The 72,089-nt window shown below is 38.1% G+C and overlaps 1 protein-coding gene across 1 annotated transcript; it reads right to left on the bottom strand.

Annotated features, from left to right (window-relative positions):
- Positions 1-25,524: 25,524 nt before the first annotated feature.
- On the bottom strand, positions 25,525-49,217 carry ATP6V1G3 (ATPase H+ transporting V1 subunit G3). The gene is made up of 3 exons (XM_058178791.1): positions 48,947-49,217; positions 36,965-37,065; positions 25,525-27,510 (listed from the first exon to the last, which is right to left on the bottom strand). The coding sequence occupies exons 1-3, from the start codon at positions 49,026-49,028 to the stop codon at positions 27,337-27,339; spliced, it is 357 nt and encodes a 118-aa protein (XP_058034774.1). The 5' UTR covers positions 49,029-49,217; the 3' UTR covers positions 25,525-27,336.
- Between the last annotated feature and the right edge of the window lie 22,872 nt (positions 49,218-72,089).

Genomic DNA, 72,089 nt, shown 5'->3' on the forward strand with positions numbered 1-72,089 from the left:
TTTCTTATCAATTCTAAATTTTATTGTACCTGTTTTAGATGTTGCATTTTTATTCCTTTTGGGAATGATTAAAAATACAATAAAAGAATGTTCTTTCTGCGCCAACTCAGTAAGCTCAAACTGCCCAAGGAACTGCTGATCCAATTCTACAGAGGAATTATTGAGTCTGTCATTTGCACCTCTATAACTGTCTGGTTCGGTTCTGCAACCCAACAAGAAAAACACAGACTTCAGAGGATAATTAGAACTGCAGAAAAAATAATTGCTACCAACTTGCCTTCCATTGAGGACCTGTATACTGCACGAATCAAGAAGAGGGCCGTGAAAATATTTGCAGATCCCTCGCATCCTGGACATAAACTGTTTCAACTCCTACCCTCAAAACGACGCTATAGAGCACTGCACACCAGAACAACTAGACACAAGAACAGTTTTTTCCCGAAGGCCATCACTCTGCTAAACAAATAATTCCCTCAACACTGTCAGACTATTTACTGAATCTGCACTACTATTAATCGTTTCATAGTTCCCATCACCAATCTCTTTCCACTTATGACTGTATGACTATAACTTGTTGCTGGCAATCCTTATGATTTATATTGATATATTGATCATCAATTGTGTTGTAAATGTTGTACCTTGATGAAGGTATCTTTTCTTTTATGTACACTGAGAGCATATGCACCAAGACAAATTCCTTGTGTGTCCAATCACACTTGGCCAATAAAAATTCTATTCTATTCTATTCTATTCTAAATAATGTAAAGTGAATTAATGCTTTTTTTAATGTAAATATAGATGAAATCTGTTCACCTAAAGGTGCCCCAATGAGGATTGTTTTTTCACAATGCATGTAGTATTTTCAGAAGATCTTTCAGGGAAGAAAATATTTAATATTATCTGTTTCCTACAGTTCAGATAATTATCAATCTACTCTTCTCAGCTGCTACTGTTTACTTTTTCAAAGTATGTCTCTTAAATTCATAATAAACAAAGGGGCATATATAACCGTATCCACTTTGCCCCTGAATGCAAATCTGTCACTGTCATTGAATTAAATATGAAAGAAAAAACATCATCTTTATTTGCTTGCAAGTGGTACTAATTTTTGTTATGGTACATGACTTTATTTAATATTTTGTCAACGTCTATTTTTCTTGTTCTTATTGCTTACTAACCTGTCTTGATGTCATCTTGTAATATGTACCTGCACACAAAATGTCCTCTGTTCTACATAAATAGCACTAACTATATGTTATACACAATAAATCCATAAATATTATATTTTTTTATAAGTATCAGAGCTAGTATAATTCACCCACTCCAGCATTCAGCTTGACTCAGTGGGCATTGTGTTCATGGATATATATTTTTTTAAATCCCTCAATCAGTGTTCTGTGGTTGTTATGGAAACATATTCCTGGCATAATTTTTATCTTTCTTCTTTGAGCTCTTTTTCCTTGGCACACTCCTCTTCTTGTGTGGAGATTTGGACCTCATTTTGCCTTACCTCTCAGTTAGAGAGCACCTTCTGCTGTTTGTTGTAACCACGTCTGCTAGCAAATAGATGGTTATGGGCACTTAAAAATATGTAAATCTTACAAACAACTCCAATTTGCCAGCAAAGCAGCTGATTAAACTAACAATACCATTAATTCACTATGCCTTCTTTCTAGTGTGATCTTGTGTGCTAGTGCGGCATCTTAAAATTATTGCTAAATCTCTTTATCCAGGCCATGAAAACGAAGGGTTCACAAGCAGATTAGTTTGTACTTTTTATTTGTATACTGACATTAATAATGAAACATTCTGTCCACTTTGTGGGTGGATAGAATAGAATAGAATAGAATAGAATAGAATAGAATAGAATAGAATAGAATAGAATAGAATAGAATAGAATTTTTTATTGGCCAAGTGTGATTGGACACACAAGGAATTTGTCTGGGTGCATACTCTCAGTATACATAAAAGAAAAGATATGTTCATCAAGAATTCTAAGGTACAACACTTAATGATAGTCATAGGGTACAAATAAGCAATCAGGAAACAATCAATATCAATATAAATCATAAGGATATAAGCAACAAAGTTACAGTCATACAGTCATAAGTGGAAGGAGAGGGGTGATGGGAACGTTGAGAAGATTAACAGTAGTGCAGATTTAGTCAATAGTTTTGACAGTGTTGAGGGAATTAATTGTTTAACAGAGTGATGCCGTTCGGGAAGAAACTGTTCTTGTGTCTACTTGTTCTGATGTGAAGTGCTCTATAGTGTCACTTTGAGGGTAGGAATTGAAACAGTTTATGTCCAGGATGTGAGGGGGCTGTATTTTCACAGCCCTCTTTTTGACTTGTGCAGTATATATGGAATAGCTGGAGATCAGCCTAGCCAATCAGCAATTGTTGTGCTGCTCTCCAAGTTGTTCTCTGGATGATTATTCTCAGCTCACACTTGTTTTCCTCAAGTTTACATGAAGGGTATATCCTCCTTCTCACTAAAAGAAAAACAAAGAATTGCTCTGGTCCTCTTCATTCCCATCCTAAATCTAGTTAATATGTCTCCCCTTTATCCAATGCCCCATGTCTGGAAGTTAGGCAGATTGCAGGTAGTCCTCGACTTATGACCACAATTGAGCCCAACATTTTCATTGCTAAGCAAAACAATTGTTAAGTGAATTTGGCTCCATTTTACCACCTTTTTGCCACAGTTGTTAAGCGAATCACTGCAGTTGTTAAATGAATTGTGTGGTTGTTAAGCAAATCTGGCTTTCCCCATTGACTTTGCTTGTCAGACACCAGCTGGGAAGGTTACAAATGGTGATCACATGACCCCAGGACAGTTCAACTGTCATAAATACATGCCAGTTGCCAAGTGCCCGAATTTTGATCATGTGACCATGGGGATGCTGCAGTGATCGTAAGTGTGAAAAACAGTCATTTTACACTTTGCCGCTTTAACTTCGAATAATCACTAAACAAATGGTTGTAAGTCAAGGACTACCTGTACAGGTAGTTCTTGTTTAGCAATTACCTCGTACAGTGACTGTTTGCAGTTACAACAGTAATAAAAAATAATTTTTTTGACCGATCATCACATTTACAACCTTTGCAGGTCTGTAGGAAAGCTGAAATAAATCATGGGCACACTCACAGTTTCACTTAATGACTACTTCTTCTAAGAATCAAGTTGCCGGTCCCAATTGGGGTCACTGTATGAGGACTACCTGTATTGAAGGAATTCCTCAAAGGTAGAAAATTGTATGGATTTAGGAAATTTTAGAGATTTAGAATCAATTTCTGATATATTGATTAATATTGGATTTCCAATTTCTAATTACTGATATAATAATAATAATAATAATAATAATAATAATAATAATAATAATAATAATAATAATATTTTAATTTGTATACCGCCCTTCTCCCGAAGGACTCAGGGCAGTGAACAGGCAGATAAAATATAAATACACACAGTAATTAAAAACATCCCTTAAAAAACTAATTCAAATGCCCAAAAATGTTAAAAAACGTACTCCCCCGTAAAATAACAAAATTTTAAAAACCCATCCAATAAAAATAAAAATCAGGCTAGTCCAGCCATACGAAATAAATAAGTTTTAAGTTCGCGGCGAAAGGTCCTAAGGTCAGGTAATTGTCGAAGTCCGAGGGGAAGTTCGTTCCACAGGGTCGGAGCTCCCACAGAGAAGGCCCTCCCCCTGGGGGCCGCCAGTCGACACTGTTTGGCTGACGGCACCCTGAGGAGTCCCTCTCTGTGGGAGCATACCGGACGATGGGAGATAGAAGCCAGCAGTAGGCGGTCCCGTAGATAGCCCGGTCCTAAGCCTATTGATTATTATCAGAGTGGAGGTGATGTGACAGAGTCCTTCAGAGAAGGAGAAGTCAAGAGATTGCCCACTTGTTCTCCAGATGTTGTCCTTACTAGGTGATCACAGGATTGCAACTGACTTATGAGTCCCAGTTCTTGGAACTGTGAAAATGACATCAAGCCCACAGCTACAGCAGAGTCTGTAAGGACAATGATTTCAAAGCTAACTGAGATCTTACAACATTCTAGATTCATGGGAAGAGCTTGATGTTCATGAAGACTAACACCAGTAAACAAATTGGCAGCTGTAGTTTCACAGTATATAATAATATTATTATATATAACAACAACAACAACAACAACATCACAATTGACACTGACAAATTCTCCATCAGTCATTTGCAAAACATGGGTTTACTCGAAACAGCTTCTATCCTGCGACGATTCCTGTAAGGAGTTCCTTATTTATTGGCACTCAGTTGAGGAAAAATATTAAAGGACATGATACTCTTTAGTGCTGGATGGATAAGATTTTTTGTATGTTTTTGTTTTCACTCCTGGGCCTTCTGGAGTTATCAGCATTAGCTGTTTTTTAATAGTTGAATATGGTGTTTGTAATACTATGGATTTAACTTGTAAGTCTCCTGATGATGAAAAATTAAACACATTCATCACAATTTCTCAGACTCTTAAGTCTAAAGATATTGGCTGTGTTGCTTCTATCTTCTGTCAAGGACTTCTGCATGATTCTGTGGCAGTCGGAGACCAAAAAAAGAGATTTTAAACTTTTTTTTAAAAAAGTGCAGTTTTCAAGCAAAATAATTGCTTGTTTCTGCTCTAGTCACAGCAGTCCAAATCAGATGCAACAACTTAATGTATACAAGGCAATCATACATGGGAATGACTTGAACATTGCTAATTGCACTGTGCATATACACTTTACAAAGTTCCCAAACAGTATTGATCTCTGCATACCAGGTTGCTATCTAACCTCACAACTTGGCCATTAATAAAATTATTCAATTAGTATTGAAATAAAAAGAGTGCTAAGTGTTTCCCCCTCCGCCCGCTCCCAATATATGGCAGCGCTTTGAGTTAATCAACTCCCTCTTAAGACAATCCTGAAAACCAATTTTCAGTTTCCTCCTGACCCCTCACTGCCTGCTGTGTCACACAGTTAGTAACAATCGGGACTCTGGGTGATGACCACCAACACTACGGTCTTCCTAAAATCAGAATAGCAATAAAACACTTTTAAAAAATGCATTTCACAGCTTATTCTTTGTGAGAATTGCTTCATTCGCCATGAGCTTGCTTCTCCCGGGGAAAGGAGATCAAGGGCAGTTTATCCAAAAGATTTTTCTCTTTTGGCATAAAAATGGTCTCCTAATAGGAGAAGTCCAGCCTGTTCTATGAACTCCACCAAAAGTGAAAATAGAGTCCTAATAAGGATGCCTGGCCTCTGACTTCTTTCTGAATAAAACCACCAATACAGTATATTTATTCCTGTTCCATATCATCTCACTGCAAGAATCTGATGACATGTTATACACATCACTTTCTTTAACACACCTGATAAGGTTCTACTTGTTTCCTTAGGGCATCAAATGGCAGCATATCACATAATCATGAAGCAGTTGAGTCCAGTGGAGCCTGACATATATGAAGAAAAAAAAATTCTTACATTCTTTTCACATGAAAAGCTAAGCTTTAGGCAACTGGTAGTTTCTGGGCCAAAACTGCCCAATAGAAACGTATGTATTTTGACCATCTGATGTATGAAATTGATAGTTCTTCCAAGGTGTGATGCTCCTTGGACCTCCATAATTTGTTTTTCAGGAGCAGAAACGTCTGGTTCCACACATTATCAGGGAAGGATGGCAGAAGTTTATATTCCTCAATGAGAAAGAAGGAGTGCAAGTCAAATTTCTCCTACATTGTAATGGTATATGGGAATGACCCTGAGAGACAGGAGGAAGTGGTGCAGATTGGACAACTGGCACGTGAAAGATTTCTCAGCCCTTCAAAGGAGAGGAAGTGTGGGAAGGCATTCAGAAGGAACCCTCCCTAATGTTCTGGAGTAAAAGGAAAGGAGGAGGGGAATACTTTCAGTTCTGCAAGATTTTGTTAATGTAACCTTATATAAAAGTGAAGTTAGTACTCATCTAACTTGTGCTTCTTTTCTGGACTACCTCAGATGGCTAACATACACGCAATGGGAAAGGAAGATCAAAACATTTGGCAACCTGCCAACTTCGCTGTAATAGGCAATAGGTATTATTACAAGATAATCCATGCTGATTGAAAATTCAGAGAGTTGAAATCTAATTTGGGGAACACTGTCCTAGGGGAATGTGATAACCATTTCATCCATATTGTGTAACCAAACTTCTGATTTTACTACAGATTCACCATGAGAAGTGAGTGGGCCGTGTTGCTTCATGAAGGATTGGCCGGTTCAAACAATGTAGAAGCAAAGTATCCTCTCATGGCTTTACACAGCTCTATTGTGCTGCCGTCCTGCTGACCAGTCAAGAACCAATAAGCTCTTTAGGATTCAGAAGCAATCGACTCAAACCAGAGTGAAATGTCAAAAAGATGTCATTGAATAAATATTAAGAGTTAATAGGGGAAGAAAAATGTATCAATCCTTGTGTCTCTTTAACATATCAGGAAACCCAGGAATGGCAGCAGATGGAGCCTCTGGATCCAAGAATTGTACAGTACCTTCCAACAATTTGGGTCTATGTTGAGCAAATGTCCCTAGATTGACCCTCATCTCATGCTGGAGCCCATCTTCAGGGAATTCTCTCTGCTGGAGAAGGTAGTAGAGAGAAGTTCCCTGAAGATGGGCTCCAGCATGAGTCTGAAAGCTCAGAAGACAAAACCTCTGCTCTTGGTGACCAACCCAGACTGGATCCTGCAGCATTATCTTGGGACATGTATATTTACCTTCATTCATGAAACCATCTTCTCAGTCTTCCTGCCTAAGCATCTTTAAAATGCCAGTAGATTTTTAATGATTACCTAGACAAGATTCTGGACAAGGTTTTCTTGGCAAAAATTTCAGTAAGATTTGCCACTGCCTTCTTCTTCCTAAGGCTGAGAATGAGTGACTGTCCCAAAGCCACCCAGTTAGCTTTATGCCTACGTCAGGACTAGAATTCATAGTCTCATAATTTTTAGCTTGATGCCTTAAGCATTCCACCAAAACTGACTCTGAGGACACCAGAATAGCTATGAAAATTTTAGGTATACCCATAGATACTACTAAAGCAGTGGACTCAGCTAGCCAAACTGACAAAAACATAAATATTCAGATTACTCTCTATTTTGATGGAGTGATGGCAAAACTCTGAGAGCCAGAAGTGAATCATTCCTACACTGAACAGCCGTATATTAAACGTGGCATGGAGTTTTGAATATAACAAATCAGTACAGAGTGCTAGAGGATTTGGGAAGTAGTCTTTGCTTCAAATCAATAATTAAGCACACTTTAAGAGACTTTTTTCCCATGAAAATTCTAAGTACCTTTTAATGAAATTGTGATGCAATTTTATCCCATGATTCTACAACATTATTAACAGTTTCAAAACAAAGTGCTCTGGAATTGCAGCAAAAATTAATTGGGGCTGAGAAGACTACCTAGCCATAATTTAAACCTTTCACACATTCATATTTTAAGTTTCCCCATCAAAGAACTGGTTCGTTTTAAGATTACAAAACAACACCATTTTTTATCCAAGAAGGACATGCATATCTTAACTAGCAATCTATTAAATTTATTGTTGCATTACGTTTTAAAAAAAAAACCCAAGTATAATTTTGGTAGTCCACATTCTCCACTTTGAGTACATCTGACATTCACCTGTGGTATGCATGGCTGCAAATCCCTTATTTAGATCAACAGTACAGGTACACATTGTGCACAATAAGAAAACCTGCAAGTCCTTTCCTTGACACTAACTAGTTGCTAGGCAGCATGAGAGCAGAGATCCTAAAAAGTCAGCAGCTTCAATCACCCCTGCTTATATATTTTAGGACACAAGGAATATTAACCTTCAAGATTATACTTCCCACCCCCCTCCAATAATAGTATCACATCAACACAGGAACAAGTGAAAAAGATAATATTAATTATGCATTCCCAAGCCACAGTAAGTTATTTAGACTTTTTTCTTTATAGTTGTTTTTTAAAAAAATATTTTAATATAAATTATTCTCTGCATCATCTGACTTGGCCTTTGATTGCTATTTTGATTATCTATCTATCTATCTATCTATCTATCTATCTATCTATCTATCTATCTATCTATCTATCTATCTATCTATCTATCTTTCTGCATACCTATATTATATAGGTCAAAGTCTGTGAAGGTTGTGCATGTAGCTACCCATAATTGAGTACTAAATGTTGAAAGTATAAATAAACATACAAGGATAAAGTAGTGAGAATGTTGTCATAATAGGGTCATAGTCATGTCAGCAAAAGTTGTGTCCTTATCAAATCTCTATGGGGCTTCCTTTGAAGAGTATCCGGATTACAATTATAACACAAATAATACTAGTTAATTGGAATTCTTTGCAGCCTTACAAGAAGCATTTAAAACCATAGGACTTCCAGCAGAGATCTAAGAAAGGCAGACAATCATACCACAGTCCAGAAGAAGACAAGAACAGAACCAGTAGACAGAGCAAAAACTTCACCATCCTACTAGCAGACAATGGCCAAAGCACAGTTATTATGGACACAATATCCACAAAAAGCCAAAGAATTACTGGAAGACAAAGAAACCTACATCCTGGTTAAACCATTCAACCATTCAATACAGACAATGGACCAAGAGAATCCTAAATGACAAAAGAAGAACAACGGTGGATAAAAAGTAGACACATTCTCCCACTCTTCTACACATGCCCCAAAACCTTTCTGTCCAATTGCATCATTATCAGGGACCACAACCTACAACATTGATTAAGAACTGACAAAAAGCTTGGACATTTCACAGAGGGGAGCAAATGTTATATTAACTCCCCCCTACGAAATATCAAAGACCTTAGATAGTAGAAGATGAGATCATGGTTTCATTCAATATCACAGCATTCTTTATACCCATAGACTCAGAATTAGTGTAGGAATCCATGGCAATACTACTACACCACTACCTGATCTAACCAAATAAACTAAGATTGAAATACCCAGAATTGGGGACTTCATGAACCTTTGCCTTATTATCTACTTGTAGTTTGATGGACAAATATATTAACAAATCAGAGGAACACCCACGGGATCACCACTTTTGCACTCATAGCAAAGATTGTAATGTAATGTCTAGGAACTATAGCATTCCTATGCATTTAACCCAAAGTATGGATCTGGTATATAAATGAAACCTTTGTCGTAATAAAAAAGGAACAACTAGATACTATAAGATACATGACATTATCAAGAAAATCTTCAAGGGAAAGAAAACAACAATAAGACACTACCCTTCCTGGGTATCCTCATCAGCAGAGGCAATGATAGCAAATTTGAGACATAGATCTATCATAAAACCACCCACACTAACGAAGTGTTTCATTATGAAAGGAACAACCCACCTCCCACAGGAGAAGTTGTGTAAGAACACTATTTCGTCAAACACAAATACATTGCAGCATTCCTGAACATCAGGAAAAGGAAACAGATCATCAATAAATCTTCCAACAAATGGGTACCCATGCAACTTTAGTTTTGAAAAGGATAACAATGTCATACATCAAAAACTTCTCCAAAACAACTAACAAACTATTACAACCACATGGCATCACTGTAGCATACAACCAGCTAAATCCCTCCAAAACAAGTAAACCAAAATAATAAATAAACCAGTAGCCCCATATTACTATTACTATTATTATTATTATTATTATTAATAATAATAATAATAATAATAATAATAATAATAATAATAATAATAATAGTAATAGTAATAGTAATAGTAATAGAAAACAGAGGTGATCTACATCACTCAGTATAAGAACTGTAACAGCCACTATATGAGACAAATGAGCTGAAGACTAGCAGAACCTAACCATGACCGCCAACTAGCAATCGGAAGATATGATGAAAATTTCTTAATTGGACAAATTTCATCATAGTTTCAACTGGAATATTGTGAGCATCCTAGACCAGTGATGGCTAACCTTTTTGCCATTGCATGACAGAAGGGTCAGGTCGGGGGGGGGGGTTGCGTGCCATACCCATAATTCTATGCGCCCCGCCCCTTCACATGTGACCCCTTCTCCCCTGCTCCTGGCATGTGATGGGCCATAGGCCTGTTTTTCTTTTTCACCTGGCTCCACGGCCTCTCTTGGACTCTGAGGAGGGCAAAAATGGCCTTGGGATTGGAAGTTTTCAAACGGGCCATTTTTGGCCTCTGGAGGACCTCCGGGCAGTGGAGGCCATTTTCGCCTTCCCTAGATTCCTAGAGAGGCCCTGGACCAGGTGAGAGAGAAAAACGGGCCTTCCAGTCCTACTGGAAGTTGTCAAACGGGCCGTTTTTTTAACTCCGGAGGACTTCCAGGTGGGGGAAAGGCCATTTTTGCACTCCACAGATTCCTAGAGAAGCCCTGGAGCCAGGTGTGAGAGAAAAACGGGCCTTCCCCACCCCCCTAGGCCTTCCAGAAGCAGGAAACACTCTGTTTCCCTACTTCAGGAGGGCCCAGAAGACCGAAAATCAGTTGACCGCATGTGTGCCAGAGCTGAACTCGCATGCCCACTGATATGGCAACATGTGCAACATGTGCAACCTGTGGCACGTGTGCCATAGGTTCGCCATCATGGCACTAGAGTCTTCCTGGAAGCAATCAAAATAATTAAAAAGGAAAGAAATAAACAAGAATCCTTGCCAGCGATCAACACTTAGATAAGTAGATAGTAACAGCATAATTAATACTCAGACAAACAAGATTCTAACCAAGGAGCTACCAAGAACACTCCCCCACCAACAGTGACAAGTAAGCCACTTGTATAAAACTGGAGAGCAAACCCCACTTCCTTACAGCACCAACGATATTACCTAGATGGGTAATGAAATGTCTGGAAGAAAAACAACTAAGCTCAGAGAAAATCTTAATTTTTTAAAAAAGTAATAGAATAAAATGACCTATTGAAATATCAAATAACAAAAAAGGTTTATAAATATTATTAGAGTAAGTATATCAAGCGGATAAATCCTATGTATTACATATAACTTGGAAGAAAACAAAAAATAATGGTTATCAATAAACATAAGAAAACGTTACTTAGTTACACAGAGCACAATAATATTTTGGGTTGTATTTTGACTGATAGATGGTGCCATATCATAGCAATAAGGTGAGGATTGAATAGGGAGAATTTTTTTTAAAAAAAAATAAGTAAACTTGTTTGCAGTTAAGTTTAAGATTAGAATTTTACTGATGGATCTTAAATTATTGCCAGTTTTTTGAATGGCACAAAAGTATGGACAGTGATCTAAGTGACAATCAGAAGATTGTCTGGATTTACAAAATATTACATAAAATATTATGGATTGAACATGCAAGACATGTAAAGATCTTCCAAAGAATGGATACAAGGAAATTATTTATATCATCGAGCAACAGAGTGTAATGGTATATAGTAAGGAATATTTATTTTATTTATTTATTTATTTTGTCATAACAATATATGTAGGTATCATACAAAAAGATTATATAATATATAAACACATATATGGGTAAATATAAGGAGGTATAAGCATATATGTATATAGGAAGAAGAAAAGAAAAACAATAGGACAGGAATGGTAGGCACGTTTTGTGCGCTTATGCACGCCCCTTATGGTCCCCTTAGGAATGGGGTGAGGTCAATAGTAGACAGTTTTTGAACCATTGTACTTCAATTACTTCAATTAATTCAATTACTTGTACAAAAAAAAAAAATGAAGGGAGACACAGTTCTAAAAGATGATACATATCCTTGCTGAAAAATCTATGTAGTTGGAGTGGCAAAAATAAAATGTCTATGTTAGGAAAGACTCTGAAAAGAAGACGAAAATATTGATGGTGACCAACTGTAAGAGGAGGCGGAAGAGAAGGAGAATGGCAATATTAAGAAATTTAGAGAAATTATCTTAGGGAAATCATCCATGTTTCTATACAGTTCTATACAGCAGTGGTGGGATTCAAAATCTTTTATTACCAGTTCTGTGGGCGGGGCTTGGTGGGCAGGGCATGGCATGGCTTGGTGGGCGTGGCTTGGTGGGCATGGCAGGAGAAGGATACTATAAAATCTCTATTCCCATCCCTCTCCAGAGGAAGGATATTGTAAAATCCCCATACCCTCCCCACTCCAGGGGAAGGTTACTGCAAAATCCCCTTTTCCTCCCTATCAGCTGGGATCGGGAGGCAGAGAATAGATGGGGGCGGGGCCATTCAGAGGTGATATTTACCGGGTTTTTTTTTGTTTTTGTTTTTGTTTACATTTATATCCCGCCCTTCTCCGAAGACTCAGGGCGGCTTACAGTGTGTAAGGCAATAGTCTCATTCTATTTGTATATTTACAAAGTCAACTTATTGCCCCTCCAACAATCTGGGTCCTCATTTTACCTACCTTATAAAGGATGGAAGGCTGAGTCAACCTTGGACCTGGTGGGACTAGAACCTGCAGTAATTGCAGGCAGCTGTGTTTTACTCAAATTGCTCCAGAACTGGTCAGAACCTGCTGAAACTCCCCTCTGCTATACAGTCAACATAGTTTGTTTATTGCATTCTTTCCTTTTATTTTATAATCTGTATTTTGCAAGCCTGGACAACAATCATGTAACTAGTTTGTTTTCTTGGGTGATAAATGAACTTCCAAAGAAACACCTGATACAGTCAGAAGAAATTGCTATTGCATGTTTTTATGCTTTTAACAAAATTTAAAATCTGCCAAGAAGAAATTAAATGTATGCAAATGCCAGAAGCTTTAAAGTTTTAATGGCGTACTACAGTGGTGGGATTCAAGTAATTTAACAACCGGTTCTCTGCCCTAATGATTTCTTCCAACAACCAGTTTGCCAAACTGCTCAGAAAGTTAACAACCAGTTCTCCTGAAGTGGTGCGAACTGGCTGAATCCCACTACTGGCGTAGTATGATAGATATCATAATTATAGTTATGTGACATCACAAATATCCTAAAAATGCAAAGGTATACAGTTAACTTTAAACGTCAGAGTTGTGATAAACGACTCAAGGATGAGGAGTTGAGAAAAATTTGCAAAGTAAATAATGGGAGAAATCACCCAAAGAACAGATGGACAAAAAGGGAAGCTGCACAACTGAAGTATGCATGGAAAAGTGCAAAGCTTACATCTTCTAAAACAGCACAGTCTGATGGTGGGCGGGCTCATCTTGCATGTTGCTTGGCATGCAAGCAAGAAATGTGCCTTCCTTTAGCACTTAACAGCCGTGCATGATGCATTTACTTTGGTTTTGTTGTCTGAAAGAAGGGAAGTCAAGGGCAGCCAAGAAGAAACATGCATAGAGAGAAATTGTCACCCTGATTGAATATAATAAGTTCTTGCCTGCTCAGATTTGAGAATGCTACCCATTGAAGTGAAGGTAGTGATGAAGGTGAGGTGTGATGGGGTGGATAAACAACTTCTTGTTGGTTTCAACAGTAGCTTGTTATTGATTCAGAAAAAAAAATCTGCTTAATTAAAAGAATAGTTAGTTAGGGGTTGCTGATAAGCAGGCTTCACTTCTTTAAAATGGTATTTTTCCTCTTCCATATCAGTGAATATAGGCAACTTATGCTTTTAAAAAATCTTTTTAGTACAGCTATACTATCCAGAGATATAATTTAAGGCTTCGAACTTTTTTTTTCAGAATTAAGCCTGAATGGATGCAGAAAGTCTGCTTTAAGGCTCAAAATTTATCAAAGGGTTCATGAGTACTCAGCAGTTTTCCCCTCACCATTCTCCTAATGAAAGAAAACAAAATGTTATGAAAACATTTTGAGAGATAGAGAAGACTACATAGTTCTTATGGTGGAAGGATTTAATTCGGTTTAGGAAGAAGTAGATCATCAGAGTAGATATTGTTGTAGCTCTTCTTTGTAGGACAATTGTTCCTGGTGGCTAACATCAAACCTCAGATGTATGGTAAAAAGACTTAGGACTCTCCTGTCCACGTTGCTTGGGGAACATTTTATCTTCTACTCAATAGTCTAACTCCAACATGAGTAAATGTCAAAGCCTTAGGCAGAGATCCATTTGTACTAGTCCTTAACATCTGATGGGGAGGAAATGTTCATGTTTCTACTGAATGTGCTGCCTAACAGGATTTTACTGTTGTTTTGGACCCATCCTTTAGGCCTTTAGGATTTCAAGATAAGATCCAGAGCTTTCTTACTGCAACATAGTTATGGGTTCCTATTATAATGTTGTCCAAAGGATGTCAGAGAATGAAAACAGGCATAACTGTACAAGACTAGACTAGACTAGACTAGAATAGAATAGAATAGATTACTTTATTTGGCCAAGTGTGACTAGATACACAAAGAATTTGTCTCTGCTGCAGAAGCTCTCAGTGTACATGCAAGGCAATAATAATTATAATCATAATCATAATAATACCAATAAGAGGAAGTGGTAGGGAAGATAAGAACAACAGCAACAACAACAATAATAATAAAAAAGAGCAAAAGAGCCTCTGCTGAAGGAAGTGAACAAGGGAAACCTCTTGAAAATAGAGAGATTGAAAGCAGAATATTGAAAGGAAACAATTGAATATTGAGTTTCTAACTGGAAAAAGAAGCCTTTGCACAGTCAATACCTGACGGACACTGAAGGAAAGGTAGATAGAAAGCTAAGAGGGAGATGGTTGAGATCAGGGGAGTGATGAAAATAACTGAAAGCTTCATTTTTGGCTGCCCAAGAACAAGCCTTGAAGACCAATTCCATGAAAACAAAGAGTCAACATGTCAGTAACAACATCAAATGTCACTTATGAAATAAGAAAGATGAAACACCTTATCAGTGATTGCAGCAAAATTTCACAAACTGATTTTCTATAACGTCATGACTGAGTTGCCAAAATCATATATCGGAAGCTTTGCCAGAAGTTTGGGTTCAAATGCAGCAAAAATTACTGGGAACACCAAATTGGCAAAGTTCTTGAAAATGAACAAGTCAATATCTTGTGGGACTTTTGACTGCAAACAGACAGACATCTGGCTCACAATATGCTTGACATCACTATTGTGGCAAAGAAAAAAACTCTGGTTCATTAATATTGCAATACCAGGTGATGCACAAATTGAAGAGAAACAACTAGAAAAAAACCACGAAATATTGTGATCTGCAAATTGAAGTTGAGCAATTATGGAAGAAGAAATCAATGGTTGCACCAATCGTAATGGAGCCCTTGGAGCAATACCCAAAGGGCTGCCTAAATACATGGACATTTTGAACTTATCAGACCTGAATATTCTGACTTTGCAAAAAAAAACCCTTACTCACAAACTGCCTATACATTCAGGTGTTACCTTAACAGCTCTTAGGTCTGAACTGTTCAGTTTTTACCAGTCCCAGACTGTGAATCAAAGTGAAGATAAAATCTTAAATAACAACAACAACAATAATTCTACAGCCATACATACAATATGGGTAAATATAATCATTTCATATATTGAACATCATTTCATATATTCAAAATTACATTGTTGTGACACTTCCTGACTTGCAGTTAATTCTCCCTCTGTAAAGTCCCAAGTGTGCTTATGTGATGTGTAAGAAGCTTAAGTACAAGTGTAGATCAAAGAACCTCCAAAAACTCTGCCTCTGCATATCTGTCACCTCTTTTAAGCAACCTAAAGAACTCTCACAGCAGTTGCTAGATTGTTTCAGCATTCATAAGGGTGCTCTGAAATATTTTTCCTACTTTCTTGGTATTGTTGGTGTAAGGCTTGCAGCTTGAAGTAAGCCACAATCATACTGCATTTCTGTGGCAATAAGCCCCAATGGACAAGGTATGGCTGACCTCAATATCTACAGATAAAAATTCTAATTTCAGAATTTTGATTAATGCATGCTTACACTACATACTCTATATAGAAAAACTGATATCTGAGATAAGTTTTCTAACCTAACCTGATTCTAACATGGTAGGGTTTTTTTCTAATATAAGAGGGTGTTGGTTTACATATACTTTCCATCAGGGGTAAAATCTACTTACCTTCCTTACCATTTCAGAAGGTAAAAAACACCTTACTTCCTGGTTAAAACCAGGAAGTAATGACACCCAGGTGGGTGGGCAGTGCTTTGCTCCGCCATCGCTACCAGATTGTCAAACTACTGGCCATGATCGCTACTGGATTGCACGATCCTGTCCAATCTGGGAGCATTTCACCCCTGCTTTCCATGTATGAATGTATGAATAAGCTTACATTTATGCCAGCGGTTCTCTGCAGCCAAAATGTAGGTTTATTACTTCATGGGAGGGTCTCCTTCTTGTTTCAGATTCTTCTTTTCTTGGATGCTCTTGGATAGACAAGAATGGACCCACACTACTTTTTTGGTTTCTAAAGCAGAGGCTTTGAACGAAAGAATCAAAAGCAACCTTAAACACCAAAACTGAGATACCATAACATCACAATTGTCTGCTTTCATAAATACCATTCATTTGCTGTTAGTGGTGAGCTCCCTTGTCAAGTCTATGCAAAAACTCATCTTGGTCAAAAATGCTCCTTTTGAGAAGTAGAAAAGAATAGAATCAGATGGAAGGGACCTTGGAGGTCTTCTAGTCCACCCCCCTGCTCAAGCAGGAGAATCTATACCACTTTAGATAAGTGACTGTCTAGACTCTTCTTAAAAATAACCAGTGATGGAGCGCCCACAATTTCTGCAGGCAAGCTATTCCACTGGTTAATTGTCCTCACTGTTAGGAAGTTTCTCCTTAATTCCAGATTGCTTCTCTCTTTGATTAGTTTCCAACCATTGTTTCTTGTCCTGCTCTCTGGTGCTTTGGAGAACAATTTGGGCCCCTCTTCTTTGTGGCAGCCCGCTCAAAACCTGGAATACTGCTATCATGTCACCCTTAATTCTTCTTTTCTTTAGACTAGCCAATCCCAGATCCTGCAGCTGTTCTTTGTAGGTTTTAGTCTCCAGGCCTTAGTTGCTCTTCTTTGAACTTTTTCCAAAGTCTTTTTTGTAAAATGGTGACCAAAATTGGTTGCAGTATTCCAGATGTGGTCTTAACAGGGTTTTATAAAGTGGCACTATTACTTCATGTGATCTTGATTCTATGCCTCTGTTTATACAACCAAGGATTGTATTAGCTTTTTTGGCTGCTGCCACACAATGCTGCCTCATATTCAAGTGATTATCCACTAGGATTCCAAGGTCTCTCTCACAGTTACTGTTTTTGAGGCAGGTCTTGCCTAATCTGTACTTATACCTTTGATTTTTTCCTGCCTAAATGTGAAACTTTGCTTTTCTCCACATTGAAATTAATTTTGTTCGATGGGGCCCATTGTTCAAGTTTGTCAAGATCTTTTTGGATCCTGAACTTGTCTTCTGAGGTGTTGGCTATTCCTGCCACTTTAGTGTCATCTGCAAATTTGACGCGTTCCTCTTCTATTCCCTCATCTAAGTCATTTATGAAGATATTGTGAATGATCTGGCTCCTTTTACCAACTCCAAGTGACACGTAATAAGGACCTCGGTGAGGAATGCTAGAGAAATCCAGGCTTTCCAAATATATACGGAAAAGTGGAAAATAATACACACCTCCACATTTTGTGATGTGGTTCACAGTTCAGTAAAATGCAGATGCATGTGTTTAGCCACACTCAGCTCAAGGATATGTTTATTAGGGAAAAAGGTGCATATAAAATATGCCCATTAGGAGAAATGAATGCAAAAATATATGGGTTTTGTGCATTTTAAAAGAAAGATTGCAAAAATGATGGACTTAATGTACTGTAATGTTTAAAAGATTAGCTACTGAGTCTATACCGGGTATCAAGATGCTGAAACAATGAGGTAATGTTACAGCTTTCTCTGTCTAGGCTCGTGTGGCTTATTTTTCTCGTCACCTTCCTCTGCTATTTTGTTTTAAGTACAGAAATGTTTTTTAACATTATCTAACCAAGTGGAAATGTACAGGAATTAAAACAAAATTATTTATCTTAAAGAGAAGCGGTGCTTAAAGAATCTGGCCAGAGACTGGGAAGTCCATGGGTTCTAGTCCTACCTTAGCATGAAACCTACTGTTCTATCTTAGCCCCAGAACTAGGCAATAGCTAATCCCCTCAAAAAAAAAAAATTGCCAAAAAAGCTATAGGGAATTGTCCGAGAGATAATCAGGAGTCAACACTGATTTGAAGGTGCGCGCGCACACAGACAGACAGACAGACAGACACACACATCTTAAAAATAGCAAAGTAAAGGTAAAGGTTCTTCTCACACATATGTGCTAGTCGTTTCTGACTCTAGGGGGCGGTGCACATCTCTGTTTCAAAGCCAAAGAGCCAGCTGTCCGAAGAGCCAGCTGTCCGAAGATGTCTCTGTGGTCATGTGGCTGGCATGATTAAGTGCCAAAGGCGCACGGAACGCTGTTACCTTCCCACCAAAGGTGGTCCCTATTTTTCTACTTGCATTTTTTTAGAACATTCTTTCGAACTGTTAGGTTGGCAGAAGCTGGGACAAGTAACAGGAGCTCACCCCGTAACGCAGCACTAGGGATTAAAAATAGTACAAGCCATCAATACTGGCTGATTTGGAACTGCTGAATTTATTTAAATAATAGCAGCTATTAAAAGAGCGAGATTGCAAAAAACTCAAATAACCACTATGTGGCAGCCAAATGATAGAGAAAAAAACTTTTCTATCATCCAGTGGTAATCTTGATTTTTGCAGGCCAAACACATCAGCTGTGATTAAAGGCATTCTTTATGGGTCAGTTTTTACAAGATATTTTTGTGATATTCAGGGGAGGGGAAGAGAAACCTGGCACTTGGTTAATTCATAATTGATACATGTCAAAATATGTCAGATCTATGTAATTTTTGAAACTGGTAAAAAGGAGACATTTGAGTCTTTTTTTTAAAAGGGTTTTATTAATCCGCAGCGCCATCTAGGGTTGATCCTAAGCATTTAAATCTACTTGCGACTTGTTTAGCAGAGGTATAATAGTTTTAAAAAGGAACTTAACTTGCATATAAAATTATACAGTATGTATCTCCTGTGGGGCAGAAAATAAAAGAAATAAAATGGGGAATCCTGATTATGCAGTTAATGTCTTTTTCTTTAATGAAGTTGTTATTGGCTTATTTACGGAACATTTGAATTTGCTAAAATAAAGATGTGGTTGATAAATTGGAATAATAAATTATGTCCGTATCATTTCTCATATTGCTTCTGTACTCCTTAAAAATCAAACATATCAGGACAGCTCAAGTACTGCATTGATTTTCACTTTCAGGTGAAAATTTTGTCGCAGGTGCTTAATATTCTCTGGCTCAAACTTCTCTAAACTGACACTTTATATTTTGAAACTGCAAATCCCAGGATTCTTCAGTTCCCATGACTGCTTTCCTAACCTAACCATTAAACCAGCTATAGATGTAACATATTTGAAAGATACTAGGATTGTATTACTGTAATGTAACGGTAGATACCGTGTATACAGTATATTTTTTTTCTTTATCCATGATAATCTGCTGCTATCTAGACTCCCACCAGCACACAACAATCAAACATTAAATATAAAAGCCTACTCAAAACCAGCAATTAAGATATCAATCATAATTGTCATCTACCAACCTGGAAAAAGTATCTGGAAGAGTTCCATTTTTAACATTTTTCTAAAACACTGTCAGTATAGCGAATTTCCTGATTCCTAAGCTATGTCTGTTCCATAGAACAGAAGGGATTGCTGTAGCCACCATGGAATAGCAATAGCACTTAGACTTATATATCGTTCACAGTGTTTTTACAGTCCTCTCTAATGGTTTACAGAGTCAGCATATTGTCCCTAACAATCTAAGTCCTCATTTTACCGACCTTGGAAGGATGGAAGGCTGAGTCAACCTTGAGCCTGGTGAGATTCAAACTGCTGAACTGCAGGCAGCAGAAGTAGCCTGCAGTACTGCATACTAACCACTGTGCCACCGCAGCTCTTCAATGAATGAATGCTTCATTCACCTTACCTTAAGGAGATGACAGTTTTCACCACAATATTGGTATTGAGTAATTGAGTGCTGTTTCAATGCCAATCTAAGGCTTTATGGATCAAAGTCAGCATATTACATTACACTTTAAGGTGTATAGGAAGCAATGCAGGGCCCAAAGCACAGCTGTGTTGTTCTCCTGACATCTAAAGGTAAAGGTTCCCCTGGCACATACGTGCTAGTCGTTACCGACTCTAGGGGGCGGTGCTCATCTCCGTTTCAAAGCTGAAGAGCCAGCGCTGTCCAAAGATATCTCCGTGGTCAGGTAGCCGGCATGACTCAACGCCAAAGGCGCATGGAATGCAGTTACCTTCCCACCAAAGGTGGTCCCTATTTTTTCTACTTGCATTTTTATGTGCTTTCGAAACTGCTAGGTTGGCAGAAGCTGGGACAAGTAACAGGAGCTCACCCCATTACACGGCAGCACTAGGGATTCGAACCGATGAGCTGCCGGCCTTTCGATCGACAAGCTCAACGTCCTAGCCTCTGAGCCACCGCGTCCTGACATCACTAGATGTCAGTAGATGTCATTGACATCTAGTTGCAGATAATAAGCAGGAGCTTCATAATAGTCTTTAAAGAAAGCCCTATGTAGAGTGCATTGCAGTGGTTCAGCCAGGGTGTGAATCTGTACTTTGTTTTCTGGGTAGAATCAAACTGGTACCCCTCCAATTTGGATAAAAGCAGTGGTGAAATTCAAATTTTTTACTGCCAGTTCTGTGGGCATGGCTTGGTGGGCGTGGCATGGCTTGGTGGGCATGGCAGGGAACGATACTGCAAAATTTCCATTCCACCCCACTCCTGGGGGAAGGAAATTGCAAAATCTGCATTCCTAGCCCACTCTGAGGCCAGCCAGAGGTGGCATTTGCCGGTTCTCTGAACTGCTCAAAATTTCTGCTACTGTTTCTCCAGAACCTGTCAGAACCTGCTGGATTTCACCCCTGAATAAACCTCCCCGACTGCCCTCCCATCTGCCCATAAAGTAGCAGCCTTGAGTTCAAGAAGCGCCCCCCCCACCGCCAAGACAGCAGGTAGCAGGAGATTGCTGCTGCCTTAAGAAGCCACACCTTAGCAGACAGAGGAACCTTGAGCAATCAAGAGGAATTCCATTATGTATGACCAATGACACAAGCTTGCCCGCTTAATATCTTACAAGGGATTTTTTCCCTAAATTTATGATAATTAATTAGACCGAGATGGTACATCTCTTGCTACGTTGGGGAATCCTTTATATTAACAGAAATGAAGGGATACTCTTTGCGAAAGTGTTCAAAGGTAAAGGTTATGCTTTTAGAATAGGTGCTACAAAATATATGTATATAATGTTCCCTTCCTTTCAGACAGAAGGGTAGAGTAGGGAGAACATTCTGAATTTCTTCGATGAACGGTACTGAAAACCACTTCACCCTTTCCCTTTAACATTGTTTTCCAGGATAGGCAGTTAAATGAACACATGGAGTAACAACAAGCTTTCTTTCCCCTGGATTTTGGCAAAAGCAAAAAAAAAAAAAAAGTTTTATTTTTAAATTTCAAATGCCACCCACTCATCAACTCATCATTATAGGCAGCTGACATAGATGAAAAGACCAAAAACAGAGACTGGAAAAGGGATCTCTTGCTTACAACATCAGACTGGGAAACTAAAATGCTGCAATGGCAAAGTCATTGACATCATATATCCCCAATAGAAATTCAATTGAATTCAAGCAGAAATGGCTCCCTTATTTTACTTATTTATTAAATGTATGTGCTGCCCATCCCACTAAGAAGGTGGCTCTGGTGGTATATGCAATATTATATAACACATCAAAGACCAATCCTAAATTAATCGTCTGGAATATGACTTTTAGAACTTCAAAAATCTAACAATTAGTAATGTTTGTTGCAAAGTTTTTATACTTAAACTGTAGTTAGTTGGTTGGGAAAAAAACAGAAGAGAAGGGAAGGATAAATTACTAAAAGTAATTTGTCTTTCCTTATGTTTTTAAAAGTGTAGATGTTTGTTTGATCTTGCTTTTTTCTACTGTTTATTATTATTTTTTTAAAAAACCAATTCATTAAAATTCATTTTGCACACCTCACTAGATCATTTTTTTTCAGGCGCTGTGATTAAAGTATAATAGGCAGATAGCAAACTTTGCTGTAAATGCTTAATCAGCCAGCTATAAAGAGAAGTCAGATCTGCAAGAGCAGTTTGTTTTTGTTAGGATTGCAGTTTTAACTGATTTGCAACACCATCCTCAAAAACAAGTTCCAGAGAACTTAGTATTCCCGAATTATTTATTTAATTAAGTGGTGCCTTTGAGTCAGTGTTGACTGGCAACTCCCTAAGACAAGTCCCTGCAGCTTTTTGGGGGGCAAGATTTCAGAAATGGTTTTGTGCTTGCTTCCTAAGGATGAGAGAGAGTGAATCAGGGGTGGGTTCTACTTACCTTTACTACCGGTTCGCAATGGGATTGTGCACAGATCATCTATGACGTCATCTGGGTGGGTGGGCAGAGCCCTCCAGTTTTACTACCGGTTCGCAAGAACCGGGCCGAACTGGGTGCAATCCACCACTGGAGTGACTGATTTAAGGTCAACTCAGTTGTGATCAGGCCTAGGGCAAGACTGGAACTCACAATCCCCAGTTTCTAGCCTTAACCACTAAACCAAACTGGCTCTCACTGCAGAAAATTGAGTATAAATTATAAGTAATCACATAAAGCTTTTTTACTTCATAGGAAAGGGTAAATGTTTGTGTGGAACCCCATACCTTGGTTTCCAGTACAATATTTACTATTTCTGCAACTTTTGAGGCCTCCTTCCATTAATTAACCTGATATTCAGATGCTATGATAGTATGTAACGCTTGAGGGAATATCAAGAAAGGCATAAAAATCTCTACTCAGAACGTGAATTGGTTGCTTCTTTGTGCAAGTGAACATACTTTCAACCACATCTTTAAATGTAGGAGTTCAGAGCACTCTCTGAAGTCTTTACAATATTGATGAGGGAGAATAGAGGAATCAAATACCAAGGGTAACCTTCCTTAACAATGATTTGTTGCATTAGTTATTCTTATATTTCAAATAATTCTACCCTTTGTTCAGCCTTAAAAAGTGGCTTACTGAATTGTCACCGTTTGTTTATTTAAATGCAGAGTATTTATATATATATATTTTAATCCCATGACTTGATTGTTGGATATTTAGGGATCAGGATATAATAGTAAAAATTAAAAAGGAGTTGAACATTCCAGTTGCCAATATATTAGGAAACAGCTATCCCATTTGTTTATTTAATGAAGTAAGACTGAACAGTCTATGGAGATTCCCAGTCATCCAAGTCATGGTTGTCCCAAAGGTATTTTTTCAAGAGGCAACTTGACTTTCACTAAGACTGAACAGGTATGAAGTTTTAAGTATCTGGGGATTATTGCTCTTAGTATATATCCTACAAAAAGCATCTCTGAGGAAGATGGGTGGGTCAGAAATGTGAAAAATAAATTAAAAAATCAAAGGTACAAATGCTGAATATAGTATTGTGGTAATGTTGAACTTGTTTTTGTTCCAGGAGTTGTCATTTTATCCCACTTCCTGCTTTTTTTTTTTTTTTTGAGACAAAACTTCTAGCACAATTCTTATTTGGATTTTAACTTATTATCACAACCCAGATTACACCCTTTGTAATGAATCCAGCTGAATTTTTTCATTGCAGTTGTTCAAGTTCCTGATTTGAGTTTCCTTATCAATTTCTGTCAACCTTCTAGGACTCACCTTTGACAGACTAGGTTTCAATGATATGGTTTCTAAAAATGCAGTACAGCAGGCTAATTCCTTCTGACTGCCAGCAGTTTGGTTCTCACTGGCTCAAGATTTACTCAGCCTTCCATCTTTCCGAGATTGGTAAAATGAGGACCCAGATTGCTGGGGGCAATATGTTGACTCTGTAACCTGCTTAGAGAGTGCTATAAAGCACTATGAAGTGGTATATTAGTCTAAGTGCTTGTGCTATTGCTATTCTCTTGAAGAATGTTTTGACACAAATGTTAGAAAGTGAATATTAAGAGATAAGGGTTACCAATTGGATATATCAGTGGTTCCAGTTTACTATAATTTAAGGAGTCCCTGCAAGTTTTATTCCACTAGTCGTAGCCAACTTTAGGAGATGGTACTAATCTCTGTTTCTTTAAACCATTTAGCCAGCACTCTTTGAAGTTGTTTCTGTATTTATGTGGCCAGCATGACATCACGCCACAGCACGAAGCATATGGCAAAACACGAAATCCTTTTATCTTTCCACTGAAATGGTACCAATTTATCTACTTATATTTGCATGCTTTTGAACTGTTTGATTGGCAGGAGCTGAGGCAAATGACAGGACCTCATTCCAACATGCAGTGGTAGGACTCAAAATATAGACCTTCATCTTTTAAGCCACTGAGCCAGCAAAGCTGTCTGAGGAACTCTGGGAGTTGAAGTCCACAAGTCTTAAAGGAACCAAGGTTGGAGACCCCTGGTATATAGCACAGACGTAATCTCTTTTCTGCTTCTCCATTCAGGCAAGCATATGTGCATGTATGTGTGTTGTGTGTGGCTAAATTTTTGTACGTCAGCACAAAGCAGGCTTGGCTAATTTCTTTTAACTGTGAAGCTCAGGTAAATTTTAGATTAACATTACTTTTATGCTAATTTATATCACCTCAGATATATATGTATACTTGTTCTCGATATGGTCATTGGCCAAAGGAAAATGCTAATGAACTGGAAGAATGCCTATTCACCTGCAGTACAGGTGACAATAGGATGAAAGCAAATATTTGCAAAGGTTGCTAAGAAATTGCCTCCTCTTACACTTTTTCTGTCTCAGCACTTGGCTAATCTTGATTGCAGCAGAAGCAGGAGAGTATCTGGAATTAATTCTTTGAAGGAAAACCTTTAAGAAATAACCAGTCTCTAGTTCTGACTGGGAAGTACTTAATATTGGTAAAAGGCAGTGGGATACTGCTTCCTTTCAGATCGTAGCTAAGAATTTTGCTTCTGTCTACAAGGCAACAGTCCCATTCAAAGCAGAGCATACGTCATAGTAGTTTTGCAGCTAGAGATGTGTAATCAGTCAAAGAATATCATATTCTAAAGCCAGGATATTCCTAATGTGAGACAGCTGATTCTAGATTTCATCTATTGGTTGAGGTAGGCTATTCAACTTTTTTTTGACTATAATAAAATGGGAGACAGTCTGTTTCTTATCATCTCACTGTTCTATTCCAACAACACAGATTCAACTGCGAGTTCCTCCCTTTTCATAATATTATTGCATCTGCTATGATTTGTCTGTTAATGCAAATAAATTTCAGACTCTTCTATTATTCGATTATAAAACTAATGTTCCAAAAATAATACCGGTAGTGTTATCTCTGTCAACGATTCTTACAAAATTAGGTAAGGCAGTAACACAGTTACTCGTGATTACTCGTGTGCTTTTGGTCCTAGAGAGAAGGATACATATGAACCATAAAGTAGCATTGCCCCATCTCGAGAAAGGAAACCCCAAAACCAAAACGTAAGATGTAGTTCAATAAAATTCACCTTATGCTTATTTCAATCATGTAAGCTTTTTAGGAAATCTGAATAAAAATATTCTGAAGAAATGGAAGATTAAAAAAGGGACATCCAGATTTTCAACTTTCTGATATAGACAAATTGCCTTTAAAAAAAGTTATATTTTACCAAACATGGAAATGCTCCAAGTAGAATGGTAAGTGCTAGAAAAATTTGGAGCAGAATCAAGGGCAGGAAATGTTGCTGAAAATGACATTTGTTTATAAGTAAGTAAAATCTTAACAATTTTGATAATTATTTTTTACAAAAAGACTTTAGACAGAATCCCATAGCAACTGTCCATGGAACTCATCCCATAACATTAATTGTAATGCTATTAATTAGAAATATGAGAACCGCCCAAGGTGCTTTTCAAAATTTAACTCTTAAGAGAGATTAACTTAATGGAAATATAAGTTTTCATTTGTCTCTTCCACTAAACCAGTGGTCACCAACCACTGGTGGTCCGTGAGAAAATTTTGGTGGTCCGCAGAAAAATTATTTCCATTTTTTATATTGCACTAAATATTATTTATCTTTTTTAAAAAGAATTCATATTAGTGGTCCCCGGGATTTAAAATTATGAATTTAATGGTCCCTGAGGTCCGAAAGGTTGGTGACCCCTGTACTAAACAACCCTATAGATCATACTGCGCTATTCAGCTGCGGAGCTCTGAGAGGCACAAGTGACTGCAAAGGAAAGATAAAAGGATAAGAAACACCTCTTTCTGAATATCCTTGATCATGAAAGCCTAGTTATTTCATTTCCGGAGCTTACTCCCAGGTAAATATTTATTATAATGCAAGCTCAGCTCATTTCTGATAAAGATGCCATGCATTTGGCTGAAATTAGACTTAGTGATGGAACTGTTTGCCACTGTTTGTGAGTTGAAGTCTACCTTTAACAAGACTCCTATTTATTTCAGAGGTGTTGCATGGTGTTTACCTTTGCTATAACCAAGGGAATATGTTTCTGATACTATGAATGACAAAGAAGATTATTTTGGCCAAATACCAACTCACAGACAGAACTTCTAATTCCAACATAACTTGGGGCAATTGCTGTATGTTTGATATGTAAAGGCATCCTATAAGTGTGACTGTAGTTTCTCCATATGTACTACCCTAGAGACACATGGTTAATGTTCAGTCTAATAATATATACTATTTATTGTATACTTAGTTATTTTAAAACTCCACATATTGAGACAAACAGATTTCCTACAACAAGCCATATGACAAGATACTTTCCAAGCATCAGAGAACATCAGAAGAAAAAAAGACACCCACTTAAAAGCTGCTGGTGTCAAGCCATTCTTTTTTCTGCTTTTGCCCATATTTAAGTGATACAATCTTTGCTACAAAAACAGGAAGAAAAAAATGTGAGGGTAAAAATCTACGTTGCCAGAGAGTGGCCTATAAAAGCTGGCCAAATTACAAATATTATGCTCGAGAATATGCTTCAGCTTTGAGATTATATATCCAGCTGGAATGCAGAAAGTAATAATAATTTTTTTAAAAAAAAATATGTAGTAAAATTATCTGTAACAATTTGGCTGTTGGAAACAGAAAATCCAAATGGATTCTTGTTCGGTCCTTGCTGGTGATAAAAATATAATTGGTAGCAAGCTAATATATAGTGATGGTTCCCAATCTGCCATCTCATTCTGTGAGTACTGCTTCTTTTAAAACATTTCCACAGGGATTTAAATCGTATATGTATAATTTGGATGGATATCAGGATTGATGTCATACACTTTGCCTAATAGACATCCAAGCACATTCTCTCTGTTCTTGTGATAATTATTAGTAAGGCCTTGGATCTTGGCTGCAGTTTCTTCATCTATTTTTGTTGATAGATTATCATGAGAGCCCATTATCTGTAAAGACAAAACAGGGTATAATATGTAAAGTAAGCAGAAATGTCTATGCAAGTTTCAAAGCAACTCATGTTCTTCTCTGTTTGTGATTTGTATACTCTTTTAACAGCAGGATGCCACTATTCAAAAAGTCCTTTTTAGGTAGTTATCTCTCTTGCATCTTTATGGGATAGATTATGGGATAGAGAGGTTTGTGTTGTGTATGTGTGTATCTATCTCTCTGAAACTGCCAAAGGCAATTATTTTCTGCCTAAAAAGAAGCAAAAAATAGAAGATAGTGAAGTTGTTCTAAGACTGTCTACAAAGCTAGTGCACTTTGCTACCCTGTGCTAAATTACCAATGGTTAAATTACCAATTTAGTATCGAATAGAATAGAATAGAATAGAATTTATTGGCCAAGTGTGATTGGACACACAAGGAATTTGTTTTGGTGCATATGCTCTCAGTGTACATAAAAGAAAAAGAAAAAAGAAAAAAAAATACAAAAAATCACAAGCTAAATTGGCTTCAGGGAATTATTAATCAAGGGACCTCTGTACTTGTAGCTTGTACAGAGGTCCCCAATGCTCAGACTGTGGATTGGCACTGGTCTGCGGCCCACCAGGAACCGGGCCATGCAATTGAGTGAAGGCCCCTCTGTCCATGTAGAGGATGCAGGCATCATGTGAAACCAACTCCTCCAGTCCATGGAAAAAACCCTCTCCATGGAACCAGTCCCTGGCACCCAAAAAGGCCACTACATTAGTATATAAAAAGAGAACAAACCGTATACTCTTCTAGCACTTATGTTATCTAGTTAGGTAATGAAACATCTGCAACAAAACAACCAAGCTCAGAGGTGACCAAGGATCCCATGTTTCAACCCTGAGTTACAAACATTCTCTTCTGTGCGTAAATTAGTTCCATAATGTTCCTGGAAATAATTATTAAAGTAATTGGGTTAACCAACTTAGGGAACTTTTGAATATAAACATTTCGTAAACACCTAAGCTATGTACCTAATGTTCCAGTGTCTAGAAGGCATACCAATTTTGGTCAACCATGGTTAATTGACCAACATGATTCTACTTTGCACACTTAAGTAATTACAATTAGACTTACTCATATACAGTCCCTTCCTAAGTAACAATTTATGATTTCATTACTTTATCAGCATTGGTTAATAAAATACGGCTGTTACCCACTTATTGGAATAACTTAAGCCCTAAATTCTGACACATTTTTATATGTACTTTAAGTCAAAAATATATGTCATTTTTTACAGAAAAGGATCAAATTATAAAATTTGAAAAATGGTGAAAAGGAAAGTATATCCACTCTGATCTGCATATTAGTGTAAATAATTAGCTTCATTGCTTAAAAATTTCAATCGAATTAAAATCATCAGGCATCTTTTAGTGATATATAGGTTCACATTATAGCTTGAAAAATAAATAATGGGAGGTGTTGATGGATTACTATTAGATTTCATGGAGAGGAATTGGCAAAAAGAAAAGGCAATAGTATGTAACCAATCCTGTTGTAATGATGTTTCATTTCCCCCCCAAAAATAATTATATAAATTAGAGGTGCACATCAAATATGGACAGGTGTCTAAACCAGAGCCTACGTGTGTGTGTGTGTGTGTGTGTGTGTGTTTGATGATGATGTTCCCAAGTTTTGACTTGTGTTCTACACAGAAGGGTTTATTATTATAACACAATTATGCTATTATAAAACACTTTTATGATTTTATTTAAAAAAAAACCTCTAGTTTTGAAAATATATTCTCTTGTAATGTAATTTGGCAAGTTTGAGCCTATTAAAATGCCTTTCAAATATTCTGGGCTTCTGGTGGCTCCGCTCTCTCCGAAGGACGCCCTAAGGGCGCCCGCGCTGGGATTCTGTAAAAGCCGGCGAAATCAACGGCTGAAAGTACCTTCCCCGGTAAGGAGAAGGGAAAGAGCAGAAGAGGGAAGGGTAGAGCTCTCTCTAGAGGCCCCGTTTGGGGAACTCGAAAGGGAAAGTTCCCTGAATTCCTTCTGCAAAGCTCCAGCCCCAGTGTGTTTCTGCTTTAAGCAGACAGAGAAGAGAGCGACCACTTCTGCTTCAATTGATTGTTATGGATATTTATAAGCAGACGGAATAAAACACAGGAGATCAGTCATTTAAATTGCAAGTATTAAATCTGACTTCTATTTTTTCTTTTAAAAAAATAATAATTTTTTTTTCTCTCATCTACAATCAACACAATGAAATAAAATGGCGTTTACTTGTTGAGAAAGTGAAACTGAATGGAGATTTTATCTTATTGTACTGGACTGTGGATTGTTGGATTATTTTAGTTTGTTTAAGTATTTCATAAGGGGATTTTCAGCAAGAACTTTGCCATGAAGGTTTTTTCAGAAGAATGGATTCGTGACTTTATACAGGATTATACAGAAAGAATGTATTTAATTATTCAACAATACGAATTGGAAAAAATGGAGGCTTTTGGATGAGAGTTTGGAGGAAATTAACCAAAGTAATCAGGACTTGGAATATGGAATGGATGTAAAGAAGCCTTTTTAAAAAGTTTGGATGAAAAGCCTGAAGTTGTGCTACAGGAGGCTGTCTCGAAATGGAAAAATTCACAGGGTTAATGCTTTCCAAGAGTTCTCTTTTCGGATTGAGGAATATACGGCAGTAACTCGTGGATTCTTGGACATAAGGAACTATTAGGAAATATTGTGACTGACTTTTCAAAAGGAGTCATGAAGGAAAGACAGAGACTAATGCATCAAAAATGGCAAGAGACAAAAGTATCATTTTTGAAAAATTTTTTTTGAAAATATTAACAGAAAAGATTTTAGCCTTTCTGAAAGACAATACGTAAGGAAGATTTGGAAGAAATGGGTTGATTATATGTTTTATAACCATCATAAAAGACTAGATATTTGGATTTATACTGGATTTTGACGAGGAAGGACTAAAGTTGAACAGATATTGTAATTTCCCTGTATTGAAATTCTATAATCTGTTGTATTGAATTTTAAATAGAATATTCTCGAAAGATCTTATGTAAGAAAGACTTGGGAGAAAAATTATATGGTTATAGAAGTTATAAGGGAGATATTCTCTGAATTGGATTGGATTTTTATGCTTTAGCTGGTTTTAAATATTTTAGGATTAATTTGTTCTACTGATCTATATATTTTATTACTGTTTATTGTTAATTTTTTGAAGGATTTTGGTTATGTAAGGAGGAAGTCAGAGCTAGAGAGGGAGAATTGGTATAATAGTTTTGGGAAAAAAATTTTTTTTAGCATATGGTTGTTTTATTTTTAACTATACCTTGTGTTTGTTCCGGGAAGCCGGGGGGGGGAGGGGGGAGGGGGTTTGTGAAGGGAGAGGGGTTGGGGGGAAAGGGGAAAAAAAATTTTTTGTAAAACTTTTTGAATAAAAAAAAAATGCCTTTCAAATATTGATTCTGTTGTACAAACCATTTACATTTCTTCCATGCTAGACAATGAAATAATAAAACTCTGCTTTAATCTTATTCTAGATCTGGAAATATGAATGCATAGGATTATTTGTGATTCTTTTTATGAATGCAGGTTACCAATCCTTTTCAAATATATGTAAACAAAGAAATCTACATGTTTCATATCCATATCTAATATTGAATCAAATCCATAGTTTCTAAATAATTGATGATATGCCATCAGATCATTGTTGATTCTTAACTACAATGCAGGTAGATCTTTTCCACGACAATGACCTGGTCTTTCAGGCATGTCAACAATACAGTCATTGCCAGTGTAACTAAATAATGCTAGTATAAATATTAATGGGATCATAAGAAATGATGAATCTACTAAAGCAAGTACTACCAATCTTCATGCTTAAGGAAGATTTGAGTTTGGTTACACTTCACCAAGTCTGGCACTGCTCAGCCAGCTCTCCATTGCTGTACTTTTATCTAGTTTGAAGCCCAGAGGAAACTGAGAGAGAGTTTGATGTAGTGGTTAAGGTGTTGGAAACTTTTAGATTGTGAGACCACAAGCATGAAAGTCAGCTGGCAACTCTGGATTAGTCACTCTCTCTCACCCCAACACACCCCACAGGGGAGATGCTGTTGTTGTATGGAAAATAGGAAGAGGAAGGAGTATTAAGTCTCAACTCCCGTGCCTCGATTACTAGAGCATTTAAGTCTAGTTTTAGAACTCTGAGAGACAGTGAGTAGAGAGTACGGAGTAGAGAGTTGGTCTCTGATAGAAAACCACTTGAAGAAACTAAAAATATTTGAAATGTGGATTTACAGATGGCTGTTACATATAAGCTGGGTTAATAAAATCACAAATGAGGAGGTGATAAGCCTCATGGAAAAGCAAAGGGAAATCATCAAAGGCATTAAAAAGGGAAAGTTAGAATATTTTGGACATGTGATGTGACACCCAGAAAAATATGGCATCCTTCACTTAATCCTTTAGGGAAACATTGAAGGCAAAAGAATCCAGGCAGAAGAAGAACATCACGGCTTCAAAACTTAAGGGACTGGTTTGGACAAAACTCAGCAGTACTTTTTCATGTGGCTGTTGACAAAAATAGGATTGCCAACATGATCACCAACGTCCGATGACAGATATGGAAGAAGGAGAAGGAGAAGGAGAAGGAGAAGGAGAAGGAGAAGGAGGAGGAGGAGGAGAAGGAGGAGGAGAAGGAGAAGAATGTTGTGTCTACGCCCCCTGAGCCGGGCCTCCTGCCAGAAAGTGATTGGGAAAGTGAGGGGGAAGGGCCGTCAGGATTTACCTCGGGAGCACCGGCTTCCCTGGCTCAGCTCCAGGAGCCAGAGGCAGGCCAGGTGGAAGAGATAATGAGGCCTCCGTCCCCTGATTCTTTCCCCCCACAGGCCATGCCTCCGGACCCAGCTGATGGCAATCAGGCCTGGCTGGACCCTAGGTTTCATAGACAGGAGAGGCAGGAACAACAGAAGCAGGGGTGGGGCAGGCCTAGGAAGTGCTGAGTCATGAAGCCACACCCCACAGGATATAAAGGCAGCAAGAGTTGCTGTGCCTCTTTGTAGCAGGCAAATTAACTGCTTAACTAAGAGCTGAAGTACTGTTCCTGGGTGACTCACCGGCGTCGAGGGAGATAACAGAGACACTTGGCAGATGCTCGCTATTTTGCTGCCAGAGCTGATAGTGCCGGCTAATTAAGCCATCGCTCGGATGGAGGCGAAGGGGGACAGAACAAAGAAGAAGAAGAAGAAGAAGAAAAGGGACAGTGTGGTATAATAGTTTAGATCCTGGGTAGGACCAGAGATACTCGAGTTCAAGTCTATCTTCAGCCATAGACACTCAGATCCATTTATCTCATAAAGTTGTTATTGTGAGCAAAAATAATAAGAAGAAGTGCCAAGTATGCCACTTTGACCTCCTGAAAGAGAGATGGGACATAAATCAATCAACATATATACATTTTTAAAAAAACTATACACAATGTAAGAGAAGTTTCTCCCATGGCCTCACATGGTTAATCTGGGTTGGAAAAAAGAATTTTATATTTATTTTTCCTGGTATTTCATTGAGGGAAAAGCATAGGGGATCAGTTTATTGAGTGAATATACTTATTGTGTGCAATATTATATTGTAATCAATACAATTACATTGTTACCTATTGGTATAACCATCAGTGGTGCAGAGATGGGAAAAGTATGTAATTATATCCCACAGCATTCCATACTAAGCATGAATCTGCCTTAACAGTATGCACAGTTTTTGCAATTATTTGTTTTTAATTAACTAAATATTTGACAGATTGGGATGGAAACAACATTGACCTACCATTTAATTAAATGATATTCCTACATCAATTGAACAATTTAGCAAGGTGATGTTATAAACAGATGCATACATTCCAAACTTTAACTCCTTTCTTCTAGTTTTGTGCTTCCTTTTCACAGAAATTTAAATATTTTAACCTTAACAGAATTCTGAGTATAATACTTGGGAATTGCTGCCAAATATGTGGGCAAACCCTTTCATCAGTCTTTATTTTTTTCAGAGGAGACCTTCAAGAATGATTAATATGAATGATAATATATAAGATTAAATTTTCTACTCATTGATTTCTTTAGTGCATAAAAACAGTGGGTTCTTGTGAACTTAATCCTCAGTCAGGGATCACACTGATCGTTGAGAAATAGGCAACCTAATTTCAAAAACTCATTGTTTCAATCAGTTGAAGTGGCTGGCTAGAATGGTCAGCTTCTCTCTGTAAGATGGGCCTAGAGAATGTGTTCATTTCACACATTGTCTGTATGAACAGCCAATACATGTAATTTACATTATGTGGAAACATAATCACAGTAGGATTCAGGAATCTGAATTGTGATGGAATGTAGGCCAGAGTTGCAGGATCGTGGGGCTCCTTCCCAGTAAAAAAGAGACAAAGCATGGAATCTTTTCTGTATGAAGAAAGATAGTGTTCTTGGTTCTTTGGGCCTGACAGATCACACAAATTGTATGACCAATTCTTAATTTGTATTGTTCCTGCTTTTGCCAGTTTATAATTTCAGATACTTGATTTTTTTTTATTTCATCAAACATGTATTAGATAACAGATATGTATAAACATAATTATGAATACATGAAATGGATACGAATACAAGGGAATAGTAGTAGGGGTGAAATGCTACCAGTTTGGGCCAGTTCGCCGAACCAGTAGTAAAAAAATGTTAAAAAAAGTTCCGACGATCAGCTGAGCGACGTGCGATTGTCGGGATTTTTTTTTTTTTACTTTTTAAGCATTTTTTTTACTACCAGTTCTCTGGAACCGGTAGTTAAAAATGCTTAAAAAGTTAAAAAAAAGTTCCGACAATTAGCTGAATGACGCGTGATCATCGGAACTGTTTATTATTATTTTTTTTTACTTTTTAAGCATTTTTTTACTACAGGTTCGGGTGAATAGGTAGTAAAAAATGCTTTAACAAAGTAAAAAAAGGCTCTCACAATTGCACAGCACAGTGTGATCGTCTGAGCCTTTTTAAAAACTTTTTTATATAAAAAACTTTTTTATATAATAAACTTTTATAATATAAACTTATATAATAAACTTTTATAATAATAACTTTTTTATAATAATAATAAAATAATAATAATAATAATAATAATAATTTTTAAAGCATTTTTTACTACCTATTTGCCCGAACCGGTAGCAAAAAAATGCTTTAAAAAAGTTTTTAAAAGGTTCCCAAAATGCTGCACCACAGCTGATTTCCCCATCGCTTTACTTACTTTCCCAAGCCTCCTTTTGGTGTGTACTGCACATGCGCTAACAGCGTTCGTTTGGTGAGCATTGTGCATACATGGATGCAGCGCGTGTTTGGCGCACACTGCACATGCGCGGCCACCAAATCGGTAGCAGACTGGTTCAGATTTCAACACTGGATGGTAGCCACGCTGGTGTGCTTGTGCACACCCCTTAAAGACATCTTAGGAATGGGGTGAGGTCGACAGTAGACAGTCTATGGTTAAGGTTTTGGGGGCTTAGGCAGTGATAGGATTCAAATTTTTTTACTACCGGTTCTGTGGGCATGGCTTGCTGGGCATGGCAGGGGAAGGATACTGTAAAATCTCCATTTCCTCCCAATCAGCTGGGACTCAGGAGGCAGAGAATAGATGGGGCGGGGCCAGTCAGAGGTAGTATTTACTGGTTCTCTGAAATATTCAAAATTTCCACTACCTGTTCTCCAGAATTGGTCAGAATCTGCTGAATAGCATCCCTGGGTTTGGGGAAGAAATCACAGAGCCAGGTCATGCATTCCAGGCATTGACCACTCTGTTGCTGAAGTAAATATTTTCTGCAATTGAGTTTGGAGCAGTTTACCTTAAGTTTGTATCTATTGTTTCCTTATGTATTGTTGTGGTTGAAGCTGAAGTAGTCACTGACAGGTAGGACATTGTAGCAGATAATTTTATGTACTATGCTTAGGTTAGACCAAAGGCGGTGTAGTTCTAAGTTTTCTAAGCCCAAAATTTCTAGTCTGGTGTCATAAGGGCCGTGGTGGCTCAGGCTGTAAGATAGCCTGTTATTAAAACACAGCAGCCTGCAATTACTGCAGGCTCGAATCCCACCAGGCCCAAGGTTGACTCAGCCTTCTATCCTTTATAAGGTAGGTAAAATGAGGACCCAGATTGTTGGGGGAGCAATAAGTTGACTTTGTAAATATACAAATAGAATGAGACTATTGCCTAACACACTGTAAGCCGCCCTGAGTCTTCGGAGAAGGGCGGGATATAAATGTAAATAAATAAATAAATAAAAATAAGGTATTCTATTGCAGGTAGAGGAAAGGAGGAATCTTCTCATGAAATATCTCTGGACTCTCAATTGTATTAATGTCCGATATGCAGTGCGGTTTCAGATAAATGAGCTGTTTTCGAGAATTGGTCTAGCAAATGTTTTGTATGCTCTCGTTCAGCAGTCACTAACTGGTGGTCCGTGAAAAAATTTTGGTGGTCCGCAGAAAAATTATTTGCATTTTTAGTATTGCACTAAATCAGGGGTCTTCAAACTACAGCCCCTGGGATGGATACGTGCAATGAATGTTTGTGTTGCTGCACAGAGTCTCCCTTTTGGGGTCCTTTTGTGTGGGTCACAGGGGGGCAGAAATTCCAGTTTGGGGTCTGCTTCAGCCTCCTGGTGTGGGGCTTTGGGCAAAGGCTGAAGGGAAGTGCCACTGGTGGCGAAGAGCCGGAGGGCCTTGTTCTAGTGGGACTGCCTCATGGCCTGGAACTGGCTGACCATCTCTGCCTACTGAGCCTCCAGCTGCCGGTACCTGCCCTTGTACTCCCGCAGGTCTTCCCTCTGCTTGGAAAGCCTATGCTCCTAGTCCTCAGTGAGGTGCTTCTACTGAGCCTCCTTCTTGGTCAGATCCAATTTGAACTGAGCCAACTGTTTTGTCAACTCTTTCTCATGGTGGCTGCTTAGCTCCAAAAACTGCTTCCTGTTGGGACCCTAAGGAGCCCGGGGGTGGGGAGGCAAGGAATTGGCCATGCCCACCCATTCACCTGACCACCTAGCCATGCCCACTCATTAGGCAGATCATATTAGTGTCCACGGGATTTAAAATTATGAAACTTTTAATTTTTAATTATGAAAATTATGAAAATTTAAATTTAAAATGAAAATTAAAATTTTGGTCCCTGATGTCCAAAAGGCTGGTGACCCCTTCTCTAGTTAGTAGTACAATATTACCAGAGAAGAAGCTATGCAAGATTAGGTTAACAACTTTTAAAGCCTTTTTGGCAATGCTGTTACAGTGTGCTTTGGCGCTTAGATTATTTGAGATGAGCACTCCTAGGTCCTTGACAGAGTTATCATCTGACATCAGCCCTAGCTAGCATAGCCCTGTACTAGTCAGAAATCTCTGGAGGACTTCAAACTAGAGAGATTTCAATGATCTAATCTTCCATTGATATTCTTACTTACTTTGGAATGCTTCAATCTGAAATCTTTTTCTCTCTGGAGTCTATATTGGTCTATCTCTGCTATGGCTTCTTCCTTAGCTTGCTTCAGTCTCTTTCCTTTTCCTGAAAAAAAAAAGTCATACCATTTTAATTGGATTACATATCATTTATTTACTGCAGGAGGTCAGATAAAATTAAAATTCAGTCTCTTCTTTAGTTCAAGAACACTTTGTTCCTTATCCCCTTTCCTTCAGTCTAACCCAGACAAGAACCCCAAACTTAACTTTCTTGCATTTCTACTGCTTTCTCTTTACAGTAGAAGAAATCTCACTGCCAAATTTCTCCTGCCAAGATGCTGTGTATAACCTTGTAAATTAACTTTTAAAATTATGCATAAATCTGTGAAGAGTCTGAATGCAATATAGTTAGGAATTATACCATAAATTATTTTTACTTCTACTGGAGAGATTTGGAGAAAGGCATTACTCTTTTTTTTATTCTGGGGAGGGAGAGGCCTTTGTTTTGTTGATCACTGTTTAATACTCTTTTAAAAATAGATTCCTCTAATCTCTTAGAATCTTTGGAAGCTTTGAATTGGAATGATCGCAAGGGCTCAAATCTCTGTCACTAGCATCTTATATAGAATGACCCAATTTCTTTGTCACGTTCAGTCATTTAAGAAAATTTATATGGCCATCTAATTTACTCTTGGACAGTTTACTACGATAAAAGCCCAAAATAAAAATAAAAATAAAAAGCAACAATCCTCCTCCACCCTCTGGCAGCAACAATCATTAAGCCACTCAGTCCCATTCTGTGGTCCTCAGGCCTGTTGACAAAATTAGGTCTTCAGAGTCTTGAGAAAGAGTGTCAAAATGGGGGCTAATTCATGAGGATGATATTCCACAGGGAGGGAGCCATCATGGATAAGACCCTGCTTCTTGGTCCTGCTAGATGGACCTCCTTAGGAGAGGGGACATAGCATTCCCGGCTTCCTTGCTGTAGTGGGTCAAGTAGATGTGATCAGGAAAAGATGGTCCTTCAAATCCATGAATGGTTTAAGTAGAGTTGTCCTACTGAGTTCACACACCACACTAAACCATAGTATAGGAATCACAGAGCTAGATTCGTACAACATGATATGTCCAAATTGGACAAAACATTTTATTATCTTGAGCAATACTCTGCTAAGATACCCTATGCTAAACACAAATTATCATCTGTCCCAGCAAACACAACTAGATGAACTAATTCTACTTTATGGTCAGGCTATATTAATAGAATCTTTAAAGTTTGAAAGAACAAAGTTCCTGCTGCCACTTTTGATTAATTAGGACTGGTCCTTCCTGAGTGTCCTCTTTGACTGTTAAGCTACTGACAGTGGTGGGATTCAAATAATTTAACAACCTGTTCTCTGCCCTAATGATTTCTTCCAACAACCAGTTCACCAAACTGCTCAGAAAGTTAATAACCGGTTCTCCCGAAGTGGTGCGAACTGGCTGAATCCCACCACTGTCAACTGGGAGCTCCTGTGTGTCTTATCTGATCACACACACATCACAATACAAGCCTATTCTTAATTCATTGCCAATCAAAAGTTAATGGATATACTAAAAGAAGAAAAGTAAATCCACATAAATTCTCATATGCATATCGCATACAATGTTTTACAAGCATGGACAGAACACCATCCTGACATCTCAACAGATATAGTGTCTCCATATCAGAATGCATACATTCATCTGCTATGTACAGCCATGAAATTAATAAGCATGTGTGAATCTTGCATTTTGAATATACATCTCTCTCTCTTCCTCTCTCTCTTTTCAATCAAATCACGGACTTCTAAATGAATGTATATATTTTAACGAATCTACTTTTTAAAGCTTACGGATAAATCTAAGATCAACAATTGCCTTAACTCTGTTCTTTGTGGTCTATGTACTAGCTATGGGGAGAACATTTACATTCATTTTGTTATACATTTTTAAAATTATTATGTATTGACTTTAGGATCAGAAATATTGTGTTTACTTACCCTCACATAAACAAATTATTCCAGATTTCCTTATTGAAAAGCATTGATTCTGTCACAGAGCATTGCTCGTTGAAATGTGGACAACTTCTTCTATGACCTGAACTTTAAGTCAAGTATTTCTTTTTGTTTTTTGCAGTAGTCAGAGAACAGATCGTAGATGCTGTTGTTAAGAAAAGGCATCATTCTCCAAGATTTGCCTTACTGATTCACTGACAGGAACCCTTCGGTTCACAACAATTGAATTTTGTTAAACTCCGGGATAAATCCAAACCAATATAATGTTACATCTCAGATCCCTAAATTGCAATATTTACATTTATTGAGTTTCTGCCTCCCTTTCGCTACTGTTTGCTAGATGGAAAGGTGGGTGGGAATATTAGAGCACATTTCGAGCACTAACGTTTTGTAGACACGAAGGAAAAGGTAACATCAAAGTCTAGTGACTCGTCATAATAAGGGTAATATGAGAATGATGATATTCAGCTGATTTTAAAGTATTAAAAAATAGCTTAATATTTTGGTCTTGCAAATTCCAGTTTAGTTAGGTATTCATGCATTTATTTGGGTTAATTTTTATACCTAAGGTTGAAATGTTAAAATGAATCCTATGTGGTTTTTAGCTCCATATGATTTCCTCCTAAATATGGAGCTTCAGTACACAGAAGAGAAAGCCCTCTTTCAGATGCTAAAGGGGGTTGTACATCACATTTTAAGCAGATTGGAAAGACATGAATTTAGGATAGTATTTTTTTAAAAAAATATTTTATTTTATACACAAACAAACACATAATACATCACTCGTTCAGTGTTTCATCTAGGTGTTTCTTCATTGACTTCTTCTTCTTACTCCTCCTATCTTCATCCTTTTGTAATATTTTCCATTCCTCTATTACAACATTCTCCCCACAATTCATTTATTATAGCATTCTCATATTTACTATTAATACATTTATCTATATCTCTTCTCTAACCAATGGTAAAATTGTCTCCGTATCTTAAAATATTCTGTATCCTCTCTTTCTTTAATTATCAAAGTTAATCTATTCATTTCTACATAGTCTAAAATTTTCTTAATTACTTCCCTTTCCGAAGGGATTTTCTCTGCTTTCCATCTTTGCGCAAATACTATCCTCGCTGCAGTTATTACATGTATAATCAAATATATAATTTCTTTACTAATTTTCTCTGGTAGGATACCCAATAGGAACATCTCCGGTTTTAAATCAATATGCTGTTGAATAATTTCTTCTAACCATGTTTTAATTCTACTCCAATAGTTTCTGGCTTCTGGACATGTCCACCACATATGATAATAGGATCCTGGTATCTGATGACATTTCCAACATTTAGCTGGTTTATCCTTAAACATTTTTGCCAGCTTTTCCATTGGCATATGTCACCTATAAAAATTTAGAACAGTATTGAAACAACTAGAGGAGTTACTGTTCCTGGACACGTTCTAGCAGACAGAAGAAGAATTAATGTTATTTCACAGAGATTACACTTCTTTTTAATTTAGGTAAGAAAAATAAGAAAAAAAAGGTGAACCATTCTGAAAATATCGATTGCCCCCTACTTAAATTATAATATCCTCCAATTCTTGAGCTTTGTCTTGTTAATGTATGTAAAACTTATAAAATGCCATCTTGCCTCCAATAATCACATCCTAAAGAAAAAACACAGCTTCTGAAGAATTGCAGAATTCTCACCCTTTAAGAATCTAGATTGCTCAGAATTTTAGAATGATTGGCAGTATTCTGTGTACTTTATATTTATAACAGCAAAGAACTACCATTAAGAATGACCCAATAGTTTCAAGTTTTCAACTTGCTTTGCAAATAACCCAGACTATACAGCTTGAATAGTTTCATACTACGGAGGAGGTGATAATGCAAGCATGCTTTTGCATTCCAGGTAACATCCAGATGTGGATATAGGAAGCAATCAGACACATTGTGACAAAGCATATGAGGTGAGTTATTCCAGGTTTCAGTGGTGTAATGAGGGAATTAGCTAGTATCCGCAGTTAGATGCATTCTGTGTCCTGTATTCACATTTATCTTTTCTGCCAGAATTTAGATTAGACGTTCCTCTGCTGAGGGGATCCTGTCTCCATAAAAAGGCGATACAGTGCTGTGTCTGGTGTCATGTCAATCAGAAACAATGCCATCAAAAACAAGTTTATAGAAAAGTGGAGGAAGAGCTGTCATATCACACTACTGCAAAAAGTACGGAAAACCAAAACAGTTGGAGACAAAGACTTGGTTTTTTGGCATAATAAAAATGTTGCTTGACTCCCTATTGCAGCTAAGAGAAGTAAAACTACCCATGGCATTGAAATGGAAGATAAAACAGAATAAGAAATCAGCAGGGCTCACTTTTCAAAAAAAATTGCAATATAATACTGAATCATTGTGGAATAGTGAAATCTATAGCATCCTTTAAATGCATTCTTCAGAACCCTAACAGTTTATTCTCTTTGTGTTAAAAAATAATACTTAGGTGACTTTTGGTCTGGTGGGCAAATTTAGAATTTTAAAAACAATTTGTGGGCTTTCTTATAAAATGGCTGCCCTTATTCATAAAATGGCTGCCATAGGAAGTATGTCCTGTCAAGATATGCCAGTTCCCCAGAAGACAAACTGGTGAAGGGGACCTTGCCAGTCTAGAATGATATCCAACTGTCCTAGTTTATCATAGATTTTTTTTTCTGTATAAGTAGGCATCTTAATAAGCAAAACAGTAGGCTCTAATCATTCATTATTTTCAGCAAATGCCTCTGGGTTTATGTAGGGTCTAGAAACATTCTTGGAAATAAGCATTATGTTAGAAATTTCTTCGTGAAATTACAGTTTCTCTGAAAAGAAATAAAAAGAACCTTGGAAACAAAATCATACAGAAGCCAAATATATATCAAAGAAGGTATTTACTAACATCAAATGGCCTGCTATGGTCTACTATGGTCTAATATGGCTACAAACCTTGAAGCTCACATGCCTTGTCTTCTACTTCCTTCCTTTGAAGAGAATGTGTTTTATGTTAACTACAATTAACAATATATGTCATCAAAAACTATGGTTTAATTTATCTTTGTTTTGAAGAAGCATGATGAAAACACTTCAAAAAAGCTCTGGAGAAAGTTCTCATGACTCCATTGTAATGTTAGAATACTTGAATACTGGAAACGCTATTGGCAGGGGCCCCCATTCTCTTCATGCTGATTGTAGGGGCAATGGATATTTAAAAACAGTTAATATTGTGTGGAGTTACAGAGGAAATGCTATAAAACCTAAATTAGAAGACAACCTTATAGTTTGGGATGATCAGTCAATCCAAGAAACTGTGATCACAGAAGAGCACGGAAAGAAGAACACATAATTGCTTGATAGCCTATATTGATTAGCAGGCAAACTTTCATCCTAAATTAAGTGCCTGGGTGTTTCAATGGAAAGCATTACTTTCCTTTAATAGTGGAACTAGAAATTATATGAATGCAATATGGTGCATTCACATTATTCTAGGTGCTATCTGATTATTGGAGGAGGTGAACTATGGGCTTGATGCAATACCTGGCTCAAATTTGGGCCTTAAGAAGCGAACAGTGATATACAAATAATAGCGGTCTGGATTCATGCTTTGCATAAAACCCTAATATTTTTTGTTCAGTTTGACCAACCAGATGTGTTGCATGACAGTAAATCAGAATGGTCATTTATAATGGTGTTTTCTGGTTGAGCATACTGTAAAGTATTCTGTGAACCCAAGTCTGCATGATGTGAGAAACCACCACTGCTTGGCTAGAAGAGCAGGAACAACTGTTGTGCCAACAGAAACTATAGCTTCACCAAACTATAGCTTCACTTGAGAGATCAAACACCTACTTGTGGATTGGCAAGCTGTTAGTGAGGCTGGTTTTATAACATCTCTTTATAAGTTTGTTGTTTATCTGCTTCAACTGATTATATCTGACATGGCCTTATTGGGCCCTATAAGGATTAGGCGTGTGCAAGATCTTCCATCATATTTATACTAAACATAAGTCTGTTAACTAGTACAAAACCACACCTGAGAAGTTGGGTCATGGGTGGATCTACATACCATACATTGGAGTAGGCTTCCTATACAATCACAGAGAAATTTTTAGGTTTACAGAATAGGCTTGCTTGGTTTATGTGGAAGACAGATTGTTTGAGAAAACTACAGGTACCTATTGGGGTGAAATGCTCCCGGTTCGGACCGGATTGCCTGATCTGGTAGCAATGGCGGCAGGTGGTTCGGAGAACCGGTAGCAAAAATCCCTGCCCACCCTCCATGCCCAGCTGAGCCACACGATCATCAGAGGTTTTTCTTTTTTTACTTTTAAAAGCATTTTTTTCGGCCAAAAAAATGCTTTTAAAAATAAAAAAAGCCTCTGATGATTGCACAGCTCAGCTGGGATCATCAGAGCCTTTTAAAAGCATTTTTTCTAAAACCTCTTTGGCTGAAAAAGTTGTAAAAATACTTTTAAAAGGCTGTAGCGATCCCAGCTGAGTTGCCTGATCGTCAGAGGCTTTTTTTTCTTTTAAAGGCAAAAAAATGCTTTTAAAAGAAAAGAAAAGCTTCTGACAATCAAGCAACTCAGCTGGGATCGTCAGAGGCTTTTAAAAGTATTTTTTAAACAACCTCTTTGGCCAAAGAGGTTGTAAAAAAATGCTTTTAAAACTAAAAAAAAAAAGTGGGCCACGCCCATCCAGTCACGTTACCCCCACCACCAAGCCACAACCACAGAACCACAGTAGTAACAAATTTTACATTTCACCAATAGTACCTATACTCCTTCCTTAACAGCAAGCTTGACACAGGTGAGAAGGAGATACATTGTTTTGGGGACTCTGCCTCCACCAATGACTGGAGAAATCCACGAGTAGAAAAGATAATGGGTGTTTTTCCCTCAGAGAGTGTGGATGCCTCCGAGGAAAAAAAACATCATAGAAAAGTGCAACTTGGACTTCGGAAGCCTTTTGGGGGGCAGGGTGGGGCGGAGTGGGAGGTTTCCTTCTTCTTCTTCAGTGCCAAAAAGAAACAATCCTATTCTTATGAATGTGAGAGTCACGTTTTCAATTTTCCAGTTCAGGAAAGTCAAACGTTTTTCACATTGCAACTAAATCTTGCTGGTGGAAGAGCAAGCTGGACGTACCTCTTCAAACTGGTACAGAGTGTCCTGGAACTGCTATTTCCTGAAATGCAGAAAAAGTAGCTTTGGCTTATGGCGCAGGTTGGCATGCATATGGTTATGAGTCAATTTTGACTCTTGGCAACTGCCTGGACAAGTCCCTGTAGTTTCCTTGGCAAGACTAGAGAATGACTGGCCCAAGGTCACCTAGCTGGCTTCATGCCTAAGGTAAGACTAGAATTCATGGTTTCCCATTTTCTAGTCCAGTGCATTAACCACTACACCAAATTGTCTGTCTTAAAGATAATTATATCACCAACCACCAATAAAGATAGATAACTATATCGCCAAGCAGGAAGCCATATAACACAATGAAATTCTTTAAATGCATCTTCATAGAAGGTTAAGGAAGTTAATGAAAGAATGTAGGAGATAAAAGAGCTACAAGAGATAGAAGAAGCTTGATCCTGGCCGGTTCAAGGTTGACTCAGCCTCCCATCATTCCAAGGTCGGTAAAATGAGGATCCACATTGTTGGGGGCAACTCCGTAAACCGCTTAGAGCAGGGTGTCAAACTCAACTTCATCGAGGGCCACATCATGGCTGTGGTTGACCTCAGGGGGGCTGGGCAGGTGTGGCTGACTGGGAGGGTGTGAACAGCTTGACACCACTCACTGGGCATGGCTGACTGGGTGGGCGTGGCCAGATTGATGCCACTCTGCAAATATACCACTCTGCTGGTATGTTTCCTCTTTGCATTGGGTAGACTGGGCCGAAGGGACACGGTTAGACCGGGCTGGCCCCTTACATTTTCAAAGATGGCCCTGTTGGCTGGATCCGATCACAAACTTGAACCTCGAGTTTGACTCTCCTGGCTTAGAGAATGCTGTAAAGCACTATGAAACAGTATCTAAGTCTATTGTTTTTGTTGTTAGAAGAGCAATAGCACAACTTCATTTCATGGAAATGAAACCAATTTAATTGACAAACAGTTGCACAAGCTTGCCAGCTGCTAATCTAAAGCCAATTCAGCTACTCTTTGTGGAAAAAAAGAACGGGGGAAAATATCACTGCAGCTTGGCGTACAGTCTAAAACTGTTATCTTATTTCCTTAAAAAATGTTAGGAAACACTGTTGTTTCTCTTTTCTCAGAGCTCATGAGATTGTTTTCCCATTTGTTTTAATGTGTACCTAGACTGTTACTAAATCATGTGTTGTATTAGATTCATTGCATTATTTGTAATAAATGGGTTTAGTTTGCCATTTTTAATCTTCATTTATCGTTTTTATCCCTCTTTTTAGAGGTTTAAAGATTTTTTCAGATTTTAAAAATATTTTAAGGTTTTTATGTAATTTAATTTTTGTATTTTTAATGCTTTTAAATTCCTTGTATCCCACCCTTGTTATGCTGGTCTTTGACCATAATTAATTTGACCATAATAATCGATGGTGATTAGTTTCTCCTGGTTTTGAGCTTTCTTATTTTGTATGATGTTCATTAATCCTGTTTATGTGCCCGTGTAAGAAACGTGAAGTCTTTATAGGAAGATATCTTCACTGGACTGTAATGGAAGCATGGGAAGCTATTCATGAGAGAACTGATAATTGCTTTTGGTTGTCTGAACTCCCACAGACTTCTCAGATGCTTTGTAATTAAGGTTAGTACTATGGGTGTCACCTCTGAACCTTTATTCTCATTCATTTTGTTTGTTTTTGGAAAGCACCTTTTCCCTCTAAAGACCTGGGTGAACAATGAATGGTTCTCTAGATATTTCTGAACTACAACTCCTGACAGTCCCCACCAGCATGGTCAACTGTGGGGATGGTGGGAATCAGGATTTCAGTAGTACCTGCAAATTCACGTATTATGCAGTCATAGAGTAATGGGCTGGTAGCTTCTGGGTAACCAATAGAAGATTGATATAATCTATTATGGTAATTAGGAATGAATGAAAAGTTCCTTCTGGCCAGATTTTGTATCAATCAGTGATTTTTAAAAGGATTCTTAATAATGCTCTCTACATGGGGCTCCCCTTGAAGAGCACCCGAAGGCTCCAGTTGGTTCAGAATGCAGCTGCGCGGGTGATAGAGGGAGCCACTTGTGGCTCCCATGTAACACCACTCCTGCGCAAGCTGCACTGGCTGCCTGTGGTCTTTCGGGTGCACTTCAAGGTGTTGGTTACCACCTTTAAAGCACTCCATGGCTTAGGACCGGGTTACTTACGGGACCGCCTACTGCCACCGTTTGCCTCCCACCGACCCGTGCGCTTTCATAGGGAGGGACTCCTTAGGGTGCTGTCCGCCAGGCAGTGCCGACTGGCGACACCCAGGGGAAGGGCCTTCTCTGTGGGGGCTCCCACCCTCTGGAATGAACTTCCCCCAGGACTTCGTCAACTTCCTGACCTTCGGACCTTCTGCCGCGAGCTGAAGACGTATTTATTTATTCGCGCAGGACTGGCATAGAATTTTTAGAATTTTTATTATTTGGTTTTAAATTTTAAAGTGGGTTTTATTGTTTTAAATGTATTTTAATTTGGGGCCATATTTAATAAGTTTTTTAATTATTGATTTTATTCTGTGTTTATTCATTGTGGTTTTATTTGGCTGTGAACCGCCCTGAGTCCTTCGGGAGAAGGGCGGTATAAAAAATAAATAAATAAATAATAATAATAATAATAATAATAATAATAAAAATAAAAAAAGAAGGTACTTGGTTGATACCTAGGATGCTGGTAGCAACCCATATCAACCATTAGCACCAGTCAATGGTATTTGTGATGCCTTTTTGAATGTTCAGTTGACTGAGTTTCACATTTAATGAATAAAGATTAATAATAATAATAATAATAATAATAATAATAATAATAATAATAATAATAATAATAATAATAATAATAATAATATAAGAACTTCTGCCTTGGGCAGGGGATTAAACTAGAAGATCTCCAAGATCCCTTCAGCCCTATGATTCTATGAACTATGAACTATTAAGGCAGTGCAAAGCTTTAGCAGAGTGCTTTTACTGTATTCTGAAGTTGCTCTACCAAGCAATAGAATCCCCCAATTCAAAGAATAAAGCAAATCTGTGATATCACGTTACATTTCTCCTGGGACCCTTTCTGGGCCTGTAGTAGATAGAAAAGGCTTCTGTTAGAGAAAGCACTCTAAAATGAATTCCTGAGGAAAAAACTCACATCATCCGTGCATCTCCACAAGACACACAGTGTCACCACTGCAATACAAAACATCTACAGATCTACTGAGATTTGCGAACCCAACTTTTGAACACTTTGTCACAAAACATAGCTTGAAAAGTATCCTTTAATTCAAAGGCCACTATTTATATATTTTTCTTTGGAATTTTTATTGGTGTGCAAATTCAGAGAAATGTATAATCCAAAAGATGATTTCCTTTCTTACTACATTTATATTTCATCTTTATTTTATACAACTCAGGATGGTGCACATAATACTTCTGCTATTCATTTTTCCACAAAAGTCTGTGTGGTGGGTTAGGCTGAAAAAGAGAAACTGGCCCAAAATCACTCAGCTGGCTTTCATGCCAAGGAAGGACTAGAATTCAGTGTTCAGATTGCTTGACACTGTCTGTATTAAAGGTTCTAGTCCCACCAGGCCCAAGGTTGACTCAGCCTTCCATCCTTTATAAGGTAGGTAAAATGAGGACCCAGATTGTTGGGGGCAATAAGTTGACTTTGTATATAAATATACAAATAGGATGAAGACTATTGCTAACATAGTGTAAGCCGCCCTGAGTCTTCGGAGAAGGGCGGGATATAAATGCAAATTAAAAAAAAAAGGTAATTATATCTCCCACAGCCCATTAGAACATAAAATAAAGGCAGGGCAGATTATCAGGTTTTTCATAAAGATAGAATTTCTCAAAATACCTCTTTGTAGAAGCTTAAGGAAATGAATGAAAGACTCTGAAATAAGTAATAGCAAAATCCAATTTCATGGGAATGAAATCAATTTAATTGACAAAGATGTTTTAAAAGTCCTGGTAGGAAATGTAGAGCTGCTGACGGGGCCCAATATAATAAGGAGAAAGAGATCTTAGAAAACAAGACATGCAATCTTGGGTAAGGATGAATAATAATTTACAGAAGCTGCTGCAGAATAAAAATGCATGAGGTTTTATGTACTGTGTAACTTTCAACAAAACCTAAAAAGTGTAATTAGACTAACAAAATATTAGTAGGTGGGTTAAAAAGTGATAATTAATGTTGGAAATTTAAACAAGTCTACCTTACACAGAAGACCTTCAAGAACTAGTGTTACTAACTACTGGTCTTTTTGGCTGAGACTGATAGGAAATATAGTGAACCAATAGACAAAGGGCAATGCTTCCTTTAGTTCTGAGATACAGCCAACATTAAAGCACAGAACATTATAATGGCATGGTTGGGAAAAACTGATTCCATTCACACACACATACACACACACACATGCCACATATGTTAGTTCAGCCTCCCTATTATAGATCTGAAGTGGAAGACACAATTCTGATTAGAGGATCAGAAAAGAATGTAGGTTGTAGAATAATTCCCTATAAGGGAATAGAAGGATGACTGTTGACTCACATTAATTCAGCTCTGAAACTAGCACCAAATTATTAAAATGTTGAGAAAAAGATATTGGAGATAGTTTTACAAATTAACCCAATGGCAAAAAAATCAAACTACAATGACATATAAATATATTATAACATTTTGTTGTTGATATGACTGTGATTTATCTGTTGTTATATATGACAAAAAATTTCTGGAGAGTCAACTGAGTTCCAGCATAACTTACTTTTTTTGGCTTCTTCAAGCTTATCTTTCGCCCGTTTTTCTGCCTGGAGAAGCTGCTGTATTCCCTGAGACTGGCTAGTCATTGTCCCTCTTTGAGTTCAGAAAATGCCTATGGCAACTGCAAAGGAGGAAGAAGGCTTTATGGCAAGACACCATATTTATTCAACGCTTCTCCTGTTGTGTCAATAATCAAACCATAAACTTTGCTCTGTCTTTTTGCAGGCTAAAGCCAGATTAAAACCATGGAAGAAAACAAAAAGCAGGTACAAAGAAGTGGATCTACTGGTTTGAGGGAGTTTCTCCATTCCCCCATAGCTGCCCTCTTCCGCATGGCTTATATGCAACCATCAAAATAAAACCTTTGCTAGCTCTGTTTGATGGTGATAGTTATGCAATGTTTAGATTAAAAATATCAAGGTAAGCCACATGATTTGAGTAAAGCAAAACTCAGAAAGCACTTGGATTTCCCCCCCAGCTTAATGCTTCATTGCAGATCTTTTCTTGAGCAATAGCTGCCATTAATACAGGCATATCAATCATTGCTATTTTATCACCACATCTTTGTTTCATATTGCAGGCACGAGTACTTAGGCACATCAAGTTCTCCAAAGTGATTAGTATTATTAGGATTAAAAGCCAGGATATATGGATCATGTGAGAACATGGTTTTCATTTCGTATTGTTTGTATTTTTGTATTGTTTGCATTTTTTTAAAAAAAAATCACTTGTACATATATACATTTATATTTAATTTATACCCTCAATTTCTATTCATGAAAGAGTAATAGTACAGAAATAAGCAACAAACATTTTTTAAAGGTAAACGTGATTTTCAAAAGTGCATCAAAGCACACAATATATGTAAATACTCTGTATTTAAAGATTTTTGTTTTGTTTTTTGACAGTCATGGTCATTACAGTTACACATAGCAAGGACTACTAGTCCAATGTAGAATGATTTTCCCTCCTCCCCCATTAACTGGATCTTCTGCTGTCTGCAGAGCTCTGTAAGGATTGGTTTGTGAAGAGGGCCTGGATAAATAAAGCTGTTCATAACTTTGTATCCCCTTATGATGAAGACCATTAGATTTTGATCAATGTTCTTTAAATTGGAGCAATACAGTGGTGGGTTTCAAGTAATTTAACAACTGGTTCTCTGCCCTAATGATTTCTTCTAACAACCAGTTTACCAAACTGCTCAGAAAGTTAACAACCGGTTCTCCTGAAGTGGTGCAAACTAGCTGAATCCCACCACTGGAGCAATATATAATTACCATCCTGGTATGGGATCAGAGGTGGGTTTCAGCAGGTTCTGACCAATTCTGGAGAACCGGTAGCGGAAATTTTGAGTAATTCAGAGAACCGGTAGTAAAAGTTCTGACTGGCCCCATCCCGATCTATTCTCTGCCTCCCGAATCCCAGCTGATCAGGAAGAAATGGGGATTTTGAAGTATCTTTCCCCTGGATTGGGGAGGGAATGGAGATTTTACAGTATCCTTTCCCTGCCATGCCCATCAAGCCACACCTACCAAGCCATGCCATGCCCACCAAGCCACACCCACAGAACTGGTGGTAAAAATTTTTGAAACCCACCACTGCAAGGGATGGCTTGAGACATCTGAGCCACTTCGGTGCTGAGGTGTATGCTGAAGTCATAGTGGAAGAAAGAAAAAGTATATAGTGTTTTATCCTTTGAGTTCCTCTCCATTGTCTTTGGGTACATCCAGACCTAGCAGACATTGTTTATTTATTTATTTGCCACACCCACAGAACTGGTAGTAAAATTTGAAACCCACCACTGCAAGGGATGGCTTGAGACATCTGAGCCACTTGTGCTGAGGTGTATGCTGAAGTCATAGTGGAAGAAGGCGGTCTCGTAGATACCCCGGTCCTAAGCCATGGAGCTCTTTAAAGATGGTGACCAGAACCTTGAATTGCACCCGGAAGGCTACCAGCAGCCAGTGTAGGCCGCGCAGGATAGGTGTTATATGGGAGCAATGCGGTGCTCCCTCTATCACCCGCGCGGCCGCATTCTGTGCTATTAAGGTGACAATAAGAACCACATATATGTAAAAAGAGGGGCTTTGATATCATTATTTCATTCAACAGCTAGATTTTTTTTTAATCTCCTCCCATAGATGTCCCTGATAGTTTAATTTCCATATTTTGGCAGGATAATTGTGATGTACTTGGGGACTGCAAAATAGGAGGTAGGGAGCTACATGCTGCTTATCCTGATTGATAGAAGCATTTCAGAATGTTCGGATAAAGAAACAGGACCTCTGGTGGCTCAGCAGACTAAGTCTGTCTGTTATTAACACAGCTGCTTGCAATTACTGCAGGTTCAAGTCCCACCAGGCCCAAGGTTGACTCAGCCTTCCATCCTTTATAAGGTAGGTAAAATGAGGACCCAGATTGTTGGGGGCAATTAAGTTGACTTTGTATATAATATACAAATGGATGAAGACTATTGCTTAACACATTGTAAGCCGCCCTGAGTCTTCGGAGAAGGAATATGTCAGCGTGAACTTTTATGTCAAGAAATTAGTTATCTGGTTCTTGTGGCTCACAAGATGTGTGAGAACAGACGGTAAGATCTATATTATCTATTTTTTTATCTAATTGAACCTTCCTTCCTTCCTTCCTTCCTTCCTTCCTTCCTTCCTTCCTTCCTTCCTTCCTACCTACCTACCTACCTACCTACCTACCTACCTACCTACCTACAGTGAAAGGGAGAGTGTAGGACATATAAAATGTTAAAACTGCTTTTATTTATTATATTTTTTAAATCTCGCCTTTATTACTTTATAAGTAACTCAAGGCAGCTAACATACCTAATATTCCTTCTTTCTCCTATTTTCTCCACAACAATAAATCTGTGACCTAGATGGGGCTGAGAGACAGTGGCTGGCCCAGAATCAGCCAGCTGTCTAAGGCAGGACTAGAATTCACAGTCTTCTGGTTTCTAGCCGGGTGCCTTAACCACTAGGCCAAACTGGCATTGTTTAGTTACATAGGTTTTTCCCGACACGTACTCTGGGAACCAAAAATGCAAAGCAGCAAAAGAAAAGTGAATTGAAATGATCTGTTTTCATTGGTCTACCAACTGATGGGCTTACTTTCCAGATATAAACCTAGCAGCCCAGCCAAGGCTCTATCCGCCCCCCACCACCCTTAATCCTGTTCTCTGGATTCTCCCTTCTAACCAGTTTGTCAGTACGGCTCTCCGTCCTAAAGACTAATGTCTCACAATTGCAGAAACTTTCTCCTACACACAGAAGGCACCTACAACAACATTTTAACCGCTTCCTATTCAGAATGCATGCATTTTCTGTGACATGTTTTTGCAGCCCAGCTGCTCCATCCCAGGTACAAATGGGTCTTGAACAATTGTGGTGTCTAACTGCAGCATTCTACCAGGTGTTCTCTTCCTCTTCATAGATTATTATCTTCTGAAGAGGATTGCAAAGGCCAAATAATAGACTCCATTCTGCTCAAGCTACCATGCATTTTCACTCTCTTTCTTATCACTTAAGGGTAGTACACACAAAGAAGACCTGTGGCACAGGACTATTCCAACTAGAAGAAGAGATTTTAAAAAAATGTTTCACTGGCTTCTTAGGAGTTAATAAGCTGTTGGTTTTTTTGTCCTTTGTTCAATTCTAAAAAAATGTCCCCTCTTAGAACTGGTTGCCAAGCCTGGAACTATTTCATTATTGCTGAAACTGGCAATGTGCTAAGGAGCAGATGCACCATTGCTTTGCCATTCATACCATTTGCCTTCAAATGTGTGCATGCGCACATAGACGCACACAAACATAGAGTATCCTTCCCCCACACACATTATGCTTTGTTTACGTGGCCAAGTAACATATTGCTTCCTTTCGTGACTTTATGCAATTGAGATCTCGGTGAATTCTATCTGTGAGCATCACATGAAAGTCTGTCATTGACCAAAGAAGTAGATTTCCCAAATAGCAACAAACTGACTGTTATTATAGTTTCTACAGATGAGAAACTGGATTATTAATCTATTGTTGGCCTGACAAACCAGTAAAGAGATCTTCATTATCTAACACTTTTTGGAGAAAAGTATAAAACCACCACCACCAAAAAAGATTGATCAATGAACACAGTTTTGTTGCTGGTCCATTGGTAGTGAAGTAGTGAGATAGAAACCAGGAGCTACTTACTTTATTAGCAAAACGTAGGAACCTTTGCAAAGATAAAAGGATGGATATCAATTTTTCTGTTCTTCAGCTCTTGGCAAGTGGATTGAAAACCCCTGTAGCTCTGAATGACAAGATGGAAAAATGACACAGATGGATAATGTGTATTACTAAGTAAACAATGGAGTTAGGATATGCCTAAACCACTGAATAAAATTTGGGGTTTCTTCCTGGATGAAGAAAAGTGCAAATGGTACTTTTCAGTGGAAATAAGAAGTAATTTGTTCCTAAAAAACACTGATTCTGGATATCTATATTTGCTGTTCTCCCAATCATTTCCTTCAGTTTAGCTATTTTTTTCAAAATGTGGAATTAACCCAGAGACTAAAATAGGACAAACATTTTTTATTTCCTAACCTGCATAGGTGCTCTTTAGTTGCAATCTAACAAAAGGCTTACTCTGGATTTACACCTTTTTTTGTGATATTCACAAAGTACATTTTATCACAAATTAACAAAACTTTGGCTAGGTTTACACAATATACTAAGTCACCCAAAAGGAAAAAAAGAAGGTGTAACCAAAGTTAATAAGGCAGGGCAGAAGCAGAACCCATTGGAAGGCTGCTGAGTTCAAATCTCCTTTTTAAGAAGGCCTCTGGATCTTCATAATCTGCCTCTGCCTTCTATTTGTTGAAACAGAGGCTGCGTAATTCTTACTACTAGCTAACTTCTAACTTCTACCACATAACTAGTATTTCTAACTTCCTTCTTCTGTAACTCTGGCACATGAGGGGTCACCCACATCCTGCGGGTTTTTTTCCAATTACTAAGTCAAATTCTAAGAAAAAAAATGTTATAGGGCCATTTCCCAGTGATATAGCATTGAGGCAAGGGACTATAATTATCAGCTCTTTCTCCCATGGAGATAAATGTTAATTAAAAAATAATATTTGTAATTCAAATCTAAAACTATCATTTCCTTTTAAATATCAAAATGCAAATATTCAAAGTTAAGGGGGGGAAAAAGCTTCCTGAGCTGTCCAACATATAACTAGCACCTTGTTTTATTAAAATATAAAATAAATCATAATACTCTACTCAGAACACAAATGACTAATTTTACTGCTTTGAGTGGATTTTACAAGGCTTCAGTTATCATGGAAAAACAGTGAGATAAAGTCCGTAAAACTCAAAAAAATAATCCAACCACCATAGTTAGGGTATGCTATTTTACGACTTATACAAAGAGATAAACATAATAAACAATAAAAAAATTAATACACCCCTCCCCCCCAAAAAATTCAAAATATCTCATTGCAAGCATCTGAAAAAATATTTCTGTTTCTAGTCAAATAACCCAAATTCTTGAAATGGGTATTCTCACTTATTCTCTTTTACCTGATTAAAAACAAACACACTTAGAGGGGGATTCTTTTTTGAGAAAGTTGTAAAAGCAAAGAATGGTTGTTCAAATACCAGTGTGCATGTGAAATTGTAGGTATGAGAGTTGGTGGGTTTGCATTGCAGAATCTTTCTAATGAAAATTTAGGTGTGTTAGGTTGAGAAGCAAATGTCACTGTTTTCATCTTATGTGTCAACTAAAGAATTGGTTTGCATTTTCATTTTATCTTTCATAACAGCGTTTCTATTTAACTTGTCTTTCATGCCTTGTGTCACTAGCTCCTACCACATCCTGTTTGGTTCTTAGAATTTTTTTTTCTATTGCTTAGCATGGGGCTGAGCTCTACTGAGAGCTTTGTTATTCTGTTGTACAGTTGTTGCAAAAGAGTTATCAGATCTGGGAGGAAAAATTCAGGTGAACAATAGATGGCAGCAGCCATTGATGGTTTCTGCCCATCCTACTAGATCTGGCAAGATGGGAATACTCTGGATTCCCAGAGTGAAGTAGTGTTGCCTAGTGGGGTTTCATGAGCATGCCTTCACTGTCATGATGGAATAGTCTCCCTTGGCAATACATAGGCCCTGACACTGTTGATCTTTGGGAAAGCAGTGAAGATCTGGCTCCTCCCCCACCCTCCAAGCACTGTGAAGAACTGGGGTCCCCGCCCCCCAGTCACTGTGTCCATAATGTTGGTAGAGCTGGCATTGGGTGGTGAGGAGATGGATGCAAGTTGTATTAGGGCCTCAAAGTCATTTATTGTTTTAAATTCTTCTTTTACTGTATTGTGTTTTTATTCTGTACACCACTCAGAGAAAAGGAAAGATGGAAGGAAGGGAGGGAGGGAGGGAAGGATAGAGAAAAAGAAAGAAAGGAGGAGAGAGAGATAGAATAAAAGAGAGATAGAGATAAAAAGAAGAAAGAACAAAAAAAAAGAAAGAGAGTAAGAAAGAAAGAAAGAGGGAAAAAGAAAGGGAGTGAAAAAGAGAAATAAGTAGAAAGAAAGAAAGAAGAAGGAAGAAGAAGGAAGGAAGGAAAGAAGGAAAGAAAAGGAAGGAAGGAAGGAAGGAAGGAAGGAAGGAAGGAAGGAAGGAAGGAAGGAAGGAAGGAAGGAAGGAAGGCCTAGGGCTGGTTTGGATGTTTGCAGCCCTGATAGCTCTAGCTAGCTAGAATGGAAGGTACAGAATCTGAAAACTTTTGAGACCTTAAGAAAATGCACTTCTTTTCATCCAACACTAGAGGTCATTCTTAAAGAAGAATGGAAAGTATTTTAATTAGAATTTGATGCTGCCACTCAACCCAGGAAGGAAAGAGGAAAGTTCTCCCTCCCAAGATAGGAACTTGATGCCACCTGTTTCCTGGGACCAATGGGTAGAAAAACCAGTTATAAACAAGGCGGAAGGTTTTTGTGCTCTAGGCTGAAGCCAGAGAAGCCTGCAAAAACAAGGGCAATAGACCAGAGATTAGAAATGAGAAAATAGGGCCTGGAATAGTAACAGCCTTTTAAAGCCTGCAGGGATAAATATTAAATTCCTGGAGAAGTTCAGTGCAACATGTGGAGATCCAAAAGAAATAAATCAGAAGCAAGAAAACCTGTACAGAAATAACATAATTTCCTTCTTAGAAGAATCAACTCATAAAATGGGCAAGATATAAAAGTAGCAAATGCTAGCAACATACTACTACTACTAATCATGGTAGAATAGAATAGAATAGAATAGAACAGAACAGAACAGAACAGAACAGAACAGAATAGAATTCAATTCTTTATTGGCCAAGTGTGATTGGACACACAAGGAATTTGTCTTTGGTGCATATGCTCAGCGTACATAAAAAGAAAAGATACATTTGTCAAGAATCATAAGGTACAACATTTAATGACAGTCATAGGGTTCAAATAAGCAATTGAATCATACTAGGAAACGATCAATTTAAATCGTAAGGGTACAAGCAACAAAGTTACAGTCATGCAGTCATAAGTGGGAGGAGATGGGTAATAGGAACGATGAGAAGATTAATAATAGTAAATAGTTTGTGTGATGCTTATGTATATTGTTGTGACAAAAATAAATAAATAAATAAAAAATAAACAATTGAAACAGTTTCTAGAAAAGCTACCTATTTCACAAATATTTCAGAATTATTGATGATACAAAACTACCATCTTGAGGCAGCTGAACAACAGAAAAGGTTCCTGTCATCTTTTCCCCAAAAGTCACCCTGAATCACAAGGGACAGGGTTTAGGGATGTCTTCAGTCTTCTGCTTTCACAAGACAAGCAATCTAGTTCTGACCATCTCTTCTTCCAGGAGCAGATTCATAACCGGCAGTTATTTTAATGATATTTGGCTTTGTACATCCATCTGATGCCAAGATGAAATCCCATCAATTCCACTTCCACTTTCTTTCCCTTTTTTCCATGGAATGGAATGCAAAGAACAAAATAACAACAACAAAAGCTGCTTAACAAGAGCTGTGGTGGCTCAGTGGTTAGAACGCAGTACTGCAGGCAACTTCTGCTGACTGCCAGCTGCCTGAAATTTGGCAGTTCAACTCTCACCAGGCTCAAGGTTGACTCAGCTTTCCATCCTTCCGAGGTGGGTAAAATGAGGATCCAGATTGTTGGGGGCAACATGCTGACTCTGTAAACCGCTTAGAGAGGGCTGTAAAGCTCTATGGAGCAGTATATAAGTCATAGTGCTAATGCTAGTGCTAGTGCTCCTCCACAGTGCCATAATCAGGTTTGTGCCACTGCAGGCAATCTGAGACAGGGATAGATGTTGTGGTCATGGCATATGAAAACCAAAGCAGCCTAGAGAAGCCCCATTTCTGCATGGATTCTCTTGCACTTTATCTTATATCATGAAAAGTAAGAATTAATGTCAGTCATTAATTGGTGAATTAAACCTATAATTCCCATGATGTTACTAAGCCCTATATATCATTGGATCTGTTCTGGGCTAAATCTAATCCTTTGGACACAGGTACAAACAGTCCACATTTGCAACCACAATTGATGGTTTCACCACTCTCTTTTCGCTACTCTCCTGCCCTTTGGAATGCCTACCCTGGGCTGGATAATTAGCAAGAAGGGAATTAATGTCTGTATTTACATTAATTGGAAAGAAAAGGATTAAAGATTAAACCTTGGGCCTCTGGTGGCGCAACAGGCTAATGCAGCCTATTATTAACAGCAACTGCTTGCAATATTGCAGGTTCAAGTCCCACCAGGCCCAAGGTTGACTCAGCCTTCCATCCTTTATAAGGTAGGTAAAATGAGGACCCAGATTGTTGGGGGGCAATAAGTTGATTTTGTATATAGTATACAAATGGATGAAGACTATTGCTTGACATAGTGTAAGCCGCCCTGAGTCTTCGGAGAAGGGCGGGATATAAATGCAAAAAAAAAAAAAAAGATAATAAGTAGGGACACTTATGGGGAATATACATTGAAAGCAATGCACTGGTGCCATCCCCAGTGTATGCCTGTTTACTCTCTTGTAATCCCTTCTTCTCCAATCTCTCTGCTCTGCTAAAGAGGGAATGAAGGAAAATGGATCAGATTGTCTAGAAATTGCTTCTTTTATCCCCCCCGCCTCATCCCAGCTCCTGATACTGGATCTATGGCTTTGCATTTACAGTGACTAAGGGAGGCTGCAAAGGTCATAAAATCAGCCATTGTTCATAAAGTTATTTTTTCAGCACCATTGTAACTTCAAATAGTGACTGAAATTGGTAGGCAAGGACCACCTGTACCTAATTTGGGCTGCAATATATGGTCAATAGAGCTAATGAGTTATTTTTATATATATATCTCTCTTTGGCTACTATTCTCATTTTTTTTGCCCGGATCTGGTGGTCCATCTCTTTCTGAATTCCCATTCTAAGTGGCTCATCCCCACTAAATGATTGAAGTATGAGAACAAAGCCAGCGTATGAAGGATTAATTCAATATTGCTTTTATTTTGTATTAGGCATTTATTTTATAGTTCTATGTGAATGTAATAATTGGTTTACCCAATATCTTCCTCAAATGATATTGCAGATCCCCCTTGCTTTGTTTTGAAAATAAAAAGAGTGAAATAAAATTGTGTGTTGCTTCTCTGGATTCATGACACAACTTAAGAGTTAATGGGCCAGTGTATAATCTGCAACTCTCAGTCACAAAACATGTGATTCACAGAGTTGCGAGGAGCATTGATATACATAGAAGGGGAAAACAGCAAAAAATGCAGGGTTTTTTTTTGTAGCAATTGTTCAAAGCCCTGCCCCTTTATACTTGCATACAACATTTCTCCATTTACAAAATGGGTGGGGCTTGAACTGTACTACTTCCATTGCCTCTTTGTCTGTTTTATCTTCCCAAAATATCTGGGAAGATTTGTATTAGGCATTTATTTTATAGTTCTATGTGAATGTAATAATTGGTTTACCCAATATCTTCCTCAAATGATATTGCAGATCCCCCTTGCTTTGTTTTGAAAATAAAAAGAGTGAAATAAAATTGTGTGTTGCTACTCTGGATTCATGACACAACTTAAGAGTTAATGGGCCAGTGTATAATCTGCAACTCTCAGTCACAAAACATGTGATTCACAGAGCTGCGAGGAGCATTGATATACATAGAAGGGGAAAACAGCAAAAAATGCAGGGTTTTTTTTTTGTAGCAATTGTTCAAAGCCCTGCCCCTTTATACTTGCATACAACATTTCTCCATTTACAAAATGGGTGGGGCTTGAACTGTACTACTTCCATTGCCTCTTTGTCTGTTTTGTCTGTTTTATCTTCCCAAAATATCTGGGAAGATTTGTATTGCATAACATTGACTTTTAGAGCAATATCTCGTAACCTCTTAAATTTTAGAGTGGATTTCAACTCCCAGAAGTCCTAGCTAGCATGCCTGCTAGGGAATTCTGGGAGTTGAAGTCCACAAGTCTTAAAGTTGCCAAGGTTGGAGACTCCTGCTCTAGAGCAGGGGTGTCAAACTCACAGCCCATGGGCCGGATGCATCACATGCTAGCCACACGCACCCCGGTTTAGCAAAGGGGGAAAAAGTCGTGGTACATCATGTGACAACAACATGATGCTGCAAGTTTGACATAGAATAACATGCTTTAGAATAACGTGCCCCTGTATGTACAGAATACAACATTCCTGATGAACATCTGCAGAAGGAGAGATCATTTGGGAGATGTTAAATTTGGTACCTCCAAATTTACCTGTTTTTCTTTCTTTTGTTAGACTCTATTTCTATTTGTTTGTGAATTGATTTCATTTTCTCTCAGATTCTTATTTTTTAATGGTTCATACCGTATCTAGACCATCATCAAATTTTTAAAAATGCCTCAACAATGAATGCATGCATTTGAAATCTTTGCAAAATTTAATTAAACCACTTGATGTTCCTCCATTGCTAGTCTTCAAATGGAACATTTTGTTCTTTACTTTTTAGTTTTCATTACATCATGCTTCCTTGTTCTCAGTCTCATAAACTAATACAGGGAGTAGCGAATCTGCTTTGAAAATATTTTGCAGAAGAATTCATTCCTACTGAAGAATTCACTGGTCCAGTTTACTGAAAAGAAAGCTAACTCGTAAAATCCCAAAGTACCATCTCTAGGCCCATACAGATCAGTCCTGATTCAGTTCCCTTTGGAGATTGGAGACCTGATGAGGGCATGATTTGAATTCAAAGTTCTGTATTGAGATCTGAGAACAAACTGACTTAAGTTTGAGATTCATGTTAAACAAAGGATTCATTCATAAACTAAAAAGAAAAGCGTAACAATCCTGACAATACTTCACACTTTGGGCAAAATGAAATGAAAATGGGACATTTATGATTATAACATTGACTTTTAGAGCAATATCTCGTAACCTCTTAAATTTTAGAGTGGATTTCAACTCCCAGAAGTCCTAGCTAGCATGCCTGCTAGGGAATTCTGGGAGTTGAAGTTCATGCGCCTTAAAGTTGCCAAGGTTGGAGACCCCTGCTCTAGAACAGGGGTGTCAAACTCACAGCCCATGGGCCGGATGCATCACATGCTAGCCACACGCACCCCGGTTTAGCAAAGGGGGAAAAAGTCGTGGTACATCATGTGACAACAACATGATGCTGCAAGTTTGACATAGAATAACATGCTCTAGAATAACGTGCCCCTGTATGTACAGAATACAACATTCCTGATGAACATCTGCAGAAGGAGAGATCATTTGGGAGATGTTAAATTTGGTACCTCCACGCAGAACCTGTTTTTCTTTCTTTTGTTAGACTCTATTTCTATTTGTTTGTGAATTGATTTCATTTTCTCTCAGATTCTTATTTTTTAATGGTTCATACCGTATCTAGACCATCATCAAATTTTTAAAAAAATATAAATCAAGTTGTGTATATATTTGTCACTGTAATGTTGCCTCATCTATAATCACAATTTCCTGGTTATGTGTGTGAGCCTGCAGGCCCGCATCTCCTTTCACCTTCCAAAAAGGATTCTCCCAGAAAATTTAGATCTCTGTTTATTTACCTTGGAGAAGTTCAAATTACTGAATTTAAACCTTAAAAGGATCAGGTTCATAATTAGGATTTGGTTATCTTCAAGACTACATGCTCCAAGCTGCCTGTTTTGTAAGACGTGAGTAGGTGGCCCTGTGGAAGGATCCCATCACCTGTCGACTTCCATTTGCAGGGCTGCACACTATATAGGCTTCTCAGTGGTCGCACCCTTCCTCTAGAGCAGGGGTCTCTAACCTTGGCAACTTTAAGTCTTGTGGACTTCAACTGCTAGAGCAAAGCTGGCTGAGGAATTCTGGGAGTTGAAGTCCACAAGTCTTAAAGTTGCCAAGGTTGGAGACTCCTGCTCTAGAACAGGGGTGTCAAACTCACAGCCCATGGGCCGGATGCATCACATGCTAGCCACACGCACCCCGGTTTAGCAAAGGGGGAAAAAGTCGTGGTACATCATGTGACAACAACATGATGCTGCAAGTTTGACATAGAATAACATGCTTTAGAATAACGTGCCCCTGTATGTACAGAATACAACATTCCTGATGAACATCTGCAGAAGGAGAGATCATTTGGGAGATGTTAAATTTGGTACCTCCAAATTTACCTGTTTTTCTTTCTTTTGTTAGACTCTATTTCTATTTGTTTGTGAATTGATTTCATTTTCTCTCAGATTCTTATTTTTTAATGGTTCATACCGTATCTAGACCATCATCAAATTTTTAAAAATGCCTGAACAATGAATGCATGCATTTGAAATCTTTGCAAAATTTAATTAAACCACTTGATGTTCCTCCATTGCTAGTCTTCAAATGGAACATTTTGTTCTTTACTTTTTAGTTTTCATTACATCATGCTTCCTTGTTCTCAGTCTCATAAACTAATACAGGGAGTAGCGAATCTGCTTTGAAAATATTTTGCAGAAGAATTCATTCCTACTGAAGAATTCACTGGTCCAGTTTACTGAAAAGAAAGCTAACTCGTAAAATCCCAAAGTACCATCTCTAGGCCCATACAGATCAGTCCTGATTCAGTTCCCTTTGGAGATTGGAGACCTGATGAGGGCATGATTTGAATTCCAAAAGTCTTAAAGTTGCTGAGGTTGGTAAACCCTACTTTAGAGGATATTAACAATGTCACGTTTCAATGGTTTCACCGCAATAAATGTTTGAATATATTCCTCCTTTTTTTAAAGGCAGGGATGGTAGGAGTGAGGCTAGGACAGCACAGCAGCCTTTTCCCTCCACAAAAAGCTCAGGTTGTGCTGATTGAACCAATGCAGAAAATATCCTGCTTAAACTTAGAAATAAAAACTTTTGAAAACTAGAGAAATAAATGATTGGGTGTTTTTGAAGCCAGGGTTGGCATCACACTGAAGAATATTAGTTGAATTGTCCTTGTGATATAGCTCTGCTCAGGAGGATCTCCAAGGTGTGGCCCCCAAAAATCAAGGGGCAGCCACTAAGTTGTGATCAAAACTCTGCATGTGCAACACACATTTTTTTTAAAAAAACCAACCAAGCAGAGTTTTGATTACCATTGTGGTCAATGTCTCCACTTTTTGGACCTTACCCTGCAGACATAATCTGGAGCCTTTGCTACTGCAATTACTGGTAGGAATCTTGGTGGCGCAGTGGTTAGAATGCAGTATTGCAGGCAAACTCTGCTCATTGCCAGGAGTTGAATCTTCAGGACTCAAGGTTACATGGAGAACTCCAGATGGAAGAGTAAAATGAAGTTTTTTATTTCTTTAATCTCAGGTAGATGGGATTCCTGAACCAGCCATTTTTCTGTGGACATCCCATATGCATATCCCATATACATATGATATACATTACATATATGATAGGTGCATGCTTATATGTAATCCATGTTGCTTCCTTCTTTAAAATGGAGACATGTAAATCTCTGTTCATCAGAGCTTCTTGAATAAAAGAATGCAAACGTTGCCATATTCCTATATTCCTTCCTATTCTTTATTAACCGAGACAACTGAGAGGTGTGGTTGAGGTATTTGACATAAGCTAGGATTCATGCTATCATTTCCCCCAGGATTAATGTTCACCTAGGGATTTTCTTTTTCTCTGCGGGGCAGGAGACATTTTGAAGCATCATTAGCATTGGCAACCACCCACTTCAGCAGTCAAAGATAGTAGCCGCTATGGAGATTAAACCTTTTTCTGAGAGGACATGGCAAGTGATAATGGAAGACTCACAAAAGGAAATGGGCTGCTTTCAAAAGCTCCAAAGATTGCCTTTCTATCAAAAAGCAGCTTTGCTTTTTGCTTATGGTAAAATAATATCAGCTTTTTAAAAAATGCCTGAACAATGAATGCATGCATTTGAAATCTTTGCAAAATTTAATTAAACCACTTGATGTTCCTCCATTGCTAGTCTTCAAATGGAACATTTTGTTCTTTACGTTTTAGTTTTCATTACATCATGCTTCCTTGTTCTCAGTCTCATAAACTAATACAGGGAGTAGCGAATCTGCTTTGAAAATATTTTGCAGGAGAATTCATTCCTACTGAAGAATTCACTGGTCTCAGTTTACTGAAAAGAAAGCTAACTCGTAAAATCCCAAAGTACCATCTCTAGGCCCATACAGATCAGTCCTGATTCAGTTCCCTTTGGAGATTGGAGACCTGATGAGGGCATGATTTGAATTCAAAGTTCTGTATTGAGATCTGAGAACAAACTGACTTAAGTTTGAGATTCATGTTAAACAAAGGATTCATTCATAAACTAATACAGGAGTAGCGAATCTGCTTTGAAAATATTTTGCAGAAGAATTCATTCCTACTGAAGAATTCACTGGTCCAGTTTACTGAAAAGAAAGCTAACTCGTAAAATCCCAAAGTACCATCTCTAGGCCCATACAGATCAGTCCTGATTCAGTTCCTTTGAGATTGGAGACCTGATGAGGGCATGATTTGAATTCAAAGTTCTGTATTGAGATCTGAGAACAAACTGACTTAAGTTTGAGATTCATGTTAAACAAAGGATTCATTCATAAACTAATACAGGAGTAGCGAATCTGCTTTGAAAATATTTTGCAGAAGAATTCATTCCTACTGAAGAATTCACTGGTCCAGTTTACTGAAAAGAAAGAGAGCGAGAGAACAATAATTTTGGGTGTGTTGATTTTAATTGGAAGTCAGACTTTGAGGAAATCAGTGGGGAAGACATCCGAAGCTTGTGGGGCGGAATAGCTTTTTCTTTCATGTCATAAGGCAAGGTGTCATTTGAAGTTGAATCTTCAGGACTCAAGGTTACATGGAGAACTCCAGATGGAAGAGTAAAATGAAGTTTTTTATTTCTTTAATCTCAGGTAGATGGGATTCCTGAACCAGCCATTTTTCTGTGGACATCCCATATGCATATCCCATATACATATGATATACATTACATATATGATAGGTGCATGCTTATATGTAATCCATGTTGCTTCCTTCTTTAAAATGGAGACATGTAAATCTCTGTTCATCAGAGCTTCTTGAATAAAAGAATGCAAACGTTGCCATATTCCTATATTCCTTCCTATTCTTTATTAACCGAGACAACTGAGAGGTGTGGTTGAGGTATTTGACATAAGCTAGGATTCATGCTATCATTTCCCCCAGGATTAATGTTCACCTAGGGATTTTCTTTTTCTCTGCGGGGCAGGAGACATTTTGAAGCATCATTAGCATTGGCAACCACCCACTTCAGCAGTCAAAGATAGTAGCCGCTATGGAGATTAAACCTTTTTCTGAGAGGACATGGCAAGTGATAATGGAAGACTCACAAAAGGAAATGGGCTGCTTTCAAAAGCTCCAAAGATTGCCTTTCTATCAAAAAGCAGCTTTGCTTTTTGCTTATGGTAAAATAATATCAGCTTTTTAAAAAATGCCTGAACAATGAATGCATGCATTTGAAATCTTTGCAAAATTTAATTAAACCACTTGATGTTCCTCCATTGCTAGTCTTCAAATGGAACATTTTGTTCTTTACTTTTTAGTTTTCATTACATCATGCTTCCTTGTTCTCAGTCTCATAAACTAATACAGGGAGTAGCGAATCTGCTTTGAAAATATTTTGCAGAAGAATTCATTCCTACTGAAGAATTCACTGGTCCAGTTTACTGAAAAGAAAGCTAACTCGTAAAATCCCAAAGTACCATCTCTAGGCCCATACAGATCAGTCCTGATTCAGTTCCCTTTGGAGATTGGAGACCTGATGAGGGCATGATTTGAATTCAAAGTTCTGTATTGAGATCTGAGAACAAACTGACTTAAGTTTGAGATTCATGTTAAACAAAGGATTCATTCATAAACTTAAAAGAAAAGCGTAACAATCCTGACAATACTTCACACTTTGGGCAAAATGAAATGAAAATGGGACATTTATGATTATAACATTGACTTTTAGAGCAATATCTCGTAACCTCTTAAATTTTAGGAAGTGTGGACTTCAACTCCCAGAAATCCTAGCTAGCATGCCTGCTAGGGAATTCTGGGAGTTGAAGTTCATGCATCTTAAAGTTGCTGAGGTTGGTAAACCCTACTTTAGAGGATATTAACAATGTCAAGTTTCAATGGTTTCACCGCAATAAATGTTTGAATATATTCCTCCTTTTTTTAAAGGCAGGGATGGTAGGAGTGAAGCTAGGACAGCACAGCAGCCTTTTCCCTCCACAAAAAGCTCAGGTTGTGCTGATTGAACCAATGCAGAAAATATCCTGCTTAAATTTAGAAATAAAAACTTTTGAAAACTAGAGAAATAAATGATTGGGGTTTTTTGAAGCCAGGGTTGGCATCACACTGAAGAATATTAGTTGAATTGTCCTTGTGATATAGCTTTGCTCAGGAGGATCTCCAAGGTGTGGCCCCCAAAAATCAAGGGGCAGCTGCTAAGTTGTGATCAAAACTCTGCATATGCAACACACATTTAAAAAAAAAAAACAAGCAGAGTTTTGATTACCATTGTGGTCAATGTCTCCACTTTTTGGACCTTACCTGCAGACATAATCTGGAGCCTTTGCTGCTGCAATTACTGGTAGGAATCTTGGTGGCACAGTGGTTAGAATGCAGTATTGCAGGCAAACTCTGCTCATTGCCAGGAGTTGAATCTTCACCAGCTCAGGGTTGACTCAACCTTCCATCCTTCCAAGGTTGGTAAAATGAGGACCCAGATTGTTGAGGGCAATATGCTGACTCTGTAGAGCAGGGGTCTCCAACTTTGGCAACTTTAAGACTTGCGGACTTCAACTCCCAGAGTTCCTCAGCCAGCAAATTCACAAACCTTGACTAAAGCTTGGATGCATCAGAGTTGTGGAAATCCTCTAAATCAGTGCCCCCACCTTTTGGGCACCAACAACTGGTTCTGTGGAGAAAGGTTTTTCCATGGACTGGAGGGGGCGTGATTTTGCATGCTGCCTGCATTCAGGATGTGGCTTTGCTTGTTTGCGCGGCCCAGTTGTTGGCATGCTGTGAACCAGTGCCAGTCTGCAGATTATTTATTATTACTTATTATTTAAGTGTGTTAGTCAGCAGAGGCAACTAAACAAAGCTCTCATAGCTTTGTAGGAGCTATAGGAGGTACAGTGACACAGAGAAAGTGGCATTTGTTCCTCAATTCACTGGCCACACCTCCCTACCTCAATTCTCATTTTGCCTTTCACAATGAATTTCAGCAGTGAATCGTCAGAGTTGTTGGTAATTAAATAATGACTTTTATTTAATGCTCATAGGGGGTTTTATATACTAAATGGCATACATATTTCAGGAAGCTAGTATTGCATAACGGACTGAACTAGAATTTCAATACAAATGTTGTTTCTCCTGGATTCAAATTAATCATTGTGAAAAATGCCCCGATATAATGACGCCATCCCATACATAGGGTTTTGTGAGTCATGAGCGAAAAGTTTCTATTTTAATTCTAAAGTGGTATTTTTTAGATTTTTGAGATTAGAACACAGTAAGCCTTGAAACTCAGTAACATATTCCAACCCATTTTTGTTATTTTTAATTTGTTATCCTGTGAAGAAAAGTTGTAAAAATCTTGCTGATTGTTGTATCTTTTCTTGTAGGTCTTCACAAATGTATTGTCCTCTGAAGCTAATGATTTTTTAGAAATATATTAATATACCAACATGAATATAAGCATTTTCTAAATAGCACAATTCATTTTAAATGTTTATTTCATAGCAAATCATTCCCCCAGATAAATTTATACTAAAGAAATAATTACTAAAAATAGCTTCACTGTGTTATTATTATTATTACACTTTAACAGAAATCCTGCTATTTTGAAGAACACTCTTTCTGAAATTTGCACTGGCTAGTACACCTATTAGCAATGTGTAAAATTCTAAAGTGAAACAGACTTGATAAAAATGAATTTCAATTGGTTATTGTAAGTCTCAGATAGTAAAGTACATTAAGATAGTGTGTGAAGAAATATCCATCTGGTTCAGTTCCGAGCTGGGAGAAAGGCACTGGAGACAAAATTGAGACTGGAGGCTCAATTTATTTATTGATGAACAGGACCACATGTCTGTGGTCCTGATGCAGCTGACCAAAATGGAGTTGACAGTGAGGGAGATTTATATCTTCTTTGAGCTTTGCACTTGAGCTTCCTGTTCCTGTGCTAGAACATGTATTCTATTGGTTGTGGTCAGATTGCTATGGGATCATGTAGGGGTTATGTAGGGGTCATAGCTGGCTCTATAAACAAAAGAGGAAATGCCAATCCTAGGTGTTTGCCTAAGCTAATTTTGTCAACCTTTTGCTTGTTGCTTATCTGAGTTTCTGTCTTGACCCAGTCTTTCTGAATGGATTACCAAATCTGCATTTCTAAAAGCTGGCCTCAGTTTCTGCTTGGGGGAGGGAAACTTCAGCTGGTTTCTGAACAGGCTGGCCCAATCTTTCTTAATGGGGACTTAATATTCTGCCTTTTTTTAATATTCCTCAAAATATTTCATTCTTCTAGAAGGGTAGGTGCTGATTTTCTACAGTAGTTCATAATTTTCCAGAATTACATTTGATTGGTTCCAAAGCTTTTACTTACTGTTGGATTAGTGTTCCTCATTGCAATGTTTGTTCTGAAAATTATTCATCCCTCCTTTATAATCACAATGAAATGTGGGTTAGAGATTTCTTGAGAAAACATGGCCTAGAGGGAAATAACATATTTCACAAGTCCTATTTTAACAGCACAAGCACACTCTTGTCTTTGTTCCAGATAAGGGCCTAAGTGTTGTGATGCTTTTAGACCATAATAAAAAATTTGATTTGATTGGAAATGGACTAAGCTAGCAATTCATTGTCCAGAATGCTGCTTGTTCCATCTTGAAGTGGCTCTTGAAATTGACTCCTGAAAACCTCACAAGATCTGGATAATAAAACAGATTTCACAAGATCTGGATAATGGATAAAATCTCACAAGATCTGGATAATAAAAATTCAGAGGGAAAAACTGTAAAGATCCTTAACTGTGAATTTAGCTTCATGTTTTTGTTCTCATAGTAATGAGTTTGCACTCTAGGATCAGCCTCCCCGATCTCTGAGCAAACTGTGTCTTGTTTGCTTTTCTCCATGATATTGTTGTGATCCAGTCCTCAGATCCAGACCTCTCCTGTTGTTGGGTAATAATGCTGCATATAAGATAAAGCAAGGAATTTTGATGCATCAGTACATGCTGTTAGTGTATTGGTACCTTCTATGAATAGAGGAAATATTATTCTTGACACATGGATCTAAGTTAAAGAGTCTTATGTAAGCATACTTCAGCTATTCTTCAGGCATGTGTTTATCTAGGCAGCCTTGCTGTATTCATTTTTGGGGACAGGGACTATTTTTTCCCCCCAAGATGGCGCCGACGAAGGCTGCCTCAGTGAAATGCTCTCTAATTGTTTCTTTATTTCTAATTGTCCTCTGTGATTCACTACGATTTCCTACTCGCGAGACCATCTGCTAAAAATTAAGGAACATTTCTTTAAGGAGCAGCTTTCTTTGATCTCACCCCCACCTGTCTTTACAAACACGGAGGAGATTCTAATACAGGAGGAGGCAATTCCTACGGAGCCATGGATTACCAAAAAAAACAAACGACAAAAGCGACGGAAGAGAGGTAAACGAGCTGGGATCTTAAACAGATTAAGAAGTCGCATTAAAACTCCTCTGCCTTCAATTTTCCTAACAAATATACGCTTACTTGTAAATAAGATGGATGAAATACTCCTCTTAAACAAATATTATTCTGATTTTCGCAATTCAGCAGTCCTATGCTTCTCTGAAACCTGGTTAAATGAATCAATTGAAAATAGCAGCCTGAACATTCCAGGGTTTCAGATTGAACGATCAGACAGGATTCCAGAAACATCTGGTAAAAAGAAAGGAGGAGGCTTATGCCTATATATTAGCAGAAACTGGTGTCAAGATTTTAAAATAATTTACAAATTCTGTGACAACAATTTAGAGACTCTAATTATCAACTGCAAACCTTACTATTCGCCTCGTGAATTTTCCTCATTTCTTCTAATTGCTGTTTATGTCCCACCACAAGCCTGTGTAAACAAGGCATTACGAACTCTAGCTGACCAAATCATGGAGGCTGAAGCCAAACACCCTGATTCACTGGCCATTGTTTTGGGAGATCTAAACAAGGCAAACTTAAGGAAAGAGCTACCAAAATACTTTCAGCATGTCAATTGTCCCACCAGAGGCAAGAATACTCTAGACCATTGCTACACAACACTAAAAGATGCTTATCGGTCTTTACCACGTGCAGCTGTAGGACACTCTGATCATTGCATGATTCACCTTGTACCTGCTTACAGGCAAAGACTTAAAGCCACAAAACCAATAATTAAATCAGTGAAGACCTGGACGGAGGAATCAGAATTAAAGCTACAGGCATGTTTTGACTGCACTGATTGGAATATTTTTAAAGATACCTCTGCAGACCTGGATGAACTCACAGATACTGTAACATCATATGTCAGCTTCTGTGAAGACCTATGTGTATCTACAAGGAACTTGCGAATATAGAGTAACAACAAACCTTGGTTTACACCTAAACTTAAGCAGCTACGACATTCCAAAGAGGAAGCCTACAGAAAAGGTGATAAAATGCTGTACAATCAGGCCAGAAATGCACTAACAAGGAGATCAGAGCAGCAAAAGAGGCTACTCTGAAAAGCTAAAGAATCAGTTTTCAGCAAATGAACCAGCAAACATGTGGAAAACTCTTAAAAATATCACCGGCTATGGCAAACCTCCTTCCCAGGCTGAAGGTAATCAACAACTGGCAGATGACCTGAATGAGTTTTACTGCAGGTTTGAAAGGAAACTACAGCCACCTATCTCCACAACCCCCATCTCAGACACACCAACAACAGCCAAGCCTCCTACAACTGACCCCATTTCATTGGGTTCACAACCCCTAGTGATCACAGAAAAGGAAGTGCAGGACCTATTTCACAGACAAAAGCCAGGAAAAGCTCCAGGCCCAGACAAGATAACTCCTTCTTGCTTAAAAGTCTGTGCTGACCAATTGGCCCCCATCTTCACCCATATTTTCAATAAATCACTAGAGATGTGTTATGTTCCTTCTTGCTTCAAACGCTCTACCATCATCCCAGTGCCAAAGAAGCCCACCATCAAGGAACTGAATGACTACAGACCAGTTGCTCTAACATCTGTAGTCATGAAAACCTTTGAAAGGCTAGTGCTTTCCTACTTGAAAACCATCACGGATCCGCTGTTAGACCCCTTGCAATTTGTATATCGAGCAAACAGATCAACAGATGATGCTGTTAATATGGCTCTGCACTACATCCTACAGCATCTTGAGTCTCCAAAGACCTATGCAAGGGTCCTTTTTGTAGACTTTAGTTCAGCATTCAATACCATCATTCCAGACATTCTTCTAACTAAGCTAAACCAGCTACAGGTACCGGAACAGACTTGTAAGTGGATCACAAGCTTCCTAACAAACAGGAAGCAGCAGGTGAAGCTAAGCAAGATCACATCAAATACCTGTACAATTAGCACAGGGCCCCCCCAAGGCTGTGTGCTCTCCCCACTTCTCTTCTCTCTGTATACCAATGACTGCATCTCCAATGATCCATCTGTTAAACTACTGAAGTTCACAGATGACACAACAGTGATTGGTCTCATTCGAGACAATGATGAATCCGCATATAGACGAGAGGTCGAACGACTAGCCTTGTGGTGCAACCAAAACAATCTGGAACTGAACACACTCAAAACCGTAGAAATGGTGGTAGACTTTAGGAGAAACCCTTCCATACTTCCACCTATCTCCACAACCCCATCTCAGACACACCAACAACAGCCAAGCCTCCTACAACTGACCCCATTTCATTGGGTTCACAACCCCTAGTGATCACAGAAAAAGAAGTGCAGGACCTATTTCACAGACAAAAGCCAGGAAAAGCTCCAGGCCCAGACAAGATAACTCCTTCTTGCTTAAAAGTCTGTGCTGACCAATTGGCCCCCATCTTCACCCATATTTTCAATAAATCACTAGAGATGTGTTATGTTCCTTCTTGCTTCAAACGCTCTACCATCATCCCAGTGCCAAAGAAGCCCACCATCAAGGAACTGAATGACTACAGACCAGTTGCTCTAACATCTGTAGTCATGAAAACCTTTGAAAGGCTAGTGCTTTCCTACTTGAAAACCATCACGGATCCGCTGTTAGACCCCTTGCAATTTGTATATCGAGCAAACAGATCAACAGATGATGCTGTTAATATGGCTCTGCACTACATCCTACAGCATCTTGAGTCTCCAAAGACCTATGCAAGGGTCCTTTTTGTAGACTTTAGTTCAGCATTCAATACCATCATTCCAGACATTCTTCTAACTAAGCTAAACCAGCTACAGGTACCGGAACAGACTTGTAAGTGGATCACAAGCTTCCTAACAAACAGGAAGCAGCAGGTGAAGCTAAGCAAGATCACATCAAATACCTGTACAATTAGCACAGGGCCCCCCCAAGGCTGTGTGCTCTCCCCACTTCTCTTCTCTCTGTATACCAATGACTGCATCTCCAATGA

This window comes from Ahaetulla prasina, chromosome 3 (assembly GCF_028640845.1).
Source record: "Ahaetulla prasina isolate Xishuangbanna chromosome 3, ASM2864084v1, whole genome shotgun sequence".
NCBI lineage: Eukaryota > Metazoa > Chordata > Lepidosauria > Squamata > Colubridae > Ahaetulla > Ahaetulla prasina.

Bases quoted from the DNA above. Each gene is read 5' to 3' on its own strand.
- ATP6V1G3 (XM_058178791.1), bottom strand. From the start codon at position 49,028: ATGACTAGCCAGTCTCAGGGAATACAGCAGCTTCTCCAGGCAGAAAAA. The intron at 37,066-48,946 runs GTAAGTTATGCT...TTTTTTTTTCAG, and splicing joins GCTTGAAGAAGCCAAAAAAA to GAAAAGGAAAGAGACTGAAG. The intron at 27,511-36,964 runs GTAAGTAAGAAT...TTGTCTTTACAG, and splicing joins TCAGATTGAAGCATTCCAAA to ATAATGGGCTCTCATGATAA.